A 64,675-nucleotide genomic window follows, 5' to 3' on the forward strand; every position below is an offset into this window, starting at 1 on the left:
CGTCGAGGTATCCCAGTGGGATGCTGCATTATTGGATTACGAACCCGCGTCTCGTCGTTTTGTCCTCGTCCTGTATCCGTTTCTCGCATTTGACCAGAAAGTCAGCACGGCACATTATTTATCCTTTCTTATTTTCTTCCTTTTGGGTAACAGTTTGCTTATTAAATTTACTATCCTATACAGTTACAGGCTCCCCCTCTGTTCAGACCTTCGTTTTGTGGTTCCTGCCACACCGACAAAAACATTCGATATGGCAAATTTGATTTGAATAAAGATTGCTGCAACAGCGTCTTATGGTTTTGCCATTTTTTCGAAAACCGACTGATCAAGAAACCAACAAACGTACAAGTGAAAGTGACTTGAGTGTCTAAAAAGTATACTTTTTATTCTTCTGATTTTCTTCTCTACTTCTACACAAATTAACAACAGACAATTTGAAGTGGCAATAAACACGTATAAGGTAGTTGAAGAAAAAACCTTCTTATTATTTATTCTTTATCCATTCATAGTTTGAGACCGAGCCACGTAGCCTAGTGGTAACGCTTCCGCCTCGTAAGCGGTAGATCGGGGTTCAAATCCCGGCTCGGACCAACACAACTGGTGATCTTTTCCCTTCTGGATTCGATTGCTTAGTAAAGGGAAGGTAGTGTATCGTCACAAACTGGACCTTATCACGACACCTTATGGAGGCGACCTATGGAATGTTAACATGAACCTTAACATGTTAACATAAGTTGAGTAAAAAACTGCCACTGAATCCGCTTTGTAAATGCCGGCCCCGATACTCTTCACGGGTGTTCCCCTCAGGAACTGGGAAAGATTTACTTTTTACATTCATAGTTTGCAAGCAAAAGTAGATCCATTTATTTTGGGACAATCCATAATAAATTCAAAAAATAAATAATTCAATCGTTAGGAAAACAAACATACCCTTATAAATCTAAACCGAGCACTTATGAATCCGTCAGCAGCTCCGATGAACAGTTTCCACTTATTGCTTTCATTGTATTCAAGTAAACCCTGCCAACTAACTACGTACTGTAAAATGCGCATGCAGGTGAAATTGCATGAGGTCGTTACTGTAATTGGCGTGATAATTAGAAAATAGCATTTTCATTACTTATCGTACGCTGCATAAGTCAAACATGCTACTGGATTAGGGTCACTCGACAACTACGTAGAGAAACTGCCTTTATTTACAAGAAAGTACGTAACTCTTGCACTACCGATCTGATTTATTTCGCACTTCTCTTTCCATTTTGTGGGAGATAGAAAGAGTATAATGTGTAAAAAATTAAACATACATGCAAATCGAAAAACGTTTTTAATTGTTATCACGATAGCAAAGTATAAACTGGAAGTGATAATTCATGTTTCATTTGCGGTGATTAACGCTACAGTGATTTCTGCTACGCACCCTCTTTGTTGATATTTATATTTAATCAGTTGAATTGGAACAGCACAACATGCAATTGTTATACAATACAATTCTATTTCAATTAAACATTACTTTCAAACATTTTAATATACCGTATTAAAGGTAATTCAACTACATGTTAATCTTATCTAAAGATTTCCCAAGACTTTTTTGAGTCGAATGTATTATTTTTTTAAGTGTTTCTTAGAATTAGTCTGAAGAAGAAATCAACTTTAACTGCCAACTTTTTGCCGGGACCGTGGTGTAGGCGTGATTGCCTCTCACCCAGTCGACCTGGGTTCGATCCCAGACGGTCCCGGTGGCATTTTTCGAGACGAGATTTGTCTGATCACGCCTTCCGTCGGACGGGAAGTAAATGTTGGCCCCGGACTAACCTAAAAAAAGGTTAGGTCGTTAGCTCAATCCAGGTGTAGGAGTCGTCTCCCTGGGTCCTGTCTCGGTGGAGTCGCTTGTAGGCAGTTGGACTAACAATCCAAAGGTCGTCTGTTCGAATCCCGGGGTGGATGCAAGCTTAGGTGTAAAAAGAGGTTTGCAATTGCCTCAACAATCAAGCCTTCGGACCCCTAGTTTCGAGTAGGAATCTCGCAATCGAGAACGCCAAGGCAATGCTGTAGAGTGAATAATTTAATTTTTTGATTTTTTAAATGATATTAATCCAAGTACAGAGTAGCAGATAAGGTCTCGTTGTATTATTTTCTTCATTGACTAGATCCAAGCTTGAAAGCTAAGAACCACTTGCACACAAAAAAATATTCCTGAATGTTACATCATTTATGATGTAACACTTTTGCACGTCATTAAACATTTAAATTTAAATGTAATTTGATGTAAATTTGCAACAAATTATACGTGAAAACATGATTTTACGTGTGATTCAACCGTTTACGTTGAATCTCAAGTTTACATCAAGTTAGTTTACATGTGATTAATTTTTTCCGTGTCGAGTAAATTCACATATTTTTTTCTGTGTGTTATACGATATTAATCCTTTATCAATGTATAAAAAACCTTCACTGTATACATTAGAGTGTAACAAAAATGACTTTTTGGCGGGCATTCAGGGGTTTGTTCCGGTGGGCATACTGAGCCCAAATATGAGTTTGAGATATCACCAGTGAAAAAGGATTATTTTTAAATCTTAATTTTTGAGGACTTTGGCCACTAAAACGTTTTTTTTTTTCAACATCACTGGGGTGTAGGCCAGATCATTGCGCATTTTTTGGTATATGGAATACCCTGAATACCCGCCAAAAAGTCATTTTTGATACACTCTAGTGCACTTTTAAGTAAATTTCCTTGTACCCCGGGCTCGGTCACATCTGCTTGAACTGGTCCATAGATTACCAGCAAGGAGAGGCAAACATTCCCGGTCAAATCAGAATCACATGTAGTGTACATTTGGGTGTCGTTCAATTATTGATGCAAAAAAAACAAACCCTCATCTTCATACATTTATAAAACGATGGTGTTCCCACTTGCAACCCACCGCAGCTGCACTTGCTTTTGGCACCCTTGCTCACCACATCGCACACTCAGCTTCTTGACTCGAAATTCTTGTCGGTTTTGCCGCTCCGGAGGCTCCTAGGATTTCGAAGCATCCTCGCCCTCTAGCTCTCCGGTTGAGGGTGAGGGTTGTTCGTAAAGACACTAGGGTGGCATATTACAGCAGGTTCCACCACCAGCAATTTTGCTGGTTTAGTGTGGGCCGACGTGATGATATTGTATTTGCATTTGAATATTTGATATAGGTTTTCAGCTTGGTGTATGTACGCCGACCGAAAGGGGGTGAAATGGTGGGATGAACATAATCCTGACTTTTCGGGTAAAGTAATTTAAAACGTGAAAAGTGAAATCAACCCCTTATGCTTGGAGTTACGCAAGCACATGCCCGTTGGGTATAAACTCTGTGAAGGGGAGGAGAAGGGGTGAGAGAAAAATAGGTGGCTTCCCCACCAAACAGTGCGTTTCTAGAACAAAGTGAACTGCGGTGTTGCTGGGCACTTCTTCAATTTGTCCAAATTTTCAGCTAACCCGTTACGGGCGTAAAGGGGAGAAGAAAACCTATAAAATAATTTGGAAACTGAATATTTCATGAAATAATTGCTGTTTTGTGCTCGCGTGATTTCCGCTAGTGTTTACCAGCATTCTAGGGCGTTGTAAAATGAGCAGTTAAAATTAGATTACAATTTGAGTGAAAGTGCTGAAACATTCATCACAGAACATTGTATGGAAAAGAAACGCAATTACTAATTGTCTTTTAAAATTTGTTTCTTTTTTAAAATCAAATTCATTTTCAAATATTGTACTAGACATTTGAAATGCGAATAATAATAACTGTACCTCTGACATCTAACTGCAATTGCATTAAGTGTCAAAACAGCTGCCAACCGTGTAATAATTTCTTAATATTATTGTAATCAACTTCAACTCTTGGGCTACAGTAAACCTTATGTAGGAACCGTTGAACACCAGAATTATCAACTGTGGCACTGTTTCAAGTGTCACTCTCACGTGTGTTTCCCACTTTTGCCTTATCTCATTACATATGACCACACCAATTAACATATTTTGCCCGGTTTTGACTGATTCGTCAATCGTAATTGAACAATTTTATTGCATCCTACCACAACGTCATAAAAATGTGTGTGTGTGTTTTTTTTTTTGTTGAACGCTCGAGTTGTACAACATTTTCCCGCCACTACACGCCATAGCAGGCCACGGACTGTACCGCAAACGGTGCCGCCGACGCCTTCTGTGAAGGAGAGAAAAAGACCAATAAAACCAACGGCGGCGACGACCGACAGTAGGCCGGTGGCAAGAGAAGATCCAAAAGCTGCTTATGGACCGAGAAAAGCCCGCGGAAATTGAACGCGCTGGACACCTGGGAAAGCTTTCCTTCACCATAAGATCAGCTAATTCGTCTAGAATAGCACTCGTTAAAATGTGGGAAACGACTCTTGAAGTAGATGAGAGATCCATTATTATAGAACTTTTACTGGATGATTGTTTTCACTAATGGAAGTCTTCAGCGGGATCGAATTGGGAGAGACTTTCGCGGACCATAAAAAAAGTGGCACCAGAGCCAAAAGGTACCGTGTGGTACACATGAAAATAAGAACTCTTCAGGCGCTTGCAGGTCGGAACTGATGCGACTTTTCTCGGTGCGATGGATGAGCAACGATTGCTTACCCAAGATACATAAATTATGAGTGACGTTTTTACAGCCGAAACTTGACAGGCATTTTAGCTACCGCGTAAGTCAAATTGTGTGACCGCGAGAAAAGGAATAACGTCACTCAATGGGTCCGTTCACGGTACTCCGCGACCACCTCCGATGGCAAAGCTGGCGCAATAATTTTGTGCTTTTCCACCTTGGAGCAACGCGCCCGGTTCCCGGTATTGTTGAGGAGGGCTACCGTGAAATGTGGAACGGTTTTCACTAAATGACGATTCGTATTGCTACCGGGAGCGTTATTCGATTTACATTTATTAGTATCGTGCAACTGCCAACTGGTTTGGTTCGGGGAGCTTTTCTGTGCGTTCATTTGCCTTTAGCTCACCCATTTTGGTATTCGGGTACTTTAGTTCTGTTCATAAACCGGCTAATGTAAATTCATGAACCCCTGGTAAAATTAAAATACCATCTAAATATTCATAATCTTTCAGCAAACAGCCTCGCCGCAGAAAAAGGATGCCCGCGGGTGAAAAACTTTCACTCGCACAATCCGACTTTAATTCCATCCAAAGAGGACGCACATATGCTTCACTTCTACCAATCAACAACAGCAGATGATGCACACTCCTGCCTGTTTGCCTGCCCACCGATCCTGATCCTGCTGCTGCCAACGGCAAACAAGGTTCGTGTCAAACCGAAGGATTTCGTTTTGCGTGGAGAGGAACCAAATAAAACCACTGAAATTCGTCAAACAATACGGATTAATTTGTTTGTTTTCTAGAGCTAGAGCATATTGCCAGCCCACCAGTAGCCCAATGAATTGAACCAAATAAGCAGTATTTTAAAAAAAGGACGGAGGGAAAGGAAGTCGGTTTTCAATTCAACAACCACCACCGACGACGAACCTCGGCCACTGTTCAAATGTTTTGTTGGTGGGAAACAATTGCGGTGTTATGGAACTAATTTTGATTCACGCAAGGACGAAACGGTTGATTCCCTTTTACGCTAAAGACGTTTTGAATTTTCATGACCGTGGAATAAGGGCTTAAATTCTATGATGCAGGCTCGAGTTCTCAATAACTCAATCTTCGCAATTAAGGAATCTTAGATCGGACTCACGCACACTAGCCTGCCTAAGAATCCCAAAAGAATGCCTCCAATTTTTAACATCAATCCATAAATTAGTTTGCACTTCGTTGCATGTATAATTCAAAATATTAGTAAATTAGGATGTAACAAAAATGAGTTTTTGGCGGGCATTTAGGGGCTTGTTCCGGTGGGCGTACTGAGCCCAGCTTGATTGGACGTAAAAAGAGCTGGCGCTCTGCATTTGAAAAAAATAGATTAAACCCGTAAAAAGATTTTTTGATTTTTTTAAGTACTTTACCCACTAACGCGTTTATTTTCAACACCATTGGCGGGTAGGCCAGATCCTTGCACAACTTTTGGTATATATTACATTGAAGTTTTTTGCATGCTGGAGCTGACCGAATTCGGTGTTTCTTCGCATAAATCTAGAGCAACACTGCTAACTAGGGCGATTAGGGACATATAGGATGAATAGAGACCCCGGGAAAATTCTGGAGCAACATTTGAAAAGGGGTGGATAAGCATTTTGCCAGCTGGAACTAGAGATCCTAAATAGGGAGACTGGACGAAGTGAATTTGACGTACCCAAACAGACGCGAGTTTGACGTATCCAAACGAGCATTTGCCTTTACGCCCAGCAAAACTTATCAGTGTTGCCAAGCTCAAAACATACGTTGCCAGATCGATTTAGCAAGCTTAGACCAGTCTCCCTATTTAGGGTCTCTAGCTGGAACTAGTTTGACAATTCCGAGACAACAGGTAACTAAAAACTCGATGTGTTAAACAATTCGATAGCGTTGTGCTCTAATGTTCTAACTGAAAATTGGGACGAAATGAGTTAATGATGCCATCTTTTAGCTAATTAAATTCCCTACAAAAAAAACGCTTCTAACAGATCTGAAAAATTCCATGAAAGATACGATTATACTATAATATTATGGTAAATCGCCAGGTGTCCTTACTAGTTTGAGAAATATTATGGAGCACTATTTTGGAAGGCAAATAGCACAAGTGTGCACATTTGGAAGCGAGAAGGAATTCAGTTAGGTGAAGTGTGTCAAAATGGTTTAGAGGCGTAGTTTTTTTGGTTTGGACGACCCATTGATTAGGATTAGTGTATTTAGGTTCTGTAGGTTAGTTTAAACTGTTGTTACGTCGTTTTTTTTTTCATGGACGAACCCTTCAGTTGTGCTAAGAGTGCACAACGACATGGAGAATGTTTCAAACTGTACTTTTGAGTTGGGCTAAGTGGGCAATGGGTTGGGGAAAATTATTGTTACGTCGTTTTTTTTTTTTTTTTTGCATGGACGACCCCTTCAGTTGTGCTAAGAGTGTAATTACTGGCCTTCCCAGCTACCTTCTACCGCTGCGGGTTTTGCTACAATCTGTGTGTATGCGGTACGTTTTTTCTTACTTCCATTTGCAGATCATCCTTGTCCGTCCGGATTTGTCAAAGGATTTGCCTACGTTCGTTTGGGTGAAAGCATATATTGATACTAGGTAAAAACATTAATGCACGTGATCAAAACATTAAAAAAACAGTGGACTATCGGCAAAATTCAATCAACCAAGATCGTTAACAAAGTCTGTAGTGAGCTAGTTGGCTCCCACTAAAGAAAGAAACGCTCTCGTGAAAACAAGAGGTACGATTGCTCTTCAGCGTGGTGAGTGGACTCATCAGAACTACTCCAGCATCGATGGCTAGCAAGATCTTCGGCATAACTACCTGTTATGGTGAGAGGGCACTTCTCGAACAGCTCTCTTTTTAATCATTGATACGTTCAAGGTTTCTTCAAAAATGCTTAGTTGCGTTGTGCGATTAATTTGATAAGGCATGTAGGAAAAGCGACAGAAAGTTTAAAACAAATCTGACCCGCAGTCTGATACAACCATACATGTGACCCTTAATTAAGGTTTGCCCAAACGATCGCTGATGACGACGATGACGATGCCGAGCCGATGATAATGATAATGATGGCGAAGATGCTTCTGAATCAGATGTTGTTATCGCCTGTTATTATGCGAGAACCAACGAAAGAGGCAGCAGTAGGCGTTACTAATTCAAACGATTTGCAACGGTAGGATTTTTATAACCCTTAATTTCATTTTTACGATTATTCTTTGCTGTTCGCGCTGGTTGCTGCAACTGGGATGCACTGGTGTGAGGCTTGGGTCAGGCTGCTGCGATCAGTTTGTGACGATAAAAAGGCATAATCTGTCAGGCTAAGGAATTTGAAAAATTTGCAAATCGTTCCTATTGGCTATACAGTAACTTAAAGACATCACGTATTGGATTGTTTATTATTGTTTCTTTGCAAACATTTTTTAATTACATGGACTGTAAATGATCTATTTTATTAAGAAATAAATTCAGTTCAGATTATTTTTTATTCTTGATAACAGAGTGTTTCAGCCTTCATCTTTTTTGTATGAAGCGTGAACAATCGTCAATCCCCCCCCCCCCCCCCCCCCTTAAATGTCAATGTGGTTTATGGATAGTCCTTAACTTATATTTAGTACGGAAATATAGGCTAGGAATTATGCCTTGTTATTTTAATATCTGTATCTTTTGTAATTTCATATTCAAACATTGTTGTATCCAGTAGAACCCGAACAACAGGTAGTAATCATTTTGGGTAAAGCAGAAAGAGTAAAAATCAAATTGATTTCGGAATACCCTTATTACAATAAGTAATCATAACGGAATTCCGCCATTTCTTCGCACAACTCAATCGAGAACGTGCTGAAATTTAGCGCAGCAGCACTGGGCGACGCGCGTTTTCCCTCGAAGCAAATTTTCACATACGATAAACGACCTCACAACCGAACCGGCTCCCCCGTCCGTCTATCCAAGGGGGAGCTGTTGTATCAGTGGGTAGATACATGGTTCGCTCCGCATCGCTGCTGGTCGTGCGACTGAGTGGTGTGTGTGTTATCGTGTTTGCCCTCCAAGAATCGCTTCGCGCTCGGCATACCAACTACCAACAGCGAAGAAAACGAGATGCAAAATTTTCCCATTTTCAGCTTATCTTTCAAAATATCTAAATCTTCTTTTTCAATCTATGCAGCGCATACATATTCACCATTTATATTTCCCCAAGGAAACCGTCTTTGATGGTCGGAGAGAAGCATGTTGAAAATTTAAACGAGAAAATTATTTCACACCGCTCTAGTTTTTTTCTGCCACTGCTTTTCACAGCCTCTCGGAATCCCAGCTTTTCCCGGCCCTCCTCCATCGCTGTTGATTTGGGTTTTCCTGTGTGCAATCGATTATCCTGCCGACGTTCGTCTTGGCTCTCCCTTATCGCGTGCTGCTCGACGTTCTGGTAATTAAATTTGTCCTTGTGATTTATTATAAAATAATACAAGGCGCGCACAAACTCCTCCTCTCTGCCGCGGGTCTTTGGAGAAAAGTCCCCCAGCCAATCCTGCGACCGCCCCAGACACAAAGAGTATGCGTTCCGCTTTCACGTGGCAGGAAGTTTGCAGTGTGCGTGAAAAGAGAGCCTTTAACACCCCCGCCAGGTTTTGTCAAAGTCTACTGGGATCTGCGGAGATATTAGCGGAAATGCAAAATGAATTTCCTCCCTTGCCTTACTTTCTGCGTGAATGTTTTAAATTTTATCAAATTTACCCAATTGAAAACTACTGTTTTTAAAGCAGTGTTGCCCACATTTATCCTTTTTCAATTATTGTGCAACGCTCTTCATTTGAGTTAGGAGTGTATCCAATAGCGTGACATTTTTCAAACGGCTGAGGAATTTAGAATGATTAAAATTCTATGCCTCGCAAAGATAAGATAAATAATTTATATTGAACATTAAATTAAATTCCAAAAATTGTTCCGCTCACCCTCTTGACAAGAAAAGTTACACAGTTTATAAAAGAGCGAAAGCACACAAAAAATTTTGCCAGATCAAGGAAAGTTGCTGGTGAGGAAACTGTCGTGTTGGGAAAAACTTTTTCTCCGCAAAGAACGAACCATCGAGCTCTCGAACGCGAAAGGCACGAGCAAAGTTTCCTAAACTCCTAAATTGAAAATTAGATCTTGAGGAATGTACTGCGGAGGCTTGCTTCTCAGCAGACTGTGGAGTCAAATAATATTCGAGTATTTATTTTTTTACTACACTTAACACTGGGCATCGGCATACGAGAGGATAAAGAATATGGTTCGGTAGTAAAATGGTACACTCAAACCCCGATGGTTTGAAACCACCTGTTCTCAAACGAACGGGGTCACTTTTTAGTTTGACACCCTTTTTACACGGAGTTCACACACACTACCATATGATTGTTTTGATAGTGAGCGTGAGCACCGTGATGAAAGTGACAGTTCGTCACTTTTTGGTTTGACTTTGACCAACCAACGGGGTACAACCTAAAAATGTGTCAAACAAAAAAGTGACCAACCACCGGGGGTTGAGTACGAGAGGTCTATACTCTCGCCAAATAGTACGTTCCTTTCGATTCTTTTCGGAAGGACTATCCGCTTGGTCCTTAAAATTGGAAACTTGGGTGTAGGAAAATATACTATTTGGAATTTTGTTTTCTTTCGGGTACAACTTAAAAATAATATGCGCTATAACATTTTGTATAAAACATGCCCCTTAAAGGATTGAATAATTGCAAAACAATTGGCTCCTTTATAAAATATGTTAAACATGTTATCTGTAGTTAATTGTTTGGAGAAAAAAACTCCTTTCGACGGCCTTCCCAACAAATTTAGGAAAAAATCAAAATGCACGTGATTCTGGGGACCTCCTCTTATGTACTTCCCCATATATTGAGAAAATGAAGTGTTAAATGTTGAACTTATGTTAAATGTCGACGAAAAAAAAAAAAAAAAAACGAAACTATTGGCACTACGCCCCCCCGGGGCATGGCCTTCCTCTAACGTGGGATTTCTGCTCCAGCGCCTCTGACGAGACAGGAGAAACCGGGACCGACGTTTTACTTCACCATCCGATAGAAGCTCAGTGGATAAGGCGGGAATCGAACCCGCGTCTCATAGCATCATCATCACAGCATGTCGACGAACAGCCGCGAATTAGGAGTTTTGCCTGCCTTACTGAGGTAAGGCTATAATCCTGCTCTAAAAATGAACTTTCTATTAAAAGCTCGAAGACCCACCTTCATGTATAGATATCAACTCAGAACGGAAACCGAACAAATGTATGTGTGTGTATGTTTGTATTTATGTATGTGACCAAATTCTCACTAAGTTTTTTCTGGCTTAACCGATTTTGATCGAACCGGTTATATTCGACTTGGTTTAGGGAATACCTTTTTATGAGAGTGGGATATTTTCCTTGCGTTTTTCTCAGCTCAGCAATGTTTTTGCACATGAGACATTAACATGAACAGTATATATTGTTTCAGCTAACTAAACTTTTAGTCGAGCTAATAACTTTTTAGTTAAGTTAGTATAGCTAATCCAAGGGATGATCGATTTGCCCTGGCCAGTATCTCCGTTTGTAAAAGCACGACCACGAAATGTAATTTATTCTAAAATAAAGCAAGCACACTTCATCGTGGCATACTTCTTTCAATCTCACTTTAAAAATGCTCAATCTTATCCACACACACACACACACACACACACACACACACACACACACACACACACACACACACACACAGAGGAATGCATAACCACGATAAAACTGGATTTAAACCCGAAACAAAGAGCAATTAGCTTTAATTCCATCAAGAAAAGTTTGAATTATACACACCTGTTTTTATTCCGTTTTATCGTGCGGTGTGGAGCACCGCATACGAGCCATTAATGGAAAAATGAGGAAATGAGAATTTATGAGGCGAACGAATGTGTCGCCTCTCATGAAGGGGCATACAAATTCAAAACGCGGATAGCGCAGAAATAGGAGACCCACCAGGGCAGGAAGATGCTGCGTTCCCGAGGTGGTCGCCGGAGAAACCACCCGGAGCCGTCAAATTAAACTAGCTTTTTTGTAGCATTCTCTCACCATGTTTTTTTTTCGTGTGTGTTTACGCCTTCTAAAGTAGTGTAAACTTTACGAGCTCTTTATAGTAACACCATTTGCACAAAAGCACCAGAAAGTGTTCTCTCAGGGCACTTGAAGACGTGAGGTGTTTTTCTGTATCTAGGGAGATGGCGGGTATGTGGCCGAAACATGAATAAAATAAGATAAACATAAAGACTACGATAAAAATATCGTAAAATTTCACGTTACTCTACTTTGGGCACGCCACGGGTATTTAACACACTGTGTCGCACTAAAATCTCATTACATTACAGGGCGAGTGCGGCGATTTTGTTCCTATGATATATATTTCGGCTCTGTTTTGTGTGTCTGATTTAAATTCAAACAAAAATGACCATAGAGTAGGGGATCGAGCGAAACTAAAGAGGCAGGCATGAGGAAAAGCAACACTTGAGCTCGCTCAACGGGAGATCTGAATATTCAAAATGAAGCGGAACCTGATTGACCTGGCCAGCCATCCAAATAGGAGAGTTTAGAGAGACCCCCTTCAGGATCACACACAGCATGATACCGAATTTGTCACTTTCCTCCACCCGGGACTTCGAATGAAGTGTGTTGAGGCACGCTGGTGAGCCCCAGCAAAGACCGATACAAATATGAGTTTTTTTTTCGAAGCGCGTTTGATCTTAGAGGACAGCATTTCACTTTCTTGTCGGCCTTTCCTCCTCTCGTCTCTTCACCATGTGCTGCTCTTTGTATGGTGGCATTAGAAATGAAGGACAGAACAAAGTCGATTCGATTCGACTCTTTTTCGTTGACCCTCTGCCCATGCGGCGGTGGAAAAATTATCTCTTTGCTTGCCTGATGCCTCTTCGACTTTTGGGTCGGGAAACATACTGCGACCGAAAGAAAAAAATTGACCGTTAACGTAGACACAAACCTATAAAAGAACACCCACGATCACTCATATCTGCCGGTGACCGATTGGCTCAAGGGTAAACCTCTTTCTACTTTGATGTCTTTTAAAATGCTCTTCTTTCCGAAGCTTCTTCACATTCAAAAAAAAATTGGGAACGATACGTGATATTCCAGTGAGATGAGGTCCACAAAACATCGATAACGCAAGTGCTGGTTAAAAAATAGTGTACGTGTCGATTCAGGTTTCTTTTGTTTTGCATCTTGATTTCTAGAACTTATCAATTCACATCACCTTAATAAATAGTGCGGTGTTTTCGATCTACAGCGCTAGTAAAAAATCGTCAAATAGCCTTGTTCAAACAGAGCAGAAAAAAACATTACGAAAAACTGCGTGTAGGATAATTTTGCATTATTTCAAATAACAAACTATTTAAATCAGTATCATTGAAAGGATAATCAAATACAAAACAGTTTTGTAACTCCCAAAATTTAACTTTTCTCCACCGGACTACAGTAAGTATTATGCAACAAACATTTTCCGCTTTTATTTTTACCTTCAAAAAGAGGTTGAGGTTGTCTGCCAGTGCGATGCGAAAACAGCACCGATCATCAGCTAAGTGTCAATTCCGACGAATGTCCCGAAGTTCGTCAAATTAGCAGTCTGCCAGAAGCTGACAGCTACTACAACCGATTGCGCATTATTCTGCCACTCTGTGTTCTGTGCGTACGATCTATTGGCTGGTGCTGCTGTCATGCCTACCAGTCACCACCCTCATTCCTTTAAACGCGCGTGTTGATTGACAAAGGCCAATAAACAATCGAATTCGCGCGCACTGAGAGCGATCCGATCCGGCAGCAATCGGGAGTAGGTCAAAGTAGCCATAGTCGACGTAGGATGGCGATGCTTCTTCCTGTGGCGCTATCATAGCATGCCGATCTAAAAATACGTGTCCGCAATACTATCGAGATGCACTCCTTTTTGCGAGTAGAAAGTGTATTTTGCACTCCCATTCATACGATTTTAATAGCAACAAGAAACAAGAGAGAGAAAAACAACAAATCGCGCGCACACAGCAGCTGATCGCCATCGAAGACGCCGGCCGCGCTCTGTCGCCACGACACTGTACAGAAGTGGAGGATGCACGTGTTACTTGGATCACGAGCAAAAAGAATGCATTTTACTTGCCGCCGCGGCGCTGGCAACCTAACATACCCAAGAGCCGAATCGTCCACCGTACCGCGAGCTATACCGAGAGTGCAAAAGTGTCACAATAGAGCATTTCGGTATGTAGATAAATTATTCGGCTTACAAATTGAGGTTTATGTCGCCGATTCTAATTTTAATCCAGGAAAAGGCCAAGACAACACCCGACAAACTCACACACACACGAGAAAATTCCACGCGGCGCAGCAGTGCCGAAGCCGATGTCGATGCATCGCAAGTTCCGCGACGCTCGACAACCTCTTTGGTATAGAGAATCAATTGGCCGTCTCGTGCGCGCGGTGCATTGCCGTGTGACAAGCACGGTTCGACACTTTCGGATCAGCGTCGTCGTCGAGTGTGTCCGATAGATTTAATTAATTTAGCTATGGTAATTAAACAGGAACAAATGCAATTCAGTGTCCTGGAAAGCAGTTGAAGCTAAGATCATTCATACATGTTTGTGACAAAAAATGGATCATAATGTGAACTGTTGTTATTTTGTTTTGTCAATCGAGATTTCATTACGCAAAACTACACGCCTAATAGGATAAGCTTTCAGATGTAAATTTTCTACATTCAAATGATTTTCAATTAGATTTTTTAAATGACTAAAACTAACACGCTTTCAACTCGTATGTGAAATCAAGAGTTTAATCATCAAGAGTTTAATCATCGGCTCGGACCAACATAACTGATGATCTTTTACCATCAAAATTCGATTCGCTCAACGATGGACTTGGACTTGGTATTCGGCGCCGTCGCTCCGTGCCATACTTTCTTAGGCATCTCACAAACAGTTTTGTCGTGAAATTGATGAAAACAGTTTTATTTTTATTTTATTTTATGAGCAAGCGCATATTTTATAAATTTAAAAAAAATTTACATAGATCTAGGGTTTTTTTCTCAAAATTTATTTTCCCTAAAAGAACACCCAGTTAGCAAAATCTAAACTTAGAAATATGTATCCTCCCTGCAAAGGCTTATGAATTGATCTCAGTTGAAAGGTTCTCCAAATCTCTGAATTGCAAATGTAACATCCTGGAGCAGAACAGTTAAATTCTAATAAAAACACAATTGAATTGAATTAAAAAAAAATTATTTAATGACGCAGATCGAAAGAAAAAGCAAGATATTAAAAAAAATCACAACCATAAAAACATAGATATAGATATGATGCTAGCTTTTGGAAGGCACACATCATTGCATGCCTAAACATACTGAGATCTCGCCCAAAGTGTCCAATTCCCTACAAATTTGACGAAGGGTGCAACAAGAACTCTTATATTTTTACGAATTGCGCCAAACAATCTTCACCTTAACCAAACCTTAACCGACTTGGCTCAAAATTGGCACAGTTTTTTTATTTTATTTTTGCCTAAAGAAACGAGTCAGGGGGAATCCCTAATGTAGTTTTCTTATTGTCACCCTATTGTGCAATAGAGTGCCCAGAACATGGGACATTTTCTCAAAACCTCGCTCTAATTTTCTTACTATTTGGTCTGCACGGTGCGCTACTTCAATCCAAATATTCCCAAAAGTGAGATTCTCATTAGAAATTTGTAGAGCATATCAAAGTTGTAATCAAGTAAAAGGAAAAGGTATTAGTGATTTAAAAAATAATTTTTGCATGAAAACATTTTTTTTCGGGTATCAATGGGTTAATCTCAACCAATTTTGCTCAAAATTTGCACAGCAATGACCCAATTAACCGTTTTCCGCTTGTGGAGCAAAGGGTCATTTTTTCTGGGCACCCTATTGTGCAATCAGTAATCACATCACCAGCTGAGCCGGATCATTTATACAAACCATTGTTGGATACAAAGTAAAAAACTTTTCCAACGAGTCCAAACGATTGAAGAACAAACATTATCAAAAATTACGAGTATGTACTTCATGTATATTATGCAGACATAAGTTATGAAAAAAATGTCACTGAATTTGCTTGGTAAATGTGGCCCCGATTCCCTTTAAGAGTGTTTCTGCCAGGAATTGGGGGAAAACTTACTTTCCTAATTTATTTTCTGATAGAAACATTCTTAAAAGAAATTGCTGTTCAAAATTGTTCAAAAAGTCCAAATTATAATGAATGTTGGAACAAATATGGCAATTCCATGCTCATAAATCATCAACATTAAAGTTTATACAATTTTGCTACATTCTTGCAAAACTTCGAATCAATACGCCTGCCAAAGTAACAAAACTGTAGACACGTTATAACCAAGAGAAAGCTAATTATAACACAATCTTGAATCTTCTAATTCTCCATGTCCAAACGAGAGCCGCCGTGTTACCAAACCAAAACGGCAGCCCGACTAGCTGGCTGGTGAACGAAACATTCATACGCACATAATACGGAACACACTCTTTCCGATCTACTCTCGGGGCTCTCGTACATGTTTTTGGCAGTGACGTGGCCCTAAATTGGAAACAAAAATAAATAATAAATCACTTAAATATGTTTGTTTTGTTTACCATGCTAAGATTCTTTTTGCTTCGGTGCCTAGTTTTGTTGGTTTTACTTTTTCCCACTTATTTTATTTGCTCGTAGGAAGCAAAATGTCGGGAAAAAACTCTCATTTCCCCCCCGACGAATGGGATTCCACACTGAGCACATGGTACTACAGGAACTGGGGTCAGCGGTGCGATAGCGGAGTCGGCTGGAACGCAGCTCTACGAAGCGGAAAACTTTCCCAAATTGGTTCTTGAAGCCGTCGTGGAAGATGATGTTCTTGTTCTCAACGAGCAGCGATTGGGGGCAGCGTGGTGGCTCAAAACGGAAGCATGAACGGAATTCCATCTCATCTTCATACGGATGGATGGGAGAAGAAACCTTCGCTTCCGCAATTTCCTCTTTATTTTCCCCCCTCCCGCACACTGTTGTAGCATATGGGAAAAATCTCTGCAAGTTTGATAAGCTTAAGAAAATGAAGAAATTCATTACCTGTTTCAGGTTAGGAACTTTCGCTCCATTTTCCCAAATATGTTTGTCCGACTCTGCGGTTGTTAATACTATCGTAAATTCGGAAATCTTTCGAATAAGTAACTTATTTTATGAAAAATATGTAATTTTATACAAAATTTTCTTGGCAACTTGTAAAATTTGTGGTTGTTAAACGCCTGAAAAAAACTTTATTCAGCATTTCAACAAACTATAGGTTAGAGTAGTCACTTTAGATTTTTGTATTTTCAATGGTTTTTGAACTTTTTCATCAGAATTCTATGATGTCCTCGTTACTCCCACTTTCTAATAATGTGTTTTAACATATACTAAAATATGAGATCGATCCGACCTCTAAAGGCAGCGTTATTCTGCAAATCATCTTGTTTGTGTAATGTTTCATCGAAAGTGACTTTCCATTACCATTTTGAGCAACATTTACAATTTTAAAGTTATTCCAAAATAGCTTAACATTCATGAAAAAACAGGGTTTTCATTTAAAAAACTTTTTCAGCCGAATTTGTAGAACAAAATACTGTATATTTTAGATTTCAGTGAAAGTATACCTGATCTGTAATTCAACTGCATCATCAACTTAAAAGCGACGAAAATGTACATTTTATGCAAACGTGGTTAGTATAGACCATCCAAGTTTAAAAAGTAATCCGATAAGGCCATTGCAAATATGTTTCAAAGGTTATAAAAATCGAGGGACAAAAAAATAACCAATAAATGTCTATGAGAATAGAAGCATAATCAACTGATAACTATTAGAAATGTAATGTTTTGCGTTATAATCATATTTATAATGTTTGGACTCATTTGAAAAAAATGTGAAAAGTACAAAAAGGTTTTTCGAGATTTTTTTATCACTTCTTACATTTTTTGAAAACTAACCAACCCCCTTCCCTTTTGTCCAGGGGCATAAATTTCAAAAAATATTTGCAGTGGCATCATGTAGTACCCCTTAAATGAAAGTGGTTTTAATTGGACCTAAACAAATTAAAACCACCAAAAAATAAAGTAGTTTAAAAGGTTAAGATGAGCTTATCAATAATATTATGTGATGAAACTTCTTTGACATTACAGCGCGAGGATATTCCAAAAAAGTTTCAAAATCCTATGTTATTTGCAATAAAGACTTTTTTCATTTGCAACATATTTTTATGTATTAGTAATACCACCTATAAATAGCCCACCCGAACAACGTCATTATTATCATGGATTTATTCGTATACTATTACAATTTCGAAGAATTCCGGCCTAAGCAGAGAAGGAATGTACGCCTGGGCTGTAGAGATCTACGCGGCATAGTGTTCCCCCTCGTCGTCGGGAGTCGTAAGTGGCCAAAGAACCAGAGAAATCTTCCCCGAACCCTAAAACTCCCTAGGTTCCCGCGCGCGCTCCGAGGGTTGAACAGAAAAACAGAAGGGACCGGGCTGCTGCTGCGTGGCAGAAAAGAACATGAAAATTGCTTCCCCTAGAGAGTACCCAAAGCTTCTTGGTGCCGAGAGAGGGTGGCTGACTGGTAATTGGCGTCAATTTACTCTTCGCACCGTATTCCACCAAACAAAAATAAAAATAATAATAAAGATAGCGGGCGGGGATGCAGGCAGCAGCCGACCAACGTTGACGCGCCCGAGACGGCAAGAGGTGTCGAGAGGGGCGAGAGCGGGAAAAGCAGGAAAAAATAATAACAGCATCTAGGGAATTCGGGTGCAACTATGCAAAAGGGAGTAAGAGATTTTGCCTCATATTTAATGATTATGACTTATAACCATTTATATAGGGTTTGGACTCATATGCTGTGAGTAACTTGAGTTTCTTTTTAACAACAATTGCAATTGAATGTTTCAGTGGAATTACTGAAATTGCTAGCGTCTTTGAAACTTCAAACTTGAATGTTTAGTATCGTTTTTCCTACCCAAAAGACTGATTGGCTCTTACGCTTTGTTACGGCCGAGTTTTCCTCCTCCGGAATGAACAGCGCTCCGGCGTCAACCAACCATTCATTCTTACAACAGCAATCCATCCGGTACACGGTCTGACATCGAAAAATGCTCAGAATGAGGGGTGACGACGATAATGGGTATTTTCTCCTGGTTTTCCACTCTAGTCGCCCTCTGCCGTGCATCCCTTCTTCTCCCGGTAGGGCCCTGATGGCTCTGCCGCATGTGAAAGTGAGAAAAAGGAATCATATTTCATAATTTCGGGTACCGCAGAGGGACTTTGCTCGACAGTAATACGACGATACACAACATAGTAGGTGCTGCAACAGTCCCGGCGAGAACCACTTTCACCGTATCAAAGCAAGCGCTGATGCTGCGCTATCGTCACCGACGACGCCACCACCAACGCCCTGTGCGGGTGCTGGCTGTCGCCCTGGCTTAATTGCTGATGCATGCAAGTAATTTCGCCAGTCTTTTGTACACAATGATGAACATTTTTCGAGGGTGTGTAAATTAGTTTAAGGGAAAACGACGGAACCAGAAATGAGATTCTCAAATAATTCCACATTAAGGTGATTTAAACAAATTTTCAGAGGATAATTGCCATTAACGGCAATATTGCCTCATTCATCTAAAAATAAGCTCCGCACCGCGTTGTTCTCCCGGAGCGTGTTGATGCGAAACAAGAAGGCCTTGAAAGTGGAGGCTTAGTTTCACCAAGAAACCTCTTAAATATTAACCAACATCATATGGATGAATTCATCTCGAACGACGTGGTTGTCTGATGGGAGCCGAAACCGCAAGAAACAAAATCTTTGCAAATACGCATACAGGTCAATGTGTTCGGAACATTGATAGATTAACGGTGATTTTTGATGACGGTTTTGAACAAAAATAGTAATAATATTATAATATTATTTTACAAATCGAATTATTAAGGTAAATAATCATGATAGTTTACATGAACTTATCGATACCTAAATGTTATTTAACCTTAGACCTTTTGCAAAATAAATTGATTATGAATCCTTAGCCTGACATATATACTTGCATTTTCCCTAGTTTTGCAGAATTTATTTTTAATAATTATTCCATCTGAGCTGTCGTTCACTCCCTAGTGACCCTTTTTATTGTGAAACATCGCAAGTATATGTGTTGTTCACCGCATTGGTATTTAAACGAACGTTCAACTGCAATGTCAAGCACAATCGACTTCATCCAGATTAGCATTAAATACGCATGCGACACACGACGCAACAACAACATCAACAGTTCACCAAAGGAACCAAAAGACCCCACCGACTAACAGGCAGGGCAAATAAACACCCGAACCCGACCAGGGCCACGCTGCGCCACGCACTGACTGTTTTTGTCACTTCAGTTTACGGTCTCATATTTCACATAATGCATTTTTCTGTTTAATCTCCCTCATTACCAGTTAGTGTCATATTTAGGGGCTTGGTTCGTGCACTCTTGCGCGCCCTGCGCCAGAACGGACACAAGAACGGGTGGCGGCGCATGTAGAGGGCATTGTGCAAACTCTCCAGCCGCATCAACTCCGTAAAGATCGAGAAGCACGACGACGACGCTTAGATTTGGTCACGTGTCTCGGATGTGATATCAAGGGAATCAAGTTAGCCGTTAACCGATGCCCGTGGTTCGATGCCAAAGGTCCGGAGAGAATTTGCCGCCGTTTGGCATGACTAAGAAGCTGCAACAAAGTTACCGCGCCACCCTCCTGCACTCCAACCGACCACAATGATGATGATGATGTCGCCCAACCTCGTCGGCCACTCCGGCAACTTGTGGCTCACACATTGTTCAAACTTTTTGCTCACCCAGAGTAACTTGATCTGGAAAGTGAGTCCCTGAACTGCAGTTGCAAAGTTGTTTCGGGCAGCCTGCTGTCAAAGCGGCTTCTGCAGGCTCTTTTCTTGCAATGAATACACACATATCGCATGGCGAATTGGGTTAATCCAGATTTTTTGGGCTTAAATCCCGAAATTCGGCCCGGGCACGCGGTACATGCACTTTTGGTCAGATTAAAGTTTCGGTGAAACTCTATACCCCGGTCGGATTGTCACATATGGTCATTCGATACGAGAGCTGCACTTTTGTTGTCAAAATGTCTTTTCAAATGCAATGAGGTCAAGATGACATGTAGGGCACTTTTTCCCCGCTGTTTGTAGAATTATCACCCCTACTGACCTCATACAATAAATTGTTAGGCTATTTAGATAAAAAAAACAGCTTAAACAATTCAACTGTAATTTGTAATTAAACTGTACCCTCTAAATAACTAACCTTCCTCACCACAAAATCTATACACAATTTATGCTCTTAAAAGTCGTTTGAAAAGCTTTACTGTAAAAAATTATCCAAATATGCCAAAACGACAGGATTTGTTCTAGGAACGAGATTTTATCAGTAAGGTTTATTTAAGATGACCCCTACACAACCCTAAAACAGAATTATGTTTTATTGAGAAAAACCTAAGAAATTGAAAAAAACAGCTTAGCCTTGGCCAACTGACGCGTCATGACGGTAGCAGATAAGTCCACTTTCAATTGGCACATAAAAAAAATTGTGCAAAATATGGCTTAAGAGTGCACAGCAACCAAGGAAGTTGTTGCCTGCTTATTCCAAAATTGACAAACTTACGGACACAATCCTGCAACTATCTGATTGTAAAAATAGGCAAATTTTGTTGTAAATCGCTTAATAGACAGTACGTTAGGGGATTAATAAAAAATAACATCGATAATTTTCATGGTTTCGAAAATACTAAAATATCTGTAACAAAAGTCTTGGTGCAAAAGCTCTGGTTGATGTGCACCGATAATGGTTTTAAGGAAGCTTGCATGTTAGCTCACAATTTGTGAACGCAACCTTCGATTATTAGATAAATAATTTCTATGGAATAATTTGGTATTATTTTCTGTTTTTCCACTATCGTTTGTTTTCTACATTATATTTTGTATTTGTACAGTTTTTTTCACATTCACGTTGAAATGATGCTAAAACTTCAGCAATAAATCATCCGCTACTGGCCCTTGCGATCACGAACCACAACCAAAAGTTTGAACCTGAAAATTGAAATCCATTGAAAATTATGCTAATTTTCAATCACTTCCTTCCGTTTTCCCACACTTACTGCCACAAATCCCATCACGTACTGCAACTCGCGGCAACGACGACGAATCCTGACAAGGGTAGAAAACGAACGCATAGCTGCAAAAGCCAGGAGCTAACTTTTCCTGCAAACATTGATTTTAACAGCATCTTCATCTCATCCCCAGCGAGCAACAGTGCCAGTGTCCAACTGCCAACCAGGGCGCGAGGAGCAGCTCTTTCCAGAAACGGAGGGCAGGGCAAAGTGTGCGGTATTCAAAATTTCTCTCTCGGGGAAATACCCGCGCCATAAAAAGTGCTTTAAACGGGCATTACATTTGAATAAAAATCGCCCATAAAAACGGAAAGAGATTTTTGTTTTCTCACGCACCACCACTGACAGGAAATCGCCCTCAAATCTGTGGCCACATCATTGTGATCTGGTTCTCGGTTCTCGCACAAAATTTGCGCGGGAAGACGCGGCAACGTTTTCCACCGGCGGCTTATCCTCGCCTGAACAATAGTCAAAAAGCTATCACAAACACTCACATCACATCAACGACGTGCCATTGTTGATTTTTGTGGGTGCATCCTGAGAGAGCGGGGTCGGACGGATATAAAAATCTGCCCAAAAATGAAGGGTGCAAACCGTGTGGGGTAGGCAGTAGGCGATAAATTCCTAATGGGAACTGTTTGTTGGTATAGGAAAACAACACAACATTCAAATAATCATCCCATCACGCAGCATGCCGCGACGCAATCGTCGGTCGGTGTGATTTGGGAGTTTGTTTTGGCAACGTGTGCCAACAATGGCAATCCAGTCTCTCGCCACGCGGCTCCTTTTTCCGGTCGAAGCAGGTCATGGCCATTGGCACACGCGTGCGCGCCTTCCATCCATCCGAGTATGCTGTGGCTAATCCCTGTCGAAGTTGATCGGTCGTGTAATTATCCTCGATACAAATCAACACGCACACACTCGAACGCGCAGCCAATCAGGGTTCGTATTCTAAATGTAGATGAAATTAGTACTTACAATTACGCTACTGGGAAGAATTAGGGGTTTTGATCACTTCTCATGCCTAAGCTCGCGAAGCATCCCTACGTACATTGATTCGTACCAAAGAGACTCAAGACAGTTCAACGTCAATCAACAATGAGGTGACATAAACTCTGAAGTGCGTTATTAAAACGATCCTCATCTTCAAACATTTACATTTAGTGGATATATTACGAATATTAATTCCGAGTAGCATAACTGGCAGATTACCAACGAAAAATGGATTGCGTGCCTTAAATCTATATTGGACTGTTGATAAGAATTTAATACACATTTTGCTTATATTTTAACAACAAAACATTTATTTTGTTAAAAAATAATTCATATATGTTCAATATTTATATGTAACTGCCTTGACCGGTGGCCGCAGTTTGATCTTGGTTTTCAATCGTATTCCAGAATTTTGATAAGTTAGTTTTTGCGTTGTATAGAATATAAAATAAAAATTACAATAATCAATAGACAAAAATGCTTCAATAATAATGATAATAAAAACAGACGAACGTTTACTAAAAATATAAAATTTTTGATCAATTTTCTTTTGCCTGGGGTGTTTGCTGATTTTGCCAGTTAGTTTTGCCTTCATTCTTTTCATTTAGACAATCCAGAGTGCAGCATTTGTTGTAAACAACTTTGTGTGAAACCCGTTTCTCCATGGATGCTACTGATTTTAACAGAAATTGTGCAGTTGTTTTTTGTTTGTTATGCTTGTTCAAGCGCATTGTTTAGATTTGCCGACGGTGCACGAGCTGCATTCTGCATAGTCTGTATCTATCACCTAAACCTTGCCTTGTTTGCGTTGTTGCGTTTAGCTAACTGATAAATCATAACGAAAAAGAACATGATTTGCCAAACATAATGAAAATTGTTCTAAAAACATCTTGCTGTTTACATTTTTCGTATTGTTTTCTTTTTTCTCTAATGCTTTTAATAATATAAATAAAAAATCACAAATTTTACTTTCTTGTATACTGAGTATGATTTTCTTTGTTGTTTCTTCTTATCCTTCTTCTATTTTCTGCAGTTATTGTTATCAATTTGGGGATTACCTCTTTTCCTCATACTTTTCTGATATTTTGCTGTTTTTAAACTAAAATGCCCATATAGCTTGTTTCATCATACTTTTTATCCTAATTTGAGAAGAGTTCTCTATTCTTTTTGTATGACCGCCAGAAGCGAGAGTTTAGCTAGCTTACTCTTACTAACTTTATTTTATTAGTTTACCTTCTTTATTTTCTTTAATTCTTCATAGATCGAGTTAATTTAAATATACCTTCTTTTATTACATACTTACAAAAAATATTTCATTAATAAAATATTTATTTCTTTTTCATGGTTTTGTAGGTTTTTTCCTGGTTCCTTTTTTAAATATAGTTCGTATACGCAATTCATCATTGTTAATTCAAACCTTAACTTATGATCTATCTAGGTAAATGTGTATAGGGTTGGATGCTTTGTTTTGTTTTCGCTTAGTACTCATTGAATTGTAGAATTTATTTTGAGAGACGTTTGTTGAAAAAATCAATTTGTTTATATTTCTTATGCCGCTTGATATTATGTGTTTGTGTTTTTTTTTTTCTCTAAAATTCAGTGTAATTATATTTTATAAGATACTAGTTAGGCATTTTAAATTGGAAAATACATCGAAAACCCCTCGGTCATAAAAGAAAAAGTGATTATTCAAACATTCATTGAATGATTGAGAAATGCATTTATCTCGTAAGGTAGATCAAAATTGATTAAAAATTGCGTAAACGCATCAAGTATACGTTGGTGATCACGATCCGATTGCATGTTTTTTGTTATAGTATACTATGTATATCCAATTAAGTCGTTGCCACAAAGAAAACAAATTATATACCGATGTGCATTATTTTCCTTGCTGGAAAGAGTTCATCCTGAACAACAAGTTCAGCCTTCGCTGTAAGACCAAGCTGAAATGTCTTCAAAAAGGTAGGTACCCTTATCGGTGGCAGTTAAAAACTTGAGAGAATGGTTATTCTATGAATCAATAAGAACAATATATTTTCATTACGTAGTCGAGGATTTCAAAATCGTATACTCTGTTGATTTCACTTTCATCACTGCGTTAATAGGTTCTAGTATTCTCTGAATTTAAGTGGTACTTTTTGTCCTAGTTCAATACAGGTTAGGTTAGATTTAGCCGAATGGTTGCACTTTCCTTATGCGCGAACCGTTCGGGGAATTACAATATGAGAAAAAAAAACTTTCAGTCATATGTAAATTACGTATATCGTTTGTTTTATCCTTGATCGTTTGCTTACTTCCATATTCCTTCAACCACCTTTTCCCATGGTTTAGCATGGGAGCAAGATGGCGCCAAATAAAAGAAGCGTAAGCAGTTAAGTATAATACAACTAAAGATTTTTGCTATGATTTATGTGTGTGTACTCTGAATGGTTTTGGATTAACGACTACACTTTGTTCGCTACTAGAACTGTCGCACGCTTCATCCTCGGTAGAAACGATTCAGTAAGCTGCTTTTTTTCTAGATGATAGATATAGTTTGTTTTTGTAATGTTTGTTAATTGTCGGTAGAAGAGATTCTAATTTCGATAGGTATTTCAAAGTGGGGAAGTTCACGTGACGAAAAAAGAAAGCAATTTTCAAGTTCGTTCCGAGAAACGAAACAAAAAAAACTCTTAAATTTCCTGGCTCTCGCTGTTGAAGTAATATCAAGCATGTAATTAGATGATAGACGGGAAAGAAATAATACACAAAAGAATACTTTGTCACAGTGAAAAATTACAACTATACATGCAAACACGGAACCGTTTGACAACAATGTGACGTGCGGCGGCCACCACGTGGGCGTGGGCGACTTGCTGTGTGCTGTTTCCAAGGATGAAGAAATTGATTTTGAGCTAGTTGTTGTTGTGGAAGTGTTTCCTAGCAACGAAGAGAGGATCATCTGGTTGCATAGCTCTAGGAAAAATAATCATTGAGCATGAGTTTTCTCCAAGCAGATAGCAACGACATCCTTCGCTTCTGCCGGGAATTGTGAATTATTGAAAAGGAATCCTTGAAGACGCACATTCAAACACACACACACACACACTTTGTTGCCAAATGGTTCCGGGTATTGAAATTGGCGAGCTATATGGGCCTCTTGCAAAAACGAAGGATACTCTGGCTACTTTTTGTATCGTATATCTTTCTCCTGGCTTGCCTTAAACAGCTGATTTAATCTGATTCCTTTTTTCATTGAACAAAATTTGAAATTAATTATAGTTACTTTTTAATTCTTATTCTTTAATTACGTATATAAAGTTGCTTTTATAATCTATACATCAGATTCGTACGTTTGTCGCATTAGTTCTTCTTCTTGTATTCGTAATTAAGATGTAGCAATACAATTTATACTGTTTTTCTGTTGCTTCTACGTTGAACGCTGTTGAAATTCAAATGTTTGCAGCACGTACAGATTCCACAATTCATTCAAATTGTCTGATTTATGCATTCTTTTTTCTCTTTCTCACTAACAGTGTTTTAAGCTTTTTGTTGTTGTTGTTGTTGTTGTTGTTGTTGTTGTTATGAACAGGATTCATGGTTCAAGGCTTTGTAATATGCTAGATGAAAAACGAGATTATACATACACACAAGGGGAAGCAATGCACCTGAGCCGGTGGTCAGAGTGTGATTGTTTGCACTCACAGACTTGCTGTTTGCTATTCCTCTTTTTCACTGTCTCTCCATTGTCTGTGTAATGTGTTCTCTCCGTTTTTCTCTGTTGCACATGCAGCACACTTGCCGTTTTCCATGCCATCTTACGGTTTGCTGTTCGTTTAGTTTATTTTTTATTTTTACTTTGCCTTTAGCCAGACGTTTTGAATTATTCACACATGGATCTCTTCCTTTTCGTTTAGTGCGAGGAGTCTCTTGGAATGTGGTTGTAGCTTCTGTACGTACTGCAAACTTCATTAATCATCTCAATATTGCGCTGGTGGCTCGCAAGATGTTAATGCAGATGTTCATTGGCGTTTACTAGTTTGCTCGTGTTTTGTTTTTGTTTAGTTAAGTGACAATTTTGAATCAATGCTATCGATTTTTTGCTTCATTTTTTGGTATTTTGTTTTATAATTTGTTGTATCTAAAGTAGTACAATTAAGCATAGTCAGCGCGATCTCAAGCGAAGTTCTGGCCATTATCCCAGGGCATTGTGAGCACCCGCTTCGTTTTTGCAAGAAGGTCATAGTCGTACTACGAACATGGGTGCACCACCGCATTGTAGCTCGCCAATATAGGACCATGTGCTCCCGCGAAGGGGGTACTCACAACGTCTGGTGTGCTAGCTCCATCTGTATGTGATGTTGAATCTGCATTACTTCTACCCTCGCCATTGGCACCGCCTAGTTCTGGTGGTTTGGTGGTGTCCCGTTCGTCAATCACTAAATCTATTGGCATTTTACCCTTTAAACATGAAATATATCGATGGCAGAAATTATCGCATAATTCGTGCACCTGAAAGAAAAGTTAGAGATGGGAAACAGGATGTCAGTCGGGAGTCGTTTTTGCTCCTCCTCCTTCTGCAGAGTGCGAGATATCGAAGCGTCCCATGTCATCAGTCGTCAATCCACCTTGCCTTTTTTACATCGCCTGATCGTCCCAGACACACATACACAAACTAGAAAGATAGAACGAGTTGCCTAACACAAAATGTAGAAACAGTAAGCAGTCATTTTTATTTCTCCGATGCTTTAAGGGATTCAATCGGCCTCGCTCACCTCACTAATGATGTAGAATTGTTTTCATAAGAGTCCGTTCGTCCGTCCCTCGTCGTGTTCGAAACATTGTAGATGTGTCATAAAGTCACCCCAAACTACCCGCGTACTGGGTCGTCTCCACACGCAGAGTGCGTACCATCGACTGGAAACATCATTCGCAGTGATTATCGACAGATAAACAAGGTACATATACCGACCAGCGACGGCCGGTAACTCGCGCAAATCCCACGCAAACGAGTCAGTGCGGTGCAGTGTGCGCGCTGGATGGACAGAAAGTGTGCCTCGAGATATAACCTTGCCGCTTAAAACACGTGTGTGTACGTTGTAAAACGTTTGTTCGTTCACCCACGACCAGTTACCGGTACCGAACGCGCCCCGGACTTGAAGTATTCTTGTACTAATTGGCCAACCTTGGTAATCAGATGACATAGGTAACGCAATAACGATTGCAAAGCATTAAAATATCGCTTTTCGAAAAGAATTTAGACTATTTTCGTGCAACATTTTATCCACACACAAAAAAAAACCTAAATGCCGACGGCTGACCCGTAAGCGAGCGGGCATTCACCGTAAGCTTGCATCTGCGTATGACCTACACCACCTACCGGTGTTTGACAGCAAAGTGACAAGTCAGAATTGGAGAGCGTGTATGTACGCGTGCAAATTGACAGAAGTCACAAGTCATCTAGCACACCACATTTTGGAACTCCGCGTGGGCTGTTCTGATCCCTCGGGAGAGCGCAGCACCGGGTGTGTGTGTGTGTGTGTGTGTGTGTGTGTGTTAGTGTTTGGTCGTGGATGCAACAACCACGGCACGTCATTTGCGCTTTTACTGGGGACCAGAAGCAACAGCACACAAGTCCAGTAATTATCGTGCCGATCGGCATCTCGATACAGTTTTTGTAGCACGCGGAATGCTCCGCCAACAACCCCCTGCTCCAGAACTGTTGAGGTTGGTGGTGGTGCTAATGTATCGCGTCATCGTGCATCAGCAAAAGAGTAAAAGAGGAATCTAAACTATTCCACTGACTGGACACTTCTTCGCACAGCAAACACGGCCCGGCCTGGTATCTTGGCCTCGCGAGAGTATCTGCAACACCTTTGTGTGGTACCTACCGGGCCTGGCTGGAAGCTCTCTTGGTCTCTCAATCTTATTCCCGGCAAATAATGATACATTTGATAATACATATTCATTCGAATCACTTTGCAATTTGGGTCTAACTGATTCCAATTTGTGCTCCGCATCTAGAGGTAGAAGTCTGTGGTCATGACTGACCGGTTCCAACAGCTTTTGCATTTGCATATGCACCGGGGAAATTGAAAAAAACACTTACCCTTCTATCGGGGTGATGTTCTAGAGCACAGCACATGGTCAGTTTGTCAACAGAAAACATATGTGATTAAACTCTGGATCGAAAATATATTTATTAGAGTTGAGTTGAGACTTTACTCGAGTTGAACTGTTGGATTCAAGGAACATCGATAGTCAATCTCACATCAGGAATGTATTTTTTTTTTTCAAAACCCTGGAGCTGATTACCATGCCAAAAACTCACTCATCTGTGCGTATGGATAATGTTACCAGAGCGACACAAATGAAAAAAAAAATGCGCGCCTGAGAATTTTAAAAACGTTCCAAAAACCGGTTCACGGAAAGGTGAGTAAACTGGTACCTACCGGGTAACCTCGCGACTCCCAGAGTGAAAAACGGACGGAGTTGTAGCAGCAACAGCAGCGTGGGGGGATGAAGAGGCTTGCTTGTGCGCGGGTGCTTGACTGTCATACCCCGGAGAACGTCAAGTGTAAGAGTGTGTATATATTTTTCTATGAGACACACATAGCTCTTCAGAGGCCAAAACGAGAACATTTTTTTCTCCTTACGGTCGGTTGGGCATACCCAACCAGATATGATGCCGAAAGAATAAGGCAAAGATTAACCTTGCTTAGGTTTCGTCTCGCCTTATACGACGTTTTAATTTTATCTTCTACAGATTCTAAAATTTTTCGAAAATGAATTTCTTGTTCGCCTTCTGCTACGTCTTTTTCTTTTTTGGGTTCGCCTCTTGTTTCCGATTTGGGATGGCTGTGGCTTCTACACCTCACTTGGTTATGTTAGATTTTTAAGGAGATGAGAACCAAATTTATGAAAGAGAAAAATATCTTTTTTGATTTGAATTTATTCGGCACTCGCAGACGACGACGGTGGCGACGCGGTGCATGCCGCGCGAGAGAAGGGAATAAAATTAACGAAACTGTAATCGTATTTTTGTTTCGTTTCTTCGTATTCTCAGTTCATTCGTTACAAACGATTTTTGTCTTTCTCGCTATACGCTTAAGGCCACAGTTTTTTTCTTTATGGTTCGAAAAACACAAACACGGCAGGGTGGGAAGCTGTGCGAGAGACACATTCAGATATAAGATATCATTTGAATTTCCCATAAATATCAATATCCAGACTCAGACCCGTCATTATGTTTCTCCCATAGGAGTTTTTGATCTTCATAATGAAAAGCGTCTAGCGTCGTAGGAAGAAGAAGCAACAAATAGATTCACTGCTGGACGTATTCGAAATTTACGAGTTGATCTTTTACATTTTTTGAAAACCATCGCTCAGAGCGGTCTCCGGCAACTGGAGGAGCCCCACACAACAACAAAAAAACGTCCACGGTTCTCTTCGGTCTACTCAAAATCAATACCGATCCAAGTGTGCTGCTGCGCGTACCCCACTATGGTCAGCTCAGATTTATTCAAAACCTGTTTAAATCTCCCTGGGCGCGCGCGGTGCCGGATGATAAGGAGGCTTTGATCAAATGAATCACAGATCTCGAAGACGTCGGTGGCGACAACGGCAACGACAACGGTGGGAAGGTCAGCGCGAGTGGTATTGATCGCAGTAGGCGATTGAGCGGGTAAAATATAATAAAAGCTACGGAAATTAAGCCACGAAAATTTATGCTATAAAAACGATCCAGAAAATTAAAATCTCGTAAATGTATCCTATGTGTATCGATGAACGCAAAAACCTCGGCTGGAAGTGAAAGAAGAACTACATCGTAATAAAGATGAATATTTTACGACATTTTCCACCCTTGCTTTCACATCGCCGTTCTCGTGTGCCTAAACGATAGTCTCCACGCCAACGAGCCTTATAAAAAGTGATTAAAATGGTTTTGGTATGATCGTCGGTCACAAGTTTGAAATGATAAAAAAACTATTTTACACCAGTTTTATTTCTACTGGATTTGACTAAGATGAATCTTCAACAATGACTTTTTACCATGGATCTGTTGCTCATATGTGGCTCCCAAACTCCGGATGCCAGCAGTACTTTGGAAGGAGTCGCAAGAGTATTTTTGCTTACCCAACCATATCAAACACAATGTTGGCAATGAAGTTCAGACCCCGCCACTCACTTACAAAGACACCGAGAGGACGGGACCCCCCCTAGTTGAGCGCGAACGCTTTTCCTAGTCTCAGACATGGTGTGAAGCAATTATCTCTAGTCCATCTTTGGATAAGGAGAGTGCGCGCGGTGCGGTTTTCGGTTGAGCATTGTGAACACGCGACGTTTGTGTAAGATAGAATAAAAAAACGAACAAATTTTATAAGGACTTGGTGATAATTTAAATTTTATTAATACGATAAAAGGAATAATTATAACATTAGAAATAAATTAGCCTTGAGCGCGAGCTGGAGATAATTGAACGTTGGCTGAGAAAATGTTGAAAGAAAAGTCAGCTGCCCGGAAAAAGTGGGAAGGTTCGTCATAATAGACGAACACACCTATGTTTTGGCCACTGCTTTTTGTGAAACAAATATTTCAAGTCAGAGGTAAATCGAGCAACGCACAATAGTTACTTCCCTCGCCATTTTTTTCTTTTCTTTTTGTTTTCCGGCAGACTGGTCCTAATATTAAAAGTGTTCGAAATTTATACTACACTGGCAGAAAGCTGAGAAACAAAGCTCATCAGACGAAAATGTGGTCTGCCATCGAAAACAGGTTGCGGAAATCGTGCACTCCTTCTTCAAACACAGAGTTTCGAGGAGGACGGTATACCGGACCGATAAAACATTTTACGTATCATTTATTTAATATATTCATACGTAAAATCTGCCTTACGATGCCTGTGTTTTGTATACATATACTTCCTCACTCTTTTTCGTTTCAACGCCAGGTTCCTCACTGGTTTTCGTTTCAACGCCAGGTACCTTACGCCTGAACATAACATTCTTTGCCTCATTCGAATTGCTATTGGCGAAACTCATGACAAATTATGCTAATCAGCGGCGTTGATGAATTAATATATGCAAAGGGCACATATAATTTTTGCCTTTTCGGAGCATTCTCCTCTTCATTTTCTTCTATTATTTCTCCTTCGTTTCGTTCTTCATGTATTATGTTCTTTTGTGAATTTACTCCACTTTGCTATTCCATGCTCCATTTTTGAAACACATTACTCTTAGGCCATTCGGAGTGAGGGAATCTATGCTTGTAAAACAAGCAAGGCTTCATCCATAAAGTACGTCACGCTAAAATCAGCCAAAATTTACCCCCCCCCCTCCCCCCCTTTGTCTCGCTTTTCCTATACTTATAACATGCAATGTCACACTTGCTCAGACCCCCTCCCTCCCCCCTAGAGCGTGACATACTTTATGGATGACGCCCAATGATTTATCTAAGCAGCCATAATTTTTATTTAGTTCCTTGAAATTCCTGGTCGACCCTCCTAGAATCTGCATTTTGACTTGGCGGGGGCCGTTGGCAGATTGCATGCAAACAGGAGTGATCATTCGTTCAAGTTCTACTCAAGTTGTCAAAATTCTACACAATCCAACCAAAGTTCCTCGATCCCCGAAACAATGAGTTAAATGTTTCGGAAAATCTTGCAAAACTAACAAAATAGTTGGGCTAAATAAAGGAAAAAAGGCCCCAATAAGCATTATTTATGGCTGGGATTCACGCGCCACGGCGGCCACAAAATATGGGCGAGCTAATCTAGCGCCCAAAGATTGCCCGGCGTAGAACGGAACAAATGCTAATGGAACGACGATGTGATTAGTACCGAAATTTGTAATAGTAAAATTAATTTACATTTTTATTTTGATGAAAATTGACCTCGAACGGAGCTGCACGTTTGCTTCCCCGGTTTAATTTATACATCATGTCTCGCTAGTATAAACAGCGCGAAAGAGAGAGGGGAGCGACAAGCGGCACCTGTCCATTGGGGGATGTATTTTTGTTTCGACCGAAAAAAAGAATTTTGTTTTATTGGAGCAGCAGATGCACTAATTTCTATTGTCCGGAAGAAGCCTATATAAAAAAGGCATTCCAGCGCGCTTTGGGTCATTTTTCTATCAGCGAAGGTCGAGTACAAAGCTCGCGCGCCGAGCAAGTGGAAAAAGTTTTCATATTTAATTCAATTAGAGAAATGAATACATTGCCCGGCACCAGCCTGCTACGACAAGCTGTAAGTTTTACGTAACACTGTAAACAAAGGTAGCAGCAGCAGTGGTAGCAGGCTGAGGAAGTTGTAAGGGTTATAAAACTTTATGGCACGATCCGCGCACACACGCACGTTCTTGCTGTCTGTGTAGGGTCCTTTCAGTTAACAACGCGGCAAGAGACGTTTTGTTGTGGAAAAAGTCGTAAAAAGTGGTATTTAAATTCTCGCTGTGTCAAGGGCAATTAATTCGATCATTAGCTTCGAACGGGTATCGGAACTGGCGGTGAAAAGTAACAATGGATTCGTCTAGCGTCGTCAGGAAGAGCCTCGATATGTCGCGTTCTGTTTGGGGACCATCCATAAACCATGCTGATACTTTAGGAGGACGATTGTCCACGATCCATACAAAAAAGGTTTTTTTTGTATGGACAATTGTCAACGAAGGGGGGGGGGCATAAGATTCCCAAAAAAGTTTCCACGTGGTTTATGGATGGTCCCTTGGGAAGTGGTCATGTTTTAGGGGGAAACGGCAAAGATGCTTGAAATTACTTACTTTTTCAAGTTCTAGGAGGTGAAACCGTAGCACTTGAATTGCTTGCACCATCTGTAAATGAAAATGAGAGAGAGAAAAAGCATCAGTATTTGAATAAATTCTGGACAGGTTGAAAACAAGAAGCAAGATCAATTCTCGCGATACTTACTAGTGAGTCTACTTCGGGGTCCGCCACATAGTAGGGTTTTTCTTGTCGTATCTGCAGAGAAATGCAAAACAAAAAGAGAGTGAGAAAAAAAATCATTAATCAATCATAATTACGAGGTGTAATCAAATCTTCCCCGGGACGCTGTGCGGCCTGCAGAGGGACTCTTTAGAGATTTCTGACAGCCAGTGTGTGATCAAAGCGTGAGAGGAGACGAGCTCGGCAAGATCCTACCGCGCGCGCCACCATGCCAACGTCGTCGACGGCATGGAGCGACAGCATAGCAGGCGTCGTGGACGGACAAACGAAACCAGCTAGCTTTGATTGAAAAAGATTAATATGCGCATGCGTTCGACACAGGGAGTATTTTTTCTGTCTGATTTGGTATCAAACAGCATGCAGCTAATTTCGTTTTTTACCTCTCCAAAGCAGCTAGTATGACAAGAAATTACCACTTCTTGCTGTACTCATTGAATCAATCTTATCGGTGGCTAAATAAAAAAAAACCTACGTTTGATCATCACTCAAAATCTCTGATCATTTCATTTCGTCTCGTGACAACTGTCAAATTCATTCGTTTAGTTTTGTGTGAACATAAATTATCATCGCAAGGGTTGGCCGTCGGCGATACACGCTGATTTTTCCACCTTTTTTCGGGCCACTCGTGCAGAATAATTATACCAAAGCGCTAACCTACCATTAAACTGTTTCGGAGTTTTATAGCTATGTTATTACCAAATCTACACAAAATAAACATATTTTCATGGCAGCCCGCGCTCCATGGCGATCGTTTTGCTTTTGTTTCTCGCGTTCGCTCGATCATTATAAATATATAAAACTCTGGCCGACCAGCCACCCCATGTGTGTGCGCGATTGGTCTGAGAGAGGTTTGCGTTGAAATTATGATTGAATGATGATCAGTCATTATGGCCACTCGGGCAGAGTCCTCAATTATAGCTATACAACATTCCACAAGCTGAACCCTTTTTTCGTATGATCCTTCTCCTTTTCCAGGCAAATATCGGAGGTCGTATAAACACGCTGGTGCTCTCGTTGGTATATTTTCATACCTTGGTGTTTGTGAGGGCAGAAAATAGAGAGATAGAAGATAGAGAATGGCAGAAAGAGAGAGCGCACGCATTCTTCTCTCCGGTGATGAACCAAAAAGAGAGGCAGCAAAAACAGTGCTCTTCAAATGATTTATGGGCGCTGTTTATAAATATAGTTAAAACCCACTGGCTGGCACTCTTAAAGGACCTCCGATAACTTTGTCTGCACCTCCAGACAGACTGGCAATCCGAAAATGCCACCTGAGTATATGGAGCGTTCTTTTATTACGTAACGCAGTTGGGGGGTCGGAGACCGTGTTAAGCTACATACATTTTGTTTTCCAAATTTGTATGGAAATTTTGTTACGAGGAGAAAGGGGAGGGAGGTTAACACTCAAACGCTCGGGTAGTCATTTGACCCCTATTTTTTTTCTTAAAAATCTCGTAACTTTTGATAGAATTGACCAAATTGGATGCTTTCGGTTGCAAAAGATCCAGATTTGTCTATATTTTGAACTGACAGATGGGGGACAAATATGGTCCACTTTTACCGGAGATATTCCGGATTCCGTTGGGGTACCTCGGCCCTCCTATTTGGGGTTTTTGTCAATTGAACAAAAACCATTGCACAGAACAATGCCGGAAATGGTGCAAAACTTCAAGGCATCATTCTAATACATCATCCTGCATAGATATATGACATGGTCAAGACCTTCGGGCACCGGAACAGGTTCCAACCAGAAACGGTCCACTGAGCTGATGTCGATTGGTGCCCAAATGGAACCGGTTCCGGTGCCCCGTAGGACCTAACCATGTCAATTATTTTTGTCGGATGATGTATTAGAATGATGCCTTGAAGTTTTGCATCATTTCCGGCATTGTTCTGTGAAATGGTTTTTGTTCTATTGACCAAAACCCTAAATAGGATGGCCGAGGTACCCCAACGGAATCCGGAATATCTCCGGTAAAAGTGGACCATATTTGTCCCCGATCTGACAGTTCAAAATATAGACATATCTGGATCTTTTGCAACCGGAAGCATCCAATTTGGTCAATTCTATCAAAAGTTATGAGATTTATAAGAAAAAAAAATAGGGGTCAAATGACTACCCGAGCGTTTGAGTGTTAAAGTCCGATTTTTTTTGCGTTACGTAAGAAAAGAACGCTTCCATAAGGAATTGCAATAATTTTGCTGCTTTTAATTATAACTATATTTTGGTACCTTTTGGCGATACCCAGTAAGAAATTTGCGAAAATGCTGCTTATAATGAAAACATTATCTGAAAATACTCGATGATGAGCACGCATAAAACATTTTTATTGCAACAGGGAGTTCTGCTAGCGGAACAAACTGTTATTTATTTTATTTTTTCAAACTTTTTGCAAGAGAAACTGATAATTTATAAATTTCATACAAATTTACTTTATTTCAAGGTTAAAGAAACCATTATAATCCTCTTTACTTCTAGCTTCAGTAACGCCATAAAGCAAATTTCCAAATTGAACATCATTAAATATTCAACATTCCCCAAATGGAAGGATCATTCACAAATGTGTAAAAGTAAGAGTTCATAAACATGGTTTGACTTCCCCGAATACGAATACGAGAAGAAAGTGAAAGCAAACTTTTCAGGATATATATATATATATATATATATATATATATATATATATATATATATATATATATATATATATATATATATATATATATATATATATATATATATATATATATATATATATATATATATATATATATATATATATATATTTTTAAATGTTCTAGGACCCCCAATAAACGACCTACGACCTCTTCTGCAAACACGGGGAGGGATGGCTTTTGGTCCTTAGATAATTGATTTATAGCATCAGTGTACCATCCCTCGAAAGTAACGGATTTAAATATGAATTCTGGGAGTTACCTGGCCAGGTAGATAACATTTTCTAAAGATCAGAAATTATTATAATTTTTAATTTTATCATACAGTAATCGTTATATGAATCCAAACAATTTTGCATTATACTATCTCACACCTGATCATCGCAGCGACGAAAAAACGATTTATTATCAGTTCTGACCAAGTTCAGACGTACCATTAACGCAGGATCTCTGATGTGAAGTTTGTTTTTTTTTAAGTAAACCAAAGCTGTGAAGAATAATACTTCGAAGGTTAGCACAGCACACCCAAAAAAGACAACCTAGAACACATTTCATGCTGCCAAAGAACAAACAAGAGACCATCCGTCCCCTGCTGTGTTTGCCCTGCCTTGCAGTGTCTTTTCACAAACGGGCCTTTTTCCCAAATTTTTGATGCCTTTAAATTGGATTTACCCTTGTTCTTTCTCTCCTTCTCTCTGTACACTTTCTTCTCATGATCCGAGGATTTTTTTTTTTCATAGATGGTTTCGAGAATGAAGAAGAAGTGAATCGTCTAGAGTTTCAAATTCTTATAATTGAAAAGTTCTGCTTGCTCTTTTCTTATTCCTCTCCTCTGCGTGACTGGCTGTGAGTATTTCTAAAACCCAAACCGAACATGCAAGGATACGTAGCGGAGCTTGCAGGAAACGCATTTTTTCGTAGAAGTCACCCTGCAATTTAGTGTGTCGGATTATGGGATAAACGTACTGCGCACACCGTTTTTCGAGGCAATTGTAACAACATAAACCGTGTTAATCCATAAAGCATCTGTTAATGCTTGATTGCCTCCAGAACAATGTTTTTTTTGGTCAAAAAAAGGTAGTTTGGTACATATGCGCAATTTTCAATGTTTAATGAATTACTAAACATTAATCACGTTGTAGAAATTGGGCTGATAATTTTTGGAATAATTGTGTGGTCGAATGAACTTTCAATTACAGATTTCAGAATCGATCCTCTTTCCCTAATACAAAAAAGTTGCATCAAAAATCAAAGTAAAGCAGATAAGTACTGAATAAACAGCTTAATATTACGTACTTTAAAATTTTGGGAATGATTCCTTATCTATTAATAAGTTTGTCGATCTGTCTAAAATTGTACCAGTGTGATTTCGAAATTCTGAAAATTTATGTTTCTTAAAATTCAACTTTGAATGTGTCATTTATGAGCTCCCTTATACCCTTATACCGCCATCATCATGGCCACGTCGCAGCGCAACACTTCCAAGCCGGAGTGCACTGTTGACAGAAATCCTATTAATGTAGGTGTTGGTTGATGCTTCCCGAATGCCCTCCCCCTGGCTCCAGCGATGCATCTGCTGTACCAACCATTAGTACGCAATTCTGTTTTTCAACGTATACAAGGCATCCAGGACCAGCGATAAGTAGCATCGGTAGAACCACTAAAGTGCGGTCTCCGAATGATGATACAGGTATGATAAATGCATATTGCCTCACTCACTTTCCATTGAATCGACCGATTCCTTAAACAGCTGATCGGTCCAATGTATACGGACGATTCAGCTGCTGAACTTGTCAACGACACTAATTCAATTAATTACCCTGTCATGGCTGATCGTTGGTGAAAAGTTGGTTGGAACAAGTTATTTCGAGTTATACGGTTCCTATGATGACCTTGAACGAATATATTCCAAGATGTTCCAAACATATCATTTATCTCCAACGTTATGTTTATGTATACAAATAAAATATACTCATATTGCCTTTCAAGTTGGTTACTCCAGCGAAGTACAAGCAAATAAAATTTCCTCATTGCTTTCAACGTATAGAGCAAACATAAAACTGTGGGATGCCTAAAATTGGACCACTAATTTATCTAACTCAATCGAGAGGATCGACCATTCGACGTAGTTTGTGTGAAAACTTAGGTGCCACCTCATCCAAAGCACCAGCCCAAAACTTCTTCGGCGTCCCACAAGAGTGCGCGGTAACGAACGTACCGAGAAGAGATCTATACCACCGATATAACGAAACGCATTATTAAATCATTCTACGCTTTTAAATCGCCGATCTTCTTTTTTCAAACGTACATCTCATCCCTACCAGCATGTGATTCGAAAATTACTGTCATTATAGTCATATTATAGACTTAAAACATAATTATTAAATTTGACTGCGCGGACGGATCGAGTTGTTCTTCGTGTCTCTTTTGGAAACGGACTCGTTAGCCGTGCGCGTGAGGGAATTTGGTATCAAAGACAGATGTTATTTGGAAATAAACGTTTATATCGACGTTTATCCGAAATGGGTTATAACAACTAATGTTTGCAAATCCATCCGAAACAATTTAACTCGATATTCGAGCCTTTTGCAAAAAAAAAAACCCCAACAAAAAATCACTGAAAAGATCAAACTCCCCGCAAACCGTCATTTCCCAACCAGTATTTCCGTGCTTTCTTTTTATTAGTATACATGCCTCTAATCACGCATCGTATGGGATTCATTTATGTGCACGGGACTCACGGGAGTGTTCCGTGGGGATGGTCAGCTGTACGAGCACGGGCATCGTAAATCAAGAGCGCTCAGAACACCACGAGCGTGCGCTGATTGTTGTTTGGAGCAATTTCGTATTGAAGAATCGACGAGAATGACGTGCGACTGGGAGGAATCAATCCACATTTTTTATTGGCTGGGAATTAACATATTTTTTATTGAGGCTAATAATTGCCAATGTATTATATGACATACATATGAGTGTTTTTATCGCTCTTCGCTATGATTCGTATTGATATTAGGTTGATAATGTTTAGGGAAAAAAAACCACGTGCCAGCTAATACCAAAAAGCATGCCTTGCGAAAATGATTGAGCATATTTGGGCTTTCAAAACCACCACGCAGATGAATCTAAGGATTTTTAGGTTGAACTTAAAAGATAAGAACTGTTTTTTTGATGTGAACATCATTGGGATTCATTTATGTTTTGTCCGATCAAGTTTTAGTATGGTTCCCCTTGAAGGGCATGTCCATAGGGACTCTCATGCCAAATATTAGGTTATTAGGTTGAAAACTGGCTGCGCGCATCAGGGTTAAAGTTTACATGGAAATTACTATAGGAAATTTTGACTTTTTGTTCAAACGCTCCTACAGGTCTGGAAAAAATCTGGATGGTCTGGAGAATATTTTTCCCAGAGAGAGCACACGCACTCGTTGTACCTAGAGCTGGCGCATTGGCAAACAATCCCATGTTTCCGGAATCAACGATTTTCCCTCAAAAAGCATCAAATTTTCCTTAGCATACTATGAAAGCTTGATGAACACCGCGACGCCATTTGTCAGGCAGCTACCACGTGGATGAGAAACAGCTGGAATATTCAAATTAAAACCTCTTTTGAACTAGAAAATGATCATTTCGAGCAATCTTGATACTATTTCGTCGAATTCATTACATAGAAAATTTGTGTTTTGTCGTGGTAGCTACCTGACATATGGCGTCGCGGTGTTCATCAAACTTTCATAGCATGCTAAGGAATATTTGATGCTTTTTCATGCTTTTTCATGCTTTTTAACCCTGATGCGCGCAGCCAGTTTTCAACCAAATGCGCTGATATTTGGCATGAGAGCCCCTATGGGCATGCCCTACAAAGGAAACCATACAAAAACTCTATCGGAGAACCAAAATCGAATGCAGGTAAGTAATAGTGTTGTGGCCTTGTAAAAACTGTCCACCGGATATAACACCAAATGTGACGATCGCGCTCAAACCTAGCAACCTAACCATGCGCCGGTGTATCGCCAAAGTATAAAATATTATTAGCACCACCGAGTGATACTTGCAGATGGATCCTAATCTTAGTGCGAGACACTCAAAAATAGAAGGCAACAAGGGCGAAAAATATGAAAATACGATAACGAGTACATGAAATGATGAACTGTTTCAGACCATAAAATAAAACACCACGGATGAGTTTTCATCTCGCACCACGAGAGCAGGAGAGATTACCCACGGCAACACAATGCTCCCGCACACACAAGTATTCGACGGATTCCGGCACACTGAGCTAATTTGAGAGCAAGGGTGGTCAAAACTCGCATTCCAAAATGTTTGCGCCTATCGGGGCGTGATTCTTTTACTTTAACCATCCAAAAGTATGATCAAAACTAAAATTTCAAAACGTAAACATTGTCCACCCCGCGCAAGACTAGGTGACCAAGCCACGAAGAAGAAACGAAATGAGTAAACCGCTGTGTGTGTCACGATTTCAAATTATAGTTCGTTTGGTTTAGAATTTCCAACACATACTTTACGCATCACTCGCGTTTGTCTGTCTGCTTCTGCTCTGGCCTGGCTTGGCCCTGATGCTGGTTTGCATGCATGGTAATGTTATTTTCACTCGCTCTTCGCGTTCTCCTTCACCTCTCGTCACCACATGTTCCGACCAGATTCCCGCCGCCCAAGCAGTGCTCAAGATGAAGATGCTGGCTCGATGATAATGAATCCCTCACTTTTGGCTTTTCAGCTCGGCGCGATGATACTTCATCTGTACCTCATTTAATGTGAGCGCGAGAAAGCGAACTAAAATATACCATACACGACGCATTCAAGCACATCTCGGCGAACGAGAGGGCGATTTAAATGTCCTTGCATAAATGACGTAAGCGACACTTTAATTCTTTGCTGATCTGAATGAATTAAAGGCGAATTTTTAGTTTTCTATGGACCTACTTTCAATAACTTTTTCATAGTCAAATTCGACGAAATACATTGAGAGAGGGAAGTCAAACCGAAATTAAAGCCCACAAATAGTGAAATGTTACGTCTTTTCCCTAATTTACTTATAAAGAAATCTCTCAAATCATAGAATGAATCACAAAAAATGCTATAAATAGGACGACCAGTAGTACTTTTATCGTGAGATTTGTCGAAAAGCTGTCGTTATCAAAAATTCATTTCTTGCTACTATATTTCCGATAACAATTTCCCTCCAAACTTTACTATGTAGCCCCAAACGCACACGCCAGAGGTGATAGTGTTATCATCCCGCTCGAATCACAATTGTTTGCAACCGAATTCTCTGTCAAGGCGAATAATATCTGTCCTATCGAGTTTGATTGATAGCGGGGTTTTGAGCTCCGGATTTGTTTCGGATTCGGGGGCACCATTTTACACTGTGCAATCTCAAGTAGGAATTTCAGCCAGTACCGAACAACACCATTTATTGATAATCAGTGGGATTTGACGTAAAGTACAAAGTCACAGATTAATAGTGAAAGCGCACCTTCGCACGAACACACGTTTGGAGCTGTTATCAGATAACAAAGGTAGAACGATAGGTTGGAATCGTACAAAACTGTGAATAAAGTGCCGTAACTACTATAACCTGTAGTTGAGCGTAAATTTTTTTGTGTTTAAAAATATAATTTGTTATTTTATTCTCGGGACATTAAAATTTGTTTCTAAATTTTTGCTATAAATAAATACATTTGATCAAAAGTGTGAAATCAGCCAAGTAGGGCACATTGAAGCAGCCGTAAAGTCTGCTCCGTCTAAGCAAATATAGGAAATAAAAGTAAACAGAGCCCAGTATTCGAGGGACAACCCCGCTTATCAACAATATCGATCCCAAAAAAAAGTCGTCCATGGAAGAAATGTTGCGTGTTTGTGATGAACAAACGCAAGATAACAGTGAACGGTTTCCTGTTGCCTAAATGTGACTTACCTGTTTACTAAATACTGCTACATCTTCACTGAAGGAATCTGACGAACAAACATCACCACCCGCTACACCTGGTTCTCGGGGTGTACACGTTGCTAGTTCACATTTTTCGAATATGAGTGCCAATAGCGGGAATAGAGGATGTCTGTCGAAGAAAAAGAGAAATACAAAAATAAGTAATCAAGTAAATCATTCTTTGGACTGTGTAGTGATTTAGTTCATCAGTAGTAGCTTTCTTAAGCTATCTTCCAAACTTTAGCCTAAGGTACAATGAACATTTTACGCGTTGGCGCGTTAGGTGATTGACAAACAAGATTCTATAACGCCCTAGACCGTGTTTAACTTTAAGGCAAGATACTCGTAAAAAGTTGAACAATGATTTAAACGAAACACGGAAAAACTGAAACATTTTACTGCCCTGTGTGTAATCAGAGCTACCAACTGATAACACCTGGGATGTTTTATTTCGGGGTGATAAAATCATACACCTCAATTCCTCTGGTACGTGGTGACTGTTTGTCTATATTAATATCTCTCTTTGGAATGCCTGTCGAGGATTGCTGTCGTTTAGAAGTAACAACGGCAGCAGTAGCCAGTTTCGTTTCATCAAGCAAATACATTTTATTGCTCAATCTTGTAACAATTGACATTTCTTCGTTTAGTACAGTATCACGGACCAATAATAGAAAACTATACGAAGTTGACGTTATAGCTGTCGGTCACCATTGCTAGTACCAACCACTAGTGTCTTCCTTTTTATCTACAAGGACTTCGCCGCCCTGGGCTCCTAAGTGTATGAAAGTATGGCACGGAGCGACGACGCCGAATACCCATATTTACACAAAGAATTTTAGAGCGCCCGCCGCGGGATTCGAACCGGCGACCTCTGGATTGTGAGTCCAGTGCGCGGTCCGATTGATCCACACGGGCGGGACAACTATAATAGCATTCAATTGTGTACTTCAGAGTCGAGATGTTAGAATTGTTGTATCGCAAATAGAAAATGAAAATGTTAGTTCCTTGTATTATAGTGAAGTATGTTTAAGTTTTCTATAAAGAACATCAAATTAGAAAAAGTAGAAAGATGAAAAGGTAAGTCTAGAAGCGTATATAAAATCCTGGTTAGTGCACGTGTCGTAATCTTTAAAGTCTTGCGTCGAAGGTGAATGAAAACGAATGTGTTATAGAAGGATCCAACTAAATTGTTCGTTGAATATTTTTATTTCACTATGGATTTCTATTTAACTTTAAACGAAAGTTTTAATAAAATTAATTGAAGAAGGATTTAGTAACATTGGGAAAGTGTCATCTTCCCACTTCAACCATAGTTTATTGTACTAATCCGTGAGGCTTAGTTTGCTGCTCGGTCATCTTGATTTCTTAACAAGGTTAAATCATCAAGTAAATACAACACTGACAAAGACAACCACACAAACACCACGCACATGTACTCCGCGCGCTGACGCCGGTATACATAAATATTTTGATAATGTCACTAAATATTATACTTATACCATCTGTTTATGTAATTTGCGGGATGATTTTTAAGGTTGTTGTTTAAGCAAGAAAATCGTCAGACGAAGAAAGCAAACGAACACCATGGGTTAAGGGCTATGTTTTGAACTCTACACTATTGCAACTTATTCTTTATAATGTACTATATATAAACTATGCATTTGAGCAACAGTTAATAGAAATTTATAGAAGGGAGTATTTTAAACATTTAAATCAATAAACCTATGTCTGAGTCAAAAATGTGACCGCTCACTCTAGAGTTAACATGATCGCACCGTGTAAGAGAGTGCAGTGCAGGAAGTAACTGAATTAGAAAATAACATCCAGCCGCCGCCGGAGCCGGAGTGCTTGATAAACAAGACTCGTGGTCCGCTGGCGGGCGACAGAAGCGTACACAATTTCGACCCACCCGCGCCGCGCCCGTCTGCCGACGTGATCTTGTATGGATCGTGAATGTATCTGCCAAAGAGGCGACGCGCGCGCTCCCGGAACATCTTACTTGTATAAGGCAAACTTGGAGGCCCAGAATCCAGAGCAGCAAGAACAACAAATAACCAAACCGAGATACGAAAGTTGGCGCCCTCACAAAATACACCATCCTGGAAGGCTGATGTGTTTAGGTGGAAAAATATTGCCATAACCTAAATCAAACAAACGCGACGATGGTCACAGCAGGCTGCGCCTCGAGGTCGCGTTTTTTAACAGAGAGATTGCTAACCATCATGATATGTCCTGTGATATCAACAAACAACATGGTAAACAAAATTAGGAATTAATCCATGATCAAAACAAAGTCAGTGTTTTGATAAAAAAAAAAAAGCAAAATTTGTAGAAACAATGTATTTGTATATTTGGGTGGCGAATAAATATTTACACATTTCAAATTTGTACGAATTTATTTCATAAGTAAACGCATTATGTAAACCATTTTGATTATGTTCCTAGTTCCTTTAAGAGATTTCATGTATATCAAATAAATCTATTCCACGAAGTGATGTATGCGTACATTTGTGTACATTTAAAACAATAAGTTTATCTCCAATGTTAAGCAATGATAAACGATTATAATCGATTAATATCTAGCATATATTCCTCTGCTTTGCTCTTGTTTACTTGTGCTCTCTTTGCGTTGAGAAGAAACTGTTCACTTTGTTGCCCAGGGCCATTTCGCCATAACACAAAGTTTGGTCCACAAAAAGTTGCAGTATAGTTTATACAATGTTGATTCCCCCAATAACCTGTAAATTAATAAACTTTACGAAATCTCATTTAAATACTACCTGGGAGAATCATAAACATATTAAATACCCTCAATTTTAAACTGTTGTGATTCAAATAAATCATAAAACTTAATAAACTTTATTATCTTGTTTTAATCACACACTCATTCATGGCGGAGAATCACGTGGCTCGCTACATGAATGTCGATAACGTCATTGGGTGCTGGGATTACTTTGGATATGGTCATACACTACGCGATGGACACATTAAATGTTAACTAGCGAACACACACATGATACACCTCGGAGTATCAAGAGGGATTCTTATAACATACACCCTAAACCATCTCGAATTCCTAATAATATTCGTTAGTGTATGAATTAACGTGAAGCGATAGGAAAGCGAAGCAAAGCACGCGTTAAAACAATGGTCGTAAAACATTTATGACTGCTTTTTTATATCTTGCTTGAACGAAGTTCGTTCTTTTCATGGTTTTTGTCTGGTTACATCTCTTTGAGCAGCATCTCCGTTGTCCATATAGAACAACACACTTAACGGATAGCCACACACGCCACCACACCTCTCTCTTACTTGGGAAGTATATTTAATTGCCTCAACACCAGGGCGACGTGTTAAATCATCGACCCGACGCCGCATGACAAGAAAGGAGTGCCCTGATATAAGCTAAATATGTGTAATAAAAATATATAATCACATTGTGGTAAGATAATTATATCTGGAGAACGAAAGGATAACACTATTACGCTTGAAGTAGCTCCATATGAGTGATAATAATTCATGCATTGAAGAAAGTTGCACAATATAGGCACAAAGTAGAAGCAGAAAAAAATAACCTCTGTGAAAAAGTAGACAAACACAAAACCATGTGAAGCCAAACATACGTTTAAAAATACAACCACCCTCAGTCATCGGTGTGTGAATACCACTTGGGAAAGCCGAGCTGTAAAACGAGGATCTACAAATCCTGTGCACCGTGTTTCCAGGGAGTAACAACAACATTGGAAGTATAAAAAGGCCGGTGGCCGTAAGACTCATCTCATCGATACAACAACAAAGATGGCAATATGAGGCTTGCACACACACACAGCTACACATACTCTTCAAGAACAGATTAAATTGTTTACGATTATGATGTGGTTGCAGGGTTATAAATCTTGTTCAGATATGGCTATACTTATGTGGTGAAGACTTTGCAGCATCTTATGCCACTGAGCGCGGGTTTTCTGCACCAAAGTAAAGCTCAACGCTTTCGACATAGGTTGGAGAAATTTTCAAGATTAGAATTTTGCACCATGGTTTATCCAAACTTTGCTGGAGTTTGAATATTATTGTTCTGGAAAATCAGAAACGTTCTGAAGAATACTGAAGAGTACTACTTGAGGATACTACAAAGAGTTCATTGGAATAAGGTGTATCAATCCAACATATCAGGTCCTACATATTGTTCATAAATTATACACCCTAACCAAAAATCATGATTTTCTGAGTTCAATACCCCACTTTTCATAAAAAAAATCAGTTTATCCCATATAATATATATGGGATATTGAACTCAGAAAATCATGGGGGTAAGGGTGTAGTGCGTCCATCCCGGGAATTTCCGGGACAATATTCCCGGATTTTTTCCAAAACCGGGAATTCTTGAATCCCGGGATTTTTCATAATTTGTCCCCGGGAATTCCAGAAATTGAAAAAAAAACAAAATTTGGTCGGATTTGGTTGTGTAAATAGATGAACAGTTGAATACTTAGATATTAATTTTAATGCATAAAAATTTAATTTAAAGTATATAAGCATAAATTTGGCTTATGAGGAAAAATTTAAATAACGCTTTAAATATTTTCTAATTTATTTTATTTATTTTTAAGAAGGCTTGGTATTATATTTTCATATATTAAACTATATATAATATATATTTAATATAGAAAAAGAAACTTTTCTATAACATTACATTGACTGGTTATTTGTGTCGCTTCTTGTTTCATTTGTTAGAAATTTTCGAAGAAATATATAAATATATATCTGGCCTATACGTCAATGATGTTGAAAATAAACGCTTCAGTGGCCAAAATGCCTCAAAAAGTGACAATTTTGAAAAAATCTTTTATTACGGGTTCCCATTTAAAATTGAAGGGCGGAGCGCCAGCTCCTGTTACGACCAATCAAGCTCATATTTTGGATTTGGGCTTAGTATGCCCACCGGAACAAACCCTTGAATGCCCACCAAAAAGTCAATTTGTTACACTCTATTAGATATTCACCAATTAATAGTATTGAGCTAATTATATGATTTTAGGCTTGAAAGACATAACAAATATAATAAAAACATAGATTTTATGACAGTTTCAAAATTTCCCGGGATTCCAAAAATATTTTTCCCGTTTCCCAGGAAATTCAAAACCCGGGAAAATTGGACGCCCTATAAAGCAGTGTTTTAGAGGGTGAACTCTATGTCAAAGGTAAGGATCGGCAGGGCTTCAGAGTACCACACTGTTAATCAACAACGAGTTCTCTAAACAGTACTGATTTTCAGCTAGGTGTGTCCTGAAGAACCAGCATTGTGCTGTGCGACATCCAAGATCAGTAGAGCTCCATCGAACCTCAATCTACTGCACCGATCCTTCCGAAGGCCAATATCATAACTCCAGGACCGTTTGGAGTGCCCGATGTTGGTCATCCTACCAACTCACCTGCACTTGTATACCTCTGACCTGTTTAGATCATTCAATACAGATATAAAGACGCTAGCTACCGGTGTAGGACAACAACAAAAACCTACCCCTAATTGCTTGTGTGCTCAAACTGGATCATTCAGCTGAAGCATCAACGTGCATCCTGAGCTGCCGATGCTTGACGGCAAGTGTAAACAATGCCCAACCGCGTGAGGCATCTTCATTCGATCCCCAGGCAGGCCGGACAGACGACCAAACGAAGAATCTAAAGTGTAAATTTAAAAGTCAAATATTTGACGACATAAATTGGTCACCTTCTGGGCAAGCATCAAATCAACATACTCACAAAAAACAAGGCGTAAACGTGGTCGTACCTCGCGCTGCCACCGCACATGAGCCCAGATAAAACAAAAATGCGTACAAAACAAATATCGAACTTTTGAAAAATTCATCATGTGTGTGCGTGTGTATTTGTTCTTGGGAGAAACCACCACCCAAACACGCTCCTGTTTGAACAGTAAATATACCAACAAGGAAATCAATGGTTCGGCGCGTTGAGTAATAAAGCGCATTGGGTTGTTCTTGTTAATTTCCACTTTCATTGGGAAAGGTGTCACAAAAACTAAGCTGCTTTCCCGCTTTTTGTTTTTAAGGGCATCATTCAGACATAGAGGGAAAAAATATACACGATAATGGCTCTAATGACTGCAGGTCACTCCCTTTTTCGTGGCAACACTCCCCACGTTGCAACAGTTGTAAACTGTCGAAGGGAAAAAAGAGGAGATGATTGAATGATATTAATGAAAATAAAATTATCATTATTCCGAACATATTGAAATGACTTTAAACAGGTCCTTTTGCTCGCTCCTTCTAGGAAAAACCCGGCGCAAAAGAAGAGCAGGATAACCATCGGAATAATCCAAAGAAAGTTTAGGACACGACAGCTGCTAGCTGGCAGAGGGTGAAGAAAAGCACCATCAGAAGAGAAACGTTAAACGGTGGAACGAACAAAAAAAGGTATCCTTCAGCACATCGACACTGCTGTTGTGGCCGGCTCTGCGGCGGCGTGTGATGATCATATATCGAAGCGCAACTTTCAAAATTGCACACAAATCTTCAATATGTGAACTATAATTAAGATTAATAGATTGATCAGAGAGTGAGAGAGGCCCAGAACTATACGTCCATCATGCCCAAGCTAACAAAAGGCTGAAACTGAAACTTTGACGGGCAGACTGCATCACTCTATTGACGAGAGCAGGTTGTCCTTAATTTGATATCTGTTATTATGGTATTTTGGATAATCGTTATTATCTTTTCGGGGTGGATGCGACCATTTTCTCGCCCATTCTCCGTGTGCACAGAGTTAAGGCATTCAATTTAAGCGTATCCTCGCCACTTAGAAAGGTTGTAATTTCGTAAATTTTCTCCATTCTTCGCGTTATAATTAAGAATGCTGATGTTTGTGCTTCGTCCACAGGCCTCATGATTTATGGCGATTTAATATCCTCTCCCCGGTGAGCTTGAGTTCGAGCGATCAGCCCGATTAGTAATCATTGTTTGTGTTTTTCGTCGCGAGTCTCTTTTAAAACACAATAAAAAACATGATATTGCGAAGAAAAAAGGCGGACCTTACAGGTTCTTTTTCGGGGCGTCATCGATTACTACTGGGATGAGCCGGTAAACGGTGTGTGTTTGGTTGATAACTTACCCATAAATAGCTTCTTTATCACGTTTATGCACATCTGGTTGCACTGCACCCATGTGACTGGTGGCTGGTGATACATGACTAGAGGTTCCATGATAACCATGCATGCCGACTGATGCAGCCGCCGCATGATTCATGTGAGGTGAGTGATGTGGAGGTAAGCCGGATAACCCTGGCGGCCTATGGCCGGCGTGAGGGTCATACATCGCCGCCGCACCACCGTCCATGCCGTAGCCGTGCAGGCCATCGTCGTACTGCAATTGTGGAGGAGAAGAAAATGGTTGATTAATGAAATGCGTCAAGGGTGGCTGTTAGAGGGTAACAAAAATGACTTTTTAGCGGGCATTCCGGGGTTTGTTCCGGTGGGCATACTGAGCCCAAATCCCAAATCCCTTGATTGGACGTAACAGGAGCTGGCGCCTTGCATTAAAAAAATTGAATCTAACCTGATTTTTTCCAGAAATGTAATTTTATTAGGCATTTTGGCCACTGAAGCGTTGTACTGCCCAGAATTGAAAATTCGGCTATTATTCCAAATCAAGAATTCCGAAAAAAACGCGTTTTGGTGTTTGTCACCACATCTCCGTCAAAGCGATTTTCCATAAGAGTGGTATATTAGCCGTTTGGTTTTTCGCATCGGCAGCCCAATCTAAACATTATTTTAGTGAAAGTTTGGAGCACCCTGGAGCATGGTACAAACCTTCAAAGTTTTGCACTTTTTTTTCGAAAAATCGGTCCCGGCAAAGTCAAATGGCGTCTCGGGCCTCGCGAGGTGCGACGCATATCTTTTTTGATGGGGCCTATTTCTCAAAAAAATGCCAAACTTTGAAGGTCTGTACCAAGCTTCAGGGTGCTCCAAAAGATGCGTAAGGGTCTGGCCTACACGCCAATGATGTTGAAAATGAACGCTTCAGTGGCCAAAGAGCCTTAAAAATTCATGTTTTTGAAAAATGTCTTTTTACGGGTTAGATCCTATTTAAAAATTCAAATGCAAAGCGCCAGCTCCTGTTACGTCATGTTTAGGATAATACAGGATGGCCATACATAAAATAAGTACTACATTTTATTGAAAAAGTTCAAGTGTTAACAGAAAACAAACAGCTAGCATTACTGCTTCAAAACGAAGAAGAAATCGTTGAATTTGTGTCTTCTAAGAAGCTCAGAGTCGGCGTTGACAAATTCTGATAAGCCGCAGTCGAAGTCGGCTAATATTCAACAACTTCGGAAGTGGTGTATAACAAATGATGAGCTTAAGAATAGTCTGAATTCCTTATAAAGTATAAAGTATAAAGTATAAAGTTGGGGAAAACCTGTAACTGTAACTTAAAAAAAAATAATTTACCGAAATTCCAAAATCACAACCAGCTGCAAACTGGTAGCTCAAACAATCGATAACCAGACAATTCTTGGCCGATAGTAGCGCCATCACCGTCGCCCCAAAACCACACGACCCAGACGCAACAAACGATGAGAGTTTTACAGGCCAAACACTATGAGAGTGGTGCTTATCTTGGCATCACACCTAAATTAATTTTTCTGTCATAAAACTTTATTACTTTGCTGCCGCTCTATGCGTTTGAGCGTGTGTTTTGTGTGCATGCTTCTCTCGGGGTGTCTTCTGGAAGGTTTTGGTACAGGTCCAACAATCGCCCGGCACAGCCTGCTGTTCGAGGAAACCGATTCAGTTTAGCGCACGAATATGGTATGGTTTGTCATAAAATAAATGAACAAAAGTAACGTTACGAGTACATTACCTGTATCCATCATCATCATCAGCATTAAATTTGTAAGGTGCCCCAATGCAAGAGCGCAGAGAAATGGCGAAAAGAGGTGTTTTAGAAGGCATACATAGCACTTGGCGGTTGTTTCGAAAATTCAAGCATGAATTTGGCAACAGCAACTGGTGTTTGCTATTTGGGCACTCGCTGGCGTTTTCGAGAGTTTTATAGCACTTTAATCTTAAGACATTAAATCTTTCAGCAATGTATGATTTAAGAGGAGTTTGCATGCAATTCATGAAATGGTAATGAATGTAGCTTTTTTACAAGAAAAAAGTCATTTTTTATATAATTGCTCTGCTCAGAAATTCTTTAAAAAATCTGGTTTTTGTAAAATGTCGTCAGATTTTGGTGCGATCAATTATTATACAGTGGCTCAACAAATTTGTGCAACAGTGCATAGTTTTCCAAAATTTAAGCTTCTGAATGCTTTAAAAACTGCTGTCCCTATTAAGATAGTAGTCCCGATTGACGTTACTGCCAAGTCATCTATTAGTCATGTTAAACAAAGCAATCAATGGCGCTCGAATCATTGTGCAATTGGGTGTCGAAAATGGGTCAAACCGGTCAAACCGTACGCGTTCCGGACTGGTAACGATCGAACGTCTCGAGAAACGCAAGAACCGCACGTATTCAGATTTTGTTCCGACGACGGTGGCGACGGCACCGCTACCAAACGTTAGCTGATGCTAAGTGGGCAAAAAAGTGACGCCACTGCCACCGCCGGTCACCGCTGCATCGGGATCTCCCCGGCGACGGGGTTTTCGCTTTAATGCCAACTTTATGCCATTTCGCGCGTGTTAGACCACGGTTACAGGAAACGTACGTACGTACGCATATGAGGGCTGCTGGGCTGGGGATATTCCCGCATCGGTGGGTGCTCTCGAAATATGTAACGGCGCTGCGGCGGCAGCAACGACTGCCTTCTACATGGCGTCATCACCATCATCATCATCATCATCATCGTCGAACGATAGCGTGAAATTAGATAGAGCATAACGGATCGTTGCATTGCAATACGTAAACAAATCAGTTCACGATGCCGGCCCATTAAAGTGTCTGGTGTGTGTTAATTCAATTAATTTAGCAATTTATCCATGTGGAAAAGAGAGATCGCCGAAGGAAACTCTGAACACGGGACTATCCAGGAACGTGGACGTTGAATCGAACGTCAGATCAATCCGTCGGAGCGATAATGCTCAGTTGACCGAGCGCGGGTAGCCGGTAATGCGAGATCTCACATCCCACAGTGTGGCATCAGTTTAGTTGTTCAATGGTGATCCCGGGTCTAATTTTTGTCAGCTGTAGCCCAACTGTCAACTGCCAATACAAATGAGGAAATTTGAAATTATTATCGGGTTATCAGCAGTTGAACGGTTAACTCAATGTTAATAGACCTTGAGACATGAGTAAGTACATGACATGATGTAAGTTTAATGTCAGGTAAAGTATTGTTTAAACTTTCAAAGGAAGCTGTAAATTTATGCTGGACCTAGCCGGAAAGAAAATTCGGAATCTTTTGCGAAAGCGCAGAAAATGCTTCAAAGAATCAGCCCAATTTTCGGGTGGGCTTGAATCGTGCTTGGATGAAATGAGTTGTATCGTCTTCAAACGGTTCGAAGAGCAGATAACCATCGAAAAAAAAAATACAATTAGTAGAAAGGCGCATGCATTCATACAAAAAGAGATTCGGCGATGATTATTCGTACAACCAAGAGATAACTCTACAGTAAAACATATAAATTCCATCAATTTGGCTGCAAGTGTGCCAGGAGAAGCTTCTAAATTCTACATTAGAGAGAGCTTTCTTCGCGTTCTCCATTCTCATCTAATTCTCGTACATTTATACAATGGCGACTAACCGTCTCGCAACTTCTACCTAAGAAATAAAGGCAAAAAAGGGGTGAGAGTGCACACGAGAATGGGAGGGCTAAGGCAGCGAAAAAGCAACCAGACTTCGCAACCCATGCGGAACTATAAAATAAAACTTGTATTTGAATTCGTGTATAATTAGTGGGGAAAATGCAAGATAGCGCGATTCGAGTAAAATGACTAAGAAAGAACAGAAATGAAAGACGGAAAGAAAAACGGTCCGCAGAACCCCTTTTTTTTCGCCTTGAGTGTGTATATACGAAATTTCAACAAACAATGCGAGAAACACAGGTAAAACGAGATTGTTGAGCTGACAATAGCATGAGTTTTCCATTTTGTATGTTGTATTTTTCTTCCGCCACATAGAGAGAGAACTACAATGCAGTGCGGGTACAGAACGACCAACCAACGGACAGCAAAATTTACAAAGCTAGGCCGAGAAATTTTTTTACAGAAAAAATACACCGCTCTTATTTATAGCTCGAATAAATATAAAACTTTATAGAACAACTCCGTGAAATGATAGTGATTTTATAAATGCTGAATGTTTTAAATCTGCACCGTATTTTTTTTTATTCTATATGAGATGAAAAAATACGTACATTCAGCAGATACAATTTCATCCATTTCTATGGAATCGACTCGGTTTTCAAATTATGAATGCTTCTTGTTGCTTCAACGCCGATCATCCTCGAAAACAAAAAGGTACTTGTCCCGGTTTCGTCTCGACCGAACACAAAAAAACGACCGTTCTGATCAAATAGTTGGAAAATGCTCAATTGATTTCCACCATGATCGAAATCTGTCAAATCATTTCACACTACATCATCACGCGCGCTCGCCGCTCTCCTCAACGCTCATCACCAGCCGACCAACAGCGAAGCTCACAGCTGCTGGCTGGGTCCGATCCACCACCACCGTCGATAAAACAGGTTGAAATTAAAATTATTGATTTTACTTAAACTTCATTTTACGCGTATTAGTGCTTGTATATAGAAATTTGATAGGCGTTCTTTGCCGTGTTCTCTCGCTTTCTGTTGCTATAAATGATGGCAATGACGGTCAGTTTGACTGGGCCAGAACATTGGCTAAATAGTGAAATAATAGCCAATAGTTCTTCACACTACTTCACACTCCACACAATGTGGAAAACCCACAAAAAGCTTATATTTTTGTGACCTTTGGTTCTTTGGTAATTTTCGTGCAATATTTTCTAATTTTCTTTTATAGGGAACGAGGGGAAAATATGTACCCATAAGAGAAATCAAGATTTCTCGAATATTAGACCAATTTTTTAAAATTTCTCTCCACAAGAGGCTTCAACCGAATGTTTTCTGAGTTCTGAGTTGCATATTACCATTTCGGTAAATATTTTTATAATTGTGGTAAACTTTTGTACTCAGTGACATGAGTTTGAAATAACTTTTATAGGATTTAGAGGAAAAAGTTAAACACTTTCAAATTCTAGTTTTACTAAATAATATTCTGAATACACAATCAAAAAGCAATTGCTCTGCAGCATTGTCTTCGACTCATATGTTTTGCCAAAATAAGCATGCGTAAGTTTCAGACTCACAAAAAACGGAATCCTCAGCATGTTAAGGCCACATGAGACACGGCTAGACAAAAAAATCAACCCATATTAATATAGTAGAACGTCGCGAGCTGGCGAGAAAAACGTCGACGGCCGCGACCATACGCAGCGGGGCTGCAGACGAAAAAGATCATCAATCAATTTTACTACGCGCGGCCATTTTGAAACTTCTCATCACACCACAAGATGCTAACCCACATTCCACGAGATTCATTTAACACCAAGCACAATAAGTGGAAAATTGTCGTCGCTTAGTACCGCATTAAAGTTATTTTAGGTGTTTACAAAATCTCAAAAATATCAACAAAAAAATGTAAACATATCATTAATATTTTTTGTGAGAATCACAAATGTCGCTCTTAGTAATAAAAAGCAAACGATTTTTAAATCACCTGTCAAAAGTGGAATATTCTAAATTGTAATTGAAAGAAACTTGTATTCGTTCAACATTGAACCAAATCTGAAATTAAATTTGAATTGAATCATCAATCTGAAAAGTGATAATTGTATTGGTTTAACTTGCCTTAATCAAATCTTATTTTTTACTGATATGTTGTTAAAAAGTTATGGACCAGTTATGACGAGAGTTTCAATGAATACGAAATGATCGATTTCCACAAAAAACAGTTTCCCCAACATGACTCAACGAAAACACCACCGCTCAGATTCGATAGAACTTCAGCTTTGGCTCCCAATACAGGCGCGCATCTGACAGTTTTTAATAGCGCATTAGTGACGCTTTTTAGTGTGTTCATCAAGAAATTAATAGTGAAACCGCGCCGCGCGCTAGACAAAGCCGAACACCCAGCAAACCAGAGGCACGGCACGGCGAACCGGCCTGCCACGACTTCCAGATCGTTAGAGGCCGACGATGCCGCCGAGGCCGCGGCAGAGTAGCATGCGAGGGGCCGTATAAGTGATTTTTCGGTTCTTTCTTCGACGATCCAGTTGTACCGAGATTGTACCGCCGCCGTAGAGATTGTCGGGGATTCCCGGCGGGACTGGAGGGAGTACCAAAGTTCTGATATATATATTCTCAGAATCTTTTTTTTTTTTCTTTTAGCATGATTCATCAAAAGCAATGTTTGGTAATACACGTTACTACTTTGTGAAAGAATGTACGTTTTTTCGTATCGAACTTCGAGAAAAATCAATTTACTTCCCACATTAGAGAAAAATGGCAGTGACGTTTGAAAATGTATGTTAACTATAGTGATAGAGTAGATGATCAAACCTGATTCAAAGTAGAAAAAAATACTCAATATAATATCTTTAAATTGAAGACAACTCAACTTATCGAAGCGGCGGACAGTGTGCTCTTCAAGAAATGAGTTTATGAATTTTAACGAATCGTAACAAGTATTTGCTTGGTTCAACGATGTACAAATGTCTTCTTCTATTTTGATACACTGAAAATTTCTTTGCACATTACAATCAACACCAAAAATAACTCATAAATCTATCTCACTAGACAATCACCTCTGGCCGTGGCATTTTTTTCCTACAAAAGTTCCTCTTCTTTGCCAACGAAACAGGAAGAGACCGGTTTGGGATCGAGAATTGAAAAAAAACGAATCCAACAGATCCTCCGAACAATTAAGCGTAAACTTTTTTTCTACCATTCTTCAACAAAGATCAAACTGGAAAAGCGCACCAAATCAAAACTGTGCGCAGCGCTGCAAGCTGTGTGTCTTCCCCGAGGGCCAGGATTTCTTCAGGGAAACCGTCTAACAATGTGAGTGGGACACCTTGGTGCGTACCTTCCCGAGGTTCTCGGCTCCTTCGTCAAAGTCCTTTTCCCTGCTGCTGCTGCTTTTGGTTCAAACAAAGGACCAGCAACAAAAAATCTTATTTTTGCTCATTTGTTAGGCTCACCGATATCACACACACTTGTACATATATTCGCACTGTTTTGCGAATAAAAGACCGAACATGATAAAAAGCAGCAAAGCAGAAAGGGGATTAAATGCTTCGCCAAATCCAACAGCATCAGGAATTTCTTAAACTTTTTATTTTGCTCTTCGAGCTTCGGGATGGGATAAGGCCGCTGCTGCTGTTTCTGCAGCAGTGCTTGCCAGGAAAAAACGAAATTGGATTTGCATTTTTAAATAATGGAGATTAACCAGGAATCTTCGGCATTGTCGGACGCAGCTTGAAACCTTCCTGATTGAAAACGATAATTAAGCGGATTGACAGTTTGCGTTTTATGTGTGTCTTAGTTGCTCATTTTGCTTCGAATTTTTCAGTAAGCGACGGCAAACAAAAATCAACGCCAAACATTGATAATCCTTTTTCAAAAAAATCGAAACTGCGCCATGAAAGACCCGACGGGAACCAAACATAATGGCGTCTTACTGAAAAAATATACAACGGTTGCTGCAACTGCAGTTCAACATAATTTTAAATATTCTCATGCTAACATTGTTTTATTGTAATCACTTGTCAAACTGAACAAACAAAAAATACCTACCCTAGGTTGTGCCATTAATGTGGTTTCCGAATGCGAGATGAATCGCTTCGAAAACAAGACACAAAAAACTTGTCACTTATTACCACAAATTAAAACAAAAAACACTACTGATGATATCACTTTTCTTCATATAAAACTGTCACACGCGGTCTCTTTCTCTGTTGATCAGCGCCACTACCAATTCCAACAGCTGCTACTCATCTCAGTTACTTATTCTTATGTTTTTTTGTGATATCGGCTAGACTCACGTTCGGCAAATCATAAGAAATCGCAGTTTAGTTTCGTTGTTGGGAATATAGCATAATAGCAAAACTAACGATTTTTTAGTATACAAGATATTTTCTCCATATGTTTACGCTTTGCCTGAGCTTTTGATTAATTACACGTTTTCTTATCCTTTCACGTTACACAGCACGCGCGCGAAAACCGAAAACCGTATACGTATTTTTCTTGATTGTTACAATCTTAAATGAATTTTCCACTTGCCTAAAAACTAGAATCACAGTTTCATCTAAACTTGTTACAATGTCTTGTGTGATGCTGCCTTCCTCCGTTGCGTTTACGCTGCATCATCGGTAACCGCGAAAGTTTCCCGAAAGTACCGAATGAACGCAATTATTGTCTCTCTATTTCAATGACAAACACGCGAAAACTATTCGATCAATAGTAGGAGCAGAAATTGTACACAAACAACCCGCGGTGTCCGCCGCACGACGATGAATTTTCAGCAACCGAAAAAAAGAATATTAATTACTTGCATTTCGGTTCAATGAGCGAGGAGTAGCGCGCGAACTCTTTGCACAATGTCGTCGGTTGCGCGTGTGATGAGCGAGAAATGATTTATCACACTCACGCGGGACACTGTCTAGGTTTCACACTGGAATCTTCACTTTCGATGCGCGCTTTTTCACGACGACGGCGACGGATTCATGTGTGCGCGAGTATGCGGTGCGACGAGGACGAATTCTACAACACATAGTAGGCCCTCTCTTTTGCACCACCTTGTTGTGGCCTCTCACTCTCTCGCTCGTTTGCTCTCCCCTGTTCTCCTCTCGCCGGGATGTTCCCGAACGAGCGTCCGCCGATGGTTCTCTTGCGTCTCCGAACCCCGAGTGCCGGATAGATCAGATTGCCCGCGGCCGACGTCGATGACCAGGAAGGATAACAACACGGCCTACTGTCGTAGATCTTTTATGTTCAGGCAATGTTGGCAGACCGTTGTCGGGCCGGAACCGCCAAAATCTGCACGCAATTGGCCCCACACGACACGACTTTTTCAGCGAGTCCTAGTTCACTGTAGTTGAGGTATTATCCATTATCTCCGCCGGTGGTAACACGATTCGCACTTAAACCCGCGATCTTCACACTCCACGACCACGATCACTTTTGACTGCAGCGGAGCACTTTTCGGATCACAACGATCTGCCTTCGGTGTTATTGTTGTTTTTGTTTTTGTTGTTGCTATTATCGGCCACCGAATAGACATTAATTTTTATAGCGATATATATTTGTCTAAATTTGCCGAAGAGCAGTAATAAATGACTAACGAAAACGATTTTAAATGATTATTGGTATACTATTATTGTTATAATAATTTGTCTTATGGTTGAATATATAAAGAGTGAGAGCGACGTTCGTAAACACGTCGTACGCGTTTCGAAGGCAAATATACACTGTCTTGTCAATCAACATTCATCTACCGTGGTGGGAATATACGAGAGGTAGAAACGAAATTTATGAGACCGCCTCTTTTTACGTTTTCCTTGTCTCTTCACGCAACCGACAAGCGCACTCCTGCCAACCCGCTCTCGCTCAAGCACCACTATACGGCTTGAAATTTGCGCACGCAATAACTCCGCCTATTCTCATACAAAATGTGATAGCTATATACAATTATTTATATGGCCGATTGAAATGAAGAATGTCTTATAGGATAAAAATTTTAAATTTAATACACACACAAACCACTTCATTATCTCTCTTTCCCGCTCTCTCTCAGCACGCACACCACTAAGAAAACCTACAAATGTATTCGTGAACTCGCCCCACAAAAAAGTAAATGTTTGCGTGCCATCCGATCCTCACCACACATGCACCCAAATGACGAACTTGTGCGCATGGAAGCATTCTCTCTTGCCTCTCGCAAACTGGTTTATAATCCATGACAGTTTGTCGATGATTTCATACAACATTTTGTTTGAATCCCGCTCACACACACACCACTCGACCTTGCGGCATCATCTACCATGTACTAATATTGGTACGGCCGGTAAGATTGCCGATCATGGTTGGAGTCGGAACTTCTCGCACTCCCGCCCGAGAGCTGCCGGCATAACTGAGTAAGATGGGAACAAAGACGCGCCTTCGACGTCGACGTCTTCGGACGTGTGTTTGCTCGCGCACAGGCAGTGCACAGGCATGAACTTCTCGCAGGACTACAAAAGACGACGTCACATACAAGGACCTTTTCCGACGACGAGGCTCTCTTCTCATCTCCTGACAGGCGAAACTGATCCCTGCAAAGGGACAGGTTACTGTAGTGTGCGAATGCAGACCATTCGCACTCGTCCCTTGAACAGAGAACTGAACATAAATGTGCGCTTCCAGGTTCCAGAAAAAAAAAAAAACAACAAACAAGTGCTATTACTGGTTACTGCTTCCAATTGGAGGATGTTTACTGTTTAGTTATCGTTTGTGTTTAGTGCAAGTTTGTGATTGTAATCCGACAAATTTGTCTAATATGATTCAAAGATTTCTAGTCTCCCAGACTTGAAAAAATCCCTCCCGATTCTATCAAATCTTATTCCATCCTTCTTCCCAAATTGTGTACGTGATCTGCTCATGTTAGATAGACTCACATTTTTGTCTCAAAATTAATATAATTATTTTATTCGTGTTTATAATTTTGAAAGTCCAAAGTTAACATTCATCACCAGTTTTATAAAACTTTATTATTATTTAAGTTTCCATTCAATAATATACAATACATTTCTAGAGTTTTTTATAAAAAGGTCCTATAAGCTATTGCGTTTCATATGTTTATATGACCTATTAAAAAAACTTTAGATTTTATCAAACTCAGATTCTTTAAAAGTTCCAAATACAAACATAAATTTCTTGGTTCGGTTCATAAAGAGCAACATAGAACCTTTTGTCTCTTTAGTTATTTTACTTTTGTATTCATATATACCTCTTATACTGGTTCAAAAAGAATACTTTAGATCATTCTGTACTTTTATTATGTGAAAACAATTTGTTTCTGAAAACAAAAATTTCATCAGATTTTATATTTCATGCAATAAATAGCTTTTACCAGAAACACGACAGGTAACATTCACCAATAATCTCCAACGGAAATTTAACCCTCTACTGCCCAAATGTTTTTTCCCGTGTTCAGGAGGACATTTTGAACAACTTTTGTTATACGAAAAACCTTACTTCTATTGTTTAATGTTTAGTATTTTAGTTTGCTTTTATCTTGTTTAGTTTATGTTTGTTTTTGGTAGTATTTAGCCTATTCTATCATTACATTTTGCCTATCTATTTTTTCATGTTTTTTACAGTCACTTTAACCATTTTTCGTGTGTTTTTTTCATTTTCTGGTATAGAATTACATCATTATCATTTAAATAGTAAAAAATGCGTTAAATTAGTCTAGGACACTACAAACTACACTACTGCATACTTCTTTTTACTTAACATGTAGAAAATGTTAGTTATGTGTTAGGAAATTACATTTTTTTAACATTTGCAAAGTCACATAAAACAAATAAAACTTCCAACTCTAAAATTTTCTAATAATTTAATAGTTCTTCTTTTTAATGCTTTTTAAAGATAAAAAATTGGTTGAAAAAAGGATTTTTGGCGATTTTTAGATCGAAGCCCGTCTAAAGGCGGGAATGGGTTGTAGAGGGTTAATAATATTTCACTCTTAAGGTATAATTTGAGGCTGTTAGAACTTTTTACAGTGTATCTTGTATAGGGAAAAAATAACTTTACCACAGACAAACAGACGTAAATCTTTCTTATGTTTATAATTATATATGTATAATTGATTGTTTGTAATGTTAAAAAATATCGGAAAAAAATATTTCTCTGGGAACAACGTCTCTTTTTACATAGCATAGCATAGCCACAGTGGTCAATCCAATATTCTTAGACAATTTAGTTGTTGTCTGGTACAAACAAAACTATAAAAAAAATCAAATCAAATTATTCGCTCTACAGCATTGCCTTAGCGTTCTCGATTGCGAGATTCCTACTCGAAACTAGGTGTTCGAAGGCTTGAATATTGAGGCAATTGCAAACCTCTTTTTACACTATTTTGTCCCTGATCACGAATCCGTTTATCGATATTCCGTGACGGAGGGGCGGTACCAACCCTTTCATTTTTGAACAGGCGAAAAAAGAGGCGTTTATCAATAATTTTCAGATAACAAATACAATGAAAAACATTCCGGGAATTCCCGGGATTAAAAAAATCCAGTTTCCCGGGAAATTCTAAACCAAGGAAAATTTGTGCCCTCGTAACAAAATATTAACTAAGCGCAAAAATTTGTTTTTATTTCAACCCAAAAAATTTACCATATTTTCATTTGAAAACTGTGTATTTTGATGAAAAGTCTGGCCGCATCCGAAAACAGATGGATATTTCGAAATTTGCGCGGCAACTCGCCCAGGTTCAGCACACTAGCTTTCATCTGCATTTAGAAGAATCGAAATCGGATATATGGGAGCTGAGAACGGCGCGACACAAAATTTAGCAAAATTTTACCACATACGAACATCACTCGACCTCCACGGAATTTATTTTCTCAAAATTCGAGAGTTGGAGATAGACGAGTTCTGTCAAGGTATATCGATAGAGCGTCGAAAATCGATGCAGTGTGATTTTTTGACGATTTTTCCGATTAAAATTCATGCTGAATCGACATATTTACGAAGATGGAAATGACGTCCTGGCTTAAAGTAAAACCTATACCTTTCTTTAGTAAGAAAGGCAAAAAGGTTTTGAATTAATATGAAATAGAGGAGTGTGGGGTAATTTGAACACCCTACTGAAATTGCTCTACCACGGGCTGTATAGATAGTTTAATCGAATGTGGATGGCATAAGAGGATATTAGAGATCATATTTTTTTGGAAATGTCATTCATTTCGATAAATTTTGATAATGAAAACCCATCTTTTGGTGGGGGTAATATGGACACCGCTATGGGGTAATATGAACATGCCTTGTGGGTTATTATGGACATACCTTGTGGGGTAATATGAACAATTTTTTGAGGGGTAATTTGTTCACATGTTGAAGAATTAGTTTAACATCTGATTTTTTGAGCATGTTTTTTATCCTTCAACCTGGTTTTGTAATTGCTATATATTTTGATAGTGATTTTTTGCTCACAATATTTCATCAATATATCGTCACTTGTGTCATTCTAAAATGATTTCAACATTGATTCTGGATTAGGCACAAGTATAGTTTTCAGTGATTAAGGTATCGTTTTGATTTTACTAATTAACCTGAAACGATCAATCTTTTAATCTTACATTCCGTAGCCCTTCAAATGAAAATATATTTGTAAACCAGCATTGGAAATTTCATAGAAATTAATTAAAAACAATCAACATTAGAATCGAATTCGAATATTGGAATAAATTTATCTAAATTTTAAAAAATAGGGATTTTGTGAAGGTTCTCATTGCTCCGATTCCATATTGAGTGTTATGACATATTAAATCCCTCTAATTTTTTCTAAATAAAGGGTTAAATACTCAACCAACCATGAAAGTTACGTTTTTTTGCCTGACAGGTAGACTTTCAGGTATGTCCAAATTGACCCACAAAAAAAGCAAAGCAATCCACTTTAAAAAAAAACCCCGGGTCTTTAGTGGTCTCTGTTGCAAGTTTCTGCTCATTTCCAGGCGTACGAAAGTTATGTGTGGTGAGTCACCCAAAACCTCTTTTACGCAAAAGGACCGACGTTTTACTTCCCCATCCGATAGAAGGCCAGGTGGATAAGGCGGGAATCGCTTTATAGTTATCCGAAGAAAAGATATTTTTCCCATTCCCCACTGCCCATATTACCCCAAACTCCCCACTTATATTTTTACTGTTAAAATTTTATGAACGTAGAAAGCTGTTAACTTTCATCAAATTTTAGCTTTTATTAACACATTTCCAAAAAAAAATTAAAATTCGGCTGAAATTTGAACATTCCTTTATTCACTTACATCAAACATCTCAAAAAACCATAAAAATATGCCTATAAGGCCAACAAAAAAAATAAACGGTATTTTTGGATTATTATAAAACCAAGGGTTATAAAATCAAGGGTCATTTTACATGATCATTCAAAAAAGATCCGCGGGTCACAAAAAAACACCTAGTGGACCACATTTGGCCCTCGGCATTAAAGCATTTAAAAGCTTAAATAAGGAAGTCGATTTACACCTAAACTCCTAAGCTCAAGATAAAGGGGAAATTTCCATACAAATTCCCCCATTTCACGAGCTTGGGAGTTTGGGTGTTAATTAAGTTCATAAAGTTGATCGGTATCTGTTCTAAACCGAAATCAATCAAAAATATCGAATATGTTGCAAGAACTTAGCTAAAACAGCTTCCCCATATCGCTTAGAGATGACGGTGCTTGTAGATAAGCCAAAGGTCATTAAGCGTATCGTATATTTGTTTTAATGGAAGGTAAAAATATTATTGAGGAATTTTTATAACTGCATTAAAATGTTGCTTTGGCTGAAGTAATCTTAGGCATTTTAAAACACAAAAAAGTGGGATTTGGCAGGGCTAAAATTAAGATTGATTTTTTGATTCTATCACAAAAAACGTTAGAGCTTATTTTTCTGATCACTACGACAAAATGTACGAACGCAAAAAGTTTTAAATAAAGCTTTAATTGTAAAATAATGTTAATGGAACTAACATGCAGTTCAAACACATTTTCGATTATCTGTTTCATATCGATGATCGCCGACGGAAAATTAAAGCGATCAAGCGGAAGCTTGCATATTGTATCTCAAGCAAAAACTTAATTTATGTTAACTTAATTCTTTTTAAATATTTTTAAATGAAATGCAATCAGTTATTAAAAATATAAAAAATCAAAAAAAAATCTAAATTAAATTATTTGCTCTACAGCATTGCCTTGGCGTTCTCGATTGCGAGATTTCTACTCGAAACTAGGTGTCCGAAGGCTTGATTGTTGAGGCAATTGCAAACCTCTTTTTACACCTAAGCTTCCATCCACCCCGGGATTCGAACTGACGACATTTGGATTGTTAGTCCAATTGCCTAGTTAACGCTTACTTCATCAGGAGATATAGACTATTTTGCATCCCGTATGCCTCTGTGCTCGCTTATGCTAACTAGATAGGAAAACAGCAAGCTTACTACAAGAGAGCACAGAGGTATCGATATGTACTTTAATTTTTATC

General features: G+C 39.5%; 1 protein-coding gene across 1 annotated transcript; it reads right to left on the minus strand.

The window, feature by feature from the left end:
- Positions 1-23,767: 23,767 nt before the first annotated feature.
- On the minus strand, positions 23,768-58,900 carry LOC120425702 (homeobox protein homothorax). The gene is made up of 6 exons (XM_039590293.2): positions 57,225-58,900; positions 49,514-49,764; positions 42,377-42,518; positions 33,733-33,783; positions 33,585-33,635; positions 23,768-27,324 (listed from the first exon to the last, which is right to left on the minus strand). The coding sequence occupies exons 1-6, from the start codon at positions 57,237-57,239 to the stop codon at positions 27,064-27,066; spliced, it is 771 nt and encodes a 256-aa protein (XP_039446227.1). The 5' UTR covers positions 57,240-58,900; the 3' UTR covers positions 23,768-27,063.
- Positions 58,901-64,675: the final 5,775 nt, after the last annotated feature.

This window comes from Culex pipiens, chromosome 1, assembly GCF_016801865.2.
Source record: "Culex pipiens pallens isolate TS chromosome 1, TS_CPP_V2, whole genome shotgun sequence".
In the NCBI taxonomy this organism is placed as follows: Eukaryota; Metazoa; Arthropoda; class Insecta; order Diptera; family Culicidae; genus Culex; species Culex pipiens.

Excerpts from the sequence above, each read along its gene's own strand:
- LOC120425702 (XM_039590293.2), bottom strand. Across the intron at positions 33,636-33,732 it reads ACCCCGAAGTAGACTCACTA|ATGGTGCAAGCAATTCAAGT; the intron begins GTAAGTATCGCG and ends TTTCATTTACAG. Across the intron at positions 27,325-33,584 it reads ACCTCCTAGAACTTGAAAAA|GTGCACGAATTATGCGATAA; the intron begins GTAAGTAATTTC and ends CTTTTCTTTCAG.